The sequence below is a fragment of the Lolium rigidum genome, chromosome 3, assembly GCF_022539505.1.
Source record: "Lolium rigidum isolate FL_2022 chromosome 3, APGP_CSIRO_Lrig_0.1, whole genome shotgun sequence".
Lineage (NCBI taxonomy): Eukaryota > Viridiplantae > Streptophyta > Magnoliopsida > Poales > Poaceae > Lolium > Lolium rigidum.
Genome location: NC_061510.1, coordinates 23555475 through 23625663, shown reverse-complemented (window position 1 = coordinate 23625663; position 70189 = coordinate 23555475). Strand labels below are relative to the sequence as shown.

The 70189-nt window shown below is 45.7% G+C and overlaps 6 protein-coding genes and 1 non-coding gene across 9 annotated transcripts in view; 4 read left to right on the top strand and 3 right to left on the bottom strand.

The window, feature by feature from the left end:
• The window catches only part of LOC124701285 (K(+) efflux antiporter 5), an 8253-nt gene extending 2042 nt beyond the window's left edge, over positions 1–6211 (top strand). For 2 of the 3 annotated variants that reach the window (XM_047233332.1, XM_047233334.1), the window contains exons 8-20: positions 218–289; positions 405–488; positions 583–651; positions 880–957; positions 1586–1674; positions 1775–1871; positions 2535–2588; positions 4058–4153; positions 4391–4579; positions 4664–4741; positions 4838–4882; positions 4961–5056; positions 5703–6211. In XM_047233332.1, the coding sequence (XP_047089288.1) occupies positions 218–289; positions 405–488; positions 583–651; positions 880–957; positions 1586–1674; positions 1775–1871; positions 2535–2588; positions 4058–4153; positions 4391–4579; positions 4664–4741; positions 4838–4882; positions 4961–5056; positions 5703–5756 (1101 nt within the window). In that variant the 3' untranslated portion in view covers positions 5757–6211. The remainder of the gene's footprint in view (positions 1–217; positions 290–404; positions 489–582; positions 652–879; positions 958–1585; positions 1675–1774; positions 1872–2534; positions 2589–4057; positions 4154–4390; positions 4580–4663; positions 4742–4837; positions 4883–4960; positions 5057–5702) is intronic. The other variant, XM_047233333.1, reaches the window with a different exon arrangement.
• Positions 6212–11093: 4882 nt separating this feature from the next.
• LOC124694509 lies at positions 11094–12356 on the top strand. The gene has a single exon (XM_047227494.1). It carries the CDS (start codon positions 11094–11096, stop codon positions 12354–12356), a length of 1263 nt encoding a protein of 420 aa, XP_047083450.1.
• Positions 12357–21465: 9109 nt separating this feature from the next.
• Positions 21466–21539, top strand: TRNAN-GUU. Its single transcript has one exon. It is a non-coding gene; the product is annotated as a tRNA-Asn (tRNA).
• A 14312-nt stretch (positions 21540–35851) lies between these two features.
• On the bottom strand, positions 35852–36703 carry LOC124702637. Its single transcript, XM_047234798.1, has 2 exons — positions 36014–36703; positions 35852–35887 (listed from the first exon to the last, which is right to left on the bottom strand). Exons 1-2 carry the CDS (start codon positions 36701–36703, stop codon positions 35852–35854), a joined length of 726 nt encoding a protein of 241 aa, XP_047090754.1.
• A 450-nt stretch (positions 36704–37153) lies between these two features.
• Positions 37154–40032, bottom strand: LOC124694508 (probable LRR receptor-like serine/threonine-protein kinase At1g12460). The gene is made up of 3 exons (XM_047227492.1): positions 39202–40032; positions 38843–39144; positions 37154–38741 (listed from the first exon to the last, which is right to left on the bottom strand). Exons 1-3 carry the CDS (start codon positions 40030–40032, stop codon positions 37256–37258), a joined length of 2619 nt encoding a protein of 872 aa, XP_047083448.1. The 3' UTR covers positions 37154–37255.
• Positions 40033–47853: 7821 nt separating this feature from the next.
• On the top strand, positions 47854–52901 carry LOC124694507 (myosin-2 heavy chain, non muscle). The gene is made up of 13 exons (XM_047227491.1): positions 47854–48048; positions 48491–48666; positions 48746–48849; positions 49084–49167; positions 49268–49371; positions 49450–49536; positions 49865–50067; positions 50378–50579; positions 50673–50723; positions 50801–50899; positions 51020–51079; positions 51358–51482; positions 51584–52901. Exons 1-13 carry the CDS (start codon positions 47854–47856, stop codon positions 52674–52676), a joined length of 2583 nt encoding a protein of 860 aa, XP_047083447.1. The 3' UTR covers positions 52677–52901.
• A 593-nt stretch (positions 52902–53494) lies between these two features.
• On the bottom strand, positions 53495–55998 carry LOC124694506 (bZIP transcription factor 30-like). Its single transcript, XM_047227490.1, has 4 exons — positions 55202–55998; positions 54915–55047; positions 54683–54767; positions 53495–53936 (listed from the first exon to the last, which is right to left on the bottom strand). The coding sequence occupies exons 1-4, from the start codon at positions 55996–55998 to the stop codon at positions 53722–53724; spliced, it is 1230 nt and encodes a 409-aa protein (XP_047083446.1). The 3' UTR covers positions 53495–53721.
• Between the last annotated feature and the right edge of the window lie 14191 nt (positions 55999–70189).

Sequence of the window (70189 nt, the reverse complement as noted above, 5' to 3'; positions counted from 1 at the left end):
CATAATTCGATTGATCAAAATGAAGAATTGTCCAAATTTATTCTCCTGTCTTAGGTTTCATGCTTGAAAAAAACATAAATGCCCCTTAAAAATTGAAATATTATAAATGAAGCACTATCTGGTGTAGCATTTACATCAGAAGGGTAATGTCCTTTCACCTCGTAAGTATGCTATTGAAATGAGTACTGCATATCCTAAATTCTTTTGTCCAACTCAGGTGGAGACATTTGCACAGTTTGGTGTGGTGTTTCTTCTTTTCGCTCTTGGCCTTGAGTTTTCATTACCAAAGGTACTTGAGAATTGTATGGCTAATGGCTTTTGTCTGATGCTTTACACCTTTTTAGTATATTTTTCATAAATATATATGATATGTCAATTCTGACCATGTTTTTCATTTACATCAGTTGAAAGCAGTTGGTCATGTTGCTGTACTTGGTGGTCTACTTCAGATTGCTTTGTTCATGTTCTTGTGTGGCCTAACTGCTGCGGTAGCATCAATTTCTTAATCTTTTATGTTTTAATCTATAGTGTGCTGTGAAGGAAGCAACTTAGCTAAATGTGAAATTTTTCATTCTTTTCCAGTTGTGCGGTGCTAAATTATCTGAGGGAGTATTTGTAGGCACTTTCTTGTCAATGTCATCTACTGCAGTGGTAATTATGTTCGTTCAAGATGGCTACTGTTCAATTCGTGACTCTCACAGTTTGCACTTTCTTTCACTTGGATGTTGTATCCGCATTCGGCCTTTAGTTAGGGGAAATGCGGTTGAGTTGTTGGGCTTGGCCCAATTATACGAACCAATGCTTACAAAAAGTGATTTCCATTCTTATATATGTTAATCTTAACTAATGTGAATCTTCGAATTGCTACAACCGTTGCAGGTTTCCAAGTTCTTAGTGGAAAAGGGTAGCACAAATGCGCTTCATGGTCAAGTAACAATTGGTACCCTTATCCTTCAGGTTTGGACTTCATCCAATTATTTCATCTATCTACTTTTTTATGGTCTATAACTACTATTTAATGTCATGAACTGGGAAACGTCAGTAGCAATCTTGATAAAGAAACAGCATAATCACTACAGATCTTTATTTCAGTTGCAAGGTTGGGAGCTTCTGATATATATATCTATTGTTACTTTTGAACTCTGAACAAATTTAGCAAACCTTCACTGGTAGTATCCCTCGTTGGATACGAGTCTGTTCTATCATGCTATAAGTGACCTTATGTTCGGTTACTTGGTGTGCACTGTCTAACAATTGTCTTTCATATTGGGGCCACATCGTTTACAGTCCCCAAGCTTAAAGTGCTGTTTATTTCAAGTAGAAAGGGAGAGGAGATAGACACTGACTGTTGAAACTGAAAGGGTTGACCATTCTCATATACAGACCTTACCCCAACCCGATGTGAACCAAGCATTAATAGGCATCAACTAAGTAGTGTTTCTCTTTTAGCAAGGATTTATCAAAATCAAGAGCCAGTTATTGTTTAGGAGGCCAGTTTGATGAAAAGTAGGTGCTATGTGCTAGTTCTATAATTGTGTTCAGTTGAGACCTTGAGATTCAGATATCATGTTCCTTTTTTCTCCAGGATTGTGCAGTTGGCCTGCTGTTTGCTCTCATTCCAGTTCTGGGTGGTTCAAGTGGCATATTTGGAGGAATGGTGTCAATGGGGAGACTGTAAGACTATTACCAGAATATCTAGTTTGCAAAAGTTCAAATTATGTGATTGGAATGTTATATCAGAGCCTTGAGTAATGCATAATGTTTTCTTGTGCAGGTTGCTTGTGCTATCCATATTTGTAACAGTTGCATATATGATGACTTGGTCAATTGTCCCTCGATTCTTAAAGCTCATGGTTCAGTTATCATCACAGGTTAGGTGAACTGGGTTGTTCCTCTTCTGTTCCAGCAATTACTTTATTATTTATGTGCATGGATAGATTCTTCATATTTAAGACCAGTCTGGTGCCACCTTTTTTTTACCCTTCTACTCCCTCCGTCCTCAAATAAGTGTACTTCTAGTTTCAAAATTTGTCCCAAAAGAAGTGCACATCTACACTACCATTGCAGTTAATTAATGCAATTAGCTTCTCGTAATCACTTCCCAACTCCATCCTCCAAGCCTCATTCCTCTCCTCGACCTCAACCACCAATCATCATTCTTCTCTTTCAATTAATAGAGTGGAGACTCATAAAAGATGAGAGAGAACTAAGTTGTCTCCTATTTCCTAGAAGTACACTTATTCGCGGATGGAGGGAGTACCTGTTAAGAATGTATGCACATTTGGGACATGGAGTGGGGGTGGTGCTTGACACACTACTTGACTAGGCTTATTAATGACCATATTACAGTGTTATTACTGTATGTATTGTATGATGTACGGAGTATTTATTTTAGTATGAACCATCGACGTTCTAAACACTATGTTCTATTTTGCAGGGGTGTCACAGTATAATCAAAAAATTCTTTCATTGTTTTTATGATGTTATTTCAGTGTTTAACCTCACTTGCCAATTTGTTTTTCTTACCTATGCAGACAAATGAATTGTATCAGTTGGCTGCTGTCGCTTTTTGCTTGCTGCTAGCCTGGGTAAGGTTATTTTACCTCATTTTCTTAAATCGCATTATATTATTGGCTTTAGTATGACTCGTATCAATGCGGCATGAAAAATGTTATTAGTATCGAATTCTTGGCTTCTTGCCTGTGCAACATTTTTCCTCAAAGAACTTATTTTGCTTGAGAGACAAGCAGGAGCACCGGCTTTTCCCAAAGCATTTTTTGTACATTATCAGTGAAAATGCACTGGAATGCCTGCTATTCCCATGTTTGGCGTCATCACTCCATAGTGTTGGTAGTTTCGTATTTTGTAGAATGCGATGGACATTAAACAATATTTGCAGTATTTAGGGTGCAAGCAATTTATGGATTGTCTTCAAGAACTATTTAGTTGTTATACTTGGTTGCATGACAACAAGAACAACAACAACAACAAAGCCTTTATTCCCAAACAAGTTGGGGTAGGCTAGAGGTGAAACCCATAAGATCTCGTAACCAACTCATGGTTCTGGCACATGGATAGCAAGCTTCCACGCGGCTCTTTCCATGGCTAGTTCTTTGGTGATACACCAGTCCTTCAGATCTCTCTTTACGGACTCCTCCCATGTCAAGTGTGGTCTATCCCGTCCTCTCTTGACATTATCAGCACGTTTTAGCCTTCCACTATGCACTGGAGCTTCTGGAGGCCTGCGCTGAATATGCCCAAACCATCTTAGACGATGTTGGACAAGCTTCTCTGCAATCGGTGCTACCCAACTCTATCTCGTATATCATCATTCTGGACTCGGTCCTTCCTCGTGTGGCAACACATCCATCTCAACATGCGCATCTCCGCCACACCTAACTGTTGAACATGCCGCCTTTTAGTCGGCCAACACTCAGCGCCATACAACATTGCAGGTCGAACCGCTGTCCTATAGAACTTGCCTTTTAGCTTTTGTGGCACTCTCTTATCGCAAAAAATGCCAGAAGCTTGGCGCCACTTCATCCATCCAGCTTTCATCCGGTAGCTCACATATCCCCATCCTTGTGCAGGATTGACCCCAAGTATCGAAAGGTGTCTTTCTGAGGCACCACCTGCCCATCTAGGCTAACCTCATCCTCCTCGTGCCTAGTAGTACTAAAACCGCACATCATGTACTCAGTTTTAGTTCTACTAAGTCTAAAACCTTTTGATTCCAAGGTTTGTCTCCATAATTGTAACTTCCTATTGACCCCTGTTCGACTATCATCGATTAGGACCACATCATCCGCAAAGAGCATACACCATGGGATATCTCCTTGTATATCCCTTGTGACCTCATCCATCACCAAATCAAATAGATAAGGGCTCAAAGCTATCATATGATGTGCTATCATGAGGAATAACTGTCCGTATAATGGTTCTTATTAACATTTGAATAGTTTTTGTTGGCACTGATTTCACTTTCATCAACATTCCTACTATTACCTGCAACATCAATTCTGTAAATAGACTGATGTTATGTCTTTGTATTTGCCAGTGCAGTGATTATCTTGGATTGAGTCTTGAACTGGGCTCATTTCTTGCTGGTGTTATGATATCCACCACAGATTTTGCTCAACATACTATGGAGCAGGTGCTATTCTGCATCCTGTTTTCTACTTTATGGCATGATTTGACTTCACTGGGCCTTAATATTGTTTTCTTTCTTCACTTATGTTGTCAATTTAACAACTTCGACCACTTTGGGTGGACCTACCAGTTTGCTCATAGTGGAACTGCTGCAGTATATTGCATAGTATTGCGCTGAAGCTGGACATAATTTTCACCTGAACTCTCATTTCTGTCTAAAATGTATTTTCTTTTATTTAAGGTGGAAGCAATACGTAACTTATTTGCAGCACTCTTCCTTGCAAGCATCGGCATGCTCATACATTTTAAGTTTTTGTGGCATCATGTTGACATATTACTCGCAGCTGTTATACTGGTTATAATAGTTAAGAGTATAGTCATAACTGCTGTCATAAAAGCATTTGGATACAGTATCAGAACAGCTTTCGTTGTAAGTACCTTTTTCTTATTATAATTCCTTGAGTATCTATGCAACAGTGAATATGTTCTCACTCTTTTTTTTTCTCTTACCAAGGTTGGCCTATCATTAGCTCAGATTGGAGAGTTTGCTTTTGTGCTTCTGAGCCGTGCTTCACATCTTCATCTTATTGGGGTGAATTATTCTCATCTTATTCATAAGTTCTCATTCAAACTTTTATGTATTGCCATACATGCGTGATGCCAAGTTCCACCAAATTCTTTTTTGTAGGGGAAAATGTATCTGTTATTACTGGGAACAACTGCTCTTAGCTTGGTAAGTTTTTTTTGTCGTATGATGGGCCTTATGTGCAAGCCTATTGCCTAGTCACTTACTTTTCGTTTTTTGCTGCAGGTAACAACTCCCCTTATTTTTAAACTAATTCCTGTGGTAATGCACCTTGGCATTCTGATGCGTTGGTTCCCCTCAGAAAGCGGTGTACAGAATGAGGTGTGCTTTCTTAGCTCTTTTCTGATAGTGCAACTATTGAAATATAATAATACTACTCCCTCCGTTCACTAATGTAAGACATTTTTAAAATGGACTAGATACAGACCAAAATGGGTGAACCTACACATAAAACGTGTCTAGACACTGCATTTCCTAAAAAAGCTAAAAGGTCTTGCATTAGTAAGTGTAGGGAGTACATCATTATGCCATCATCTTGCTGATGGACATAGAACACTACACTTATTATTCCGTGGCATTACCTAGGGAAAATGTCATTACCTCATATCAAAACATGGTTTTACTCCCACCATATTCTTGACAAAGTTGTCCTTATAGGGGCTGGAGTGGCCATGCATGTTTCCCAAGTTGACAATCAAAATATTGAATGATACAAAGTAATGTTCAGTTTCATGTGTTGGTCATACTTTTGCCCACCTTGTAAGATGGTTCTGATCATACTTTTCTTGCTTCATACTTGAATCTACAATATAAAAGTGCTCTCGTGGGATCTGATTTGGTTAAATGCCTGTCAGAGACTTCAGTCATAAGTTGTAGTGTCAAATGCTCTGACAGTCTCACTCTTTCTAGTTACATATCTGATCATGTTCCAGCTGCCTTTACAGTTACATATCTGATCAGGTTTCAGCTGCCTTTACAGGAAAAAGCAACCATGCTTGATGTTTACAACAGAACGCTCTAACAGCAAAGCCAAGACATTCATTCCACTGACATCGATTTATTTGTGCACCGACTCTTTGCACATGCCACAGAACACTGCACAAACAGTTCCATCGGTTTCTTCCATGGCAGCATAGTGGGGGCATGTCAGGGTGACTAGATGACAGTTCGAATGGCCCAGGAGTGGTTCATATAGCAATTAAATCCAAGAACTGAGTTTGTACATACTGTACATGTTGTGGACATAACATATTCTTTACACGGTAAGGCCCTATGGCCTTGGTTTTGTACCATTCTTGCCAACTCAATTATCTTAGGAGTTAGATAGGGATTTTGTATGCTGTGCCTCAGATGTACCGAACAAGTGACATGTACTATTTCCCCATCAGAAGCAAGTGGGAAAGCTGTATGCTATATATATCACCAATAGTTTCATGCTTGGATTGGCAGGTGACCTGATCTGGCATTGTCCTTTTATTGTTCTGAACACTGTCAGTAGCCTAACTTTGCTTCTATCAAACTCTATGATCAAAGTCTAAATGATTTAAATTAATTTGTATAATACAAATTAATGTTATGCATTTAGAGTAATTACGTATACGAATTTTTTTGGTGTATTAAAATTTAAAATATATTTTTTACATCTACAGTAATTACCTAAATTAATTAATTATGGTACATAACAGGCTGATTAGGCTACAGTACCCTGACTTCTCTTCCTTCTTTTCCCTGACGTTGCTTCTCAACGTTAGAGGATCCCGCTCCGTCGAAGAGGTGTGCGTGAAGCCTCATGAATGGAGGCCTTCTGGTTCTGGGTCGCCTCTTCGAATATGTCTTTAACACATGATTGCATTCGAATATGTCTTTGACACATGATTGCATTGTTTGGGTGAAGCTGATATGAGGTTACAGTGGAGAGGCGAAGAAAATGCTGTTCAACAAAATAGAACGGCTATGCCAAATGTCCTACCAGTTGCCTTTTGATTGTTGTTTGCTCAAGTTCGTCAACAAGATTGAGAGGGCTTTCCTTTGGTTAGCTTCAGTCACTACCACCGACATGAAATTTAAAGTCAATCAAACTTGGCGGCGTAGGGGTCTTAAATTTGCGAATGTATGTTTGCGCCCCATCTTCCAACAATCAACACAAGTTCGCCACGGCCCTCCATTTTCGTTGGCCTTGGCTTGAGTGGACGGACAACACCAAAATTTGGAGGGGCGCCGCAACCCATGCATCGAGGAGGACATGAATATCTTCTACGCTGCCACCTCAATCACCCTTGGCAACGGGTGCAATACTCCTTTTTGGGAGGCTTGTAAACGGTAACGTTTTCATCACCATCATTCTTTTTTTTAAAGACCCATTTATTCTCCACAACCTTGCGTCCCCCACAAAGTCCACACTTTGTTATTTTTCATGGATCATATCTCGGATTTAATGGCTTCAAGCCATTTCTCGGACTCAAGGCCTTCCATTTCTTCCTTGTAGTTCACAGGTTCGTCTTGTTCAATCAACATGCCAGTCTTGACGAGATCACCATACCACTAGGGGTACTACGTGTTCTCGAAGACCTACGAGGTCTAGTAGGCGCTTCACGATGAAAGTCATGATCTTCATCATCTTGATCATTATTATTTTGATTAGTATCATCTTGTTCTGCTCCCACAGAAAAAGACGGTTCCAGAACACATTCCGTTGCGTCATTCGCCGTCTGGAGATCGGGATCAATAATTTCATCAAGCTCTACTTTCCTCCCACTAACACCTTTGGCGAGAAACTCTTTCTCGAGAAATGTACCGTTCTTTGCGACAAACAATTTGCCCTCGGTTTTGTTGTTGAAGGTGTATCCAACGGTTTCCCTTGGATACCCTACAAAAATGCAATTCTCCGCTTTTGGTTCAAATTTGTGAGCCTATAGTTTTTTAACATAAGCCTCACAACCCCAAACCTTCAAGAACCTCGACAACTTTGGCTTCTCATCGTACCATAGCTCATATGGTGTTGTTTCCACGGATTTGGATGCTGCTCTATTTGAAATGAATGTGGTTGTTTCTAACGTGTGACACTAAAATGATAACGGTAAGTCGGTAAGGGACATCATAGATCGTACACTAACCAATAGAATGTGATTACATCACTCAGACACACCATTTCTCTACGGTGTTCCAGCTGGCGTAAGTTGTGGTATAATGCCACAAGTCTTGAGATGTGTGTTAAACTTGTAACTCAAATACTCGCTGCCTCGATCAGATCGAAGGTGCTTGATTTTGTTGTTGAGTTGTTTCTCGACTTCACTCTAAAAATTCCTTGAACTTCTCAAAAGCTCCCATATCTACTCAAATCATCAATGAAAGTCACAAAGTATGTATGATTCTCAAAAAGTCAGTCGCTCGTTCTATCATACCGTTGAACATCGTTTTAGTCATTTTGTACATGACGCATGGTTCCCACCTTTCAAGAGATTCAAAATCTAATGATTCCATAAGTTCATCAGACTGGATTTTCTTCATATGCTTTACACCAATATGACAAAGACAACAATGCCGCAAATACATGGAATTATCATCACTAAGTTTACATGTCTTGACATTAATAACGTTATTAATATGCGAATTATGGTCAAGACTCAAAATGAACAAACATTGCGCTCTGGTGCATGAACATAAAACATCCCATTCATAATGGAACAACCAGTTATCTCAGACTTGAATGAATATCCATATTGCATCAAGCTAGATCCAATAACAATGTTCATACTCAACGCCGGTACAAAATATCAATTATTCAAAACTAGAAATAATCTTGAAGGTAGACTAAGTCGAAGAGTGCTGACAGCCGCCACATCAACTTTGTAGCCATTGCCAACACACATTGTCACTTCGTCTTTCACAAAGCGTCGCTTATTCTGCAACTCCTGATGAGAGTTACAAATGAGAGCAATAGATCCGATATCAAATACCTAGTTCTTACTCTTGGCACTTGTGATGTACACATTAATAACATGTATATGGGATATACCATTGTTCTTTCCGGGAATCTGCAACTTACCACAGATGGCTACCAGGGTGATGATACCTGGGAAGCCCCCCCGCTCGAGTTCGAGTCCCGGTACTCACTCACGGGTGCGTACGCACCGTGGCACTTCTGTGCGCTCCTATAAGCTTAATACAATGCCGCCAAGGGCTAGTCCTGGGGGTCTCATTTTTTTTCCGGGAATCTTGACGGCCTTTTTATCTTCTAGGTACTTAGTTGTGCTTACAGTGACCAGCAGAAGCACTCAACGCCCCGCTTAAGTCCATGCTTGGGCGCCTTAGGAGCGGTGGTTCCTCTTAGGCTTCTCGTTCTTGCCCTTCCCCTGGGTATGCGACAACTGCTGAGAAAATTACCGCTAGACGATTAGGTGCCGTTGGAAAATTAATGTTGAATAATTACGGGCGGAAAATTACTGTTGGGCTGAAGGGTTGCGTTGAAGAACTACCATCGATGCATGCCAATGCAAGTACCCTGCTGGGAAATATTTGCATTGTTTAATTTCTGGGAAAAACGTACGTAGTTACAATTTTCTAGCTAAAAAAGAAATATTATCCATCACTGTGTAGCGTAGAAACTGCAGGCGTGGCGACCACTGATTGGTTAAACATAGGGCTCTATAGTGCCCGTGCGGTGGAACGTTGAAGCTGGGAAATTACCAGTGAAAATTACTATTCATGCCGAATGTTTGCATCAAAAAATTACCGTCAAAATGTGACGAGTACCGCTGGAAAATTACCTTAGAAAAATTGCGCGTTATTGTTGTAGAATTGCTGGTGCATAATTTCTGTATGGTAAGTGCTCTTAGAGCTAAAGATACGCGTCAACAAATTTCTAGGAAGAAATATGAAGCAACGTGCCATTCAGGCTAAAAATAGGACTAGCGCTAAGAGCATCCCCACTCGTCTCCCCGATGAGGCTCCCGAGCAACGATTTTTCCATCCGGACGGTGTAATTCGGCCCAGTCGCGTCCCCGGTTCCTCGATTTCGTCCGGATTTGGGTCTAAATTCATCCGGCGAGCCCACGCCATCCCCGGTCCCCCGAGGCGCACTCGGGGACTCCGGACGAAAGAATTTGGCGCGAAAGGGGATTGTGGACCCTCGTAGTCGGCGACTGGACCGCCAAATCCTGTCGATTTCCCTCCAATTTGCTTGCATATCCCCATTCTCTCCCGCCGAATTTGTGTAGCCGTCTCCATTCCCCTCCTTCTCCTCTTTCTCGTCCACCACCATGCCGCCGAAGCCGAGGAAGTCGCGGCCGAAGAAGGAGCGGCCGCCGGGTGTGTCCAACGCACAGTGGGCGGCGGACGAGCTCCGGCGACAGGTCGAAACAAGCGCCAGGGCGGAGAGGGAGAAGAAACTCAACGTGAAGAGGGCGGCGTTGGCGGCGGAGGACGAACAAGGGAGGAAGGTCTCCATGGCCATGAGCATGGGCCATCCTCGCGGCGGCATGGTGGTGGACTCGGCCAGAAAAAGCTCAAAGACCTGAAAAAGATGGGCCATCCCGCCGAGAGGATGCAGGCGTCGTTCGACAAGTGCTGGGCCGACGCGAGTACGCACGCCGCCGGGAGGGACGACAAGTTCGACGGCAGGTGGAGGGAGATGCTCGCCAACCAAGGCCCGGATCGCCCTGCTGAAGACGACGGCCACGGCGAAGAAGAGAAACACAGACTTGGCGTTTCTGATGGGCGGCAACACATCCCTGATGGACGAGGAGACGAGGATTTGGTACGAGGGTCACTGCACCGATATCCTCCGACCCACTCCGGCCAGTGCTTCGCCCTCACCGTCTACGACGTCGACTGCCGCCGCTTCGATGTCGACTACGGCCGCCGCGACATCGGCCGCCGCTTCGACCACTGCGTGTGACGAAACTGGGCCGTCAGACACCGCCGTGCTAGACGGGACTGCCGATGCCCCTGTTTCAGTGTAATTTCCCTCCGATCGCCGATCTGTGGCTGATCCTTTTGCCGACCTGGACGTATTTTGTAGCGGGACAACGTTTTGTTTGAATTTCGATTTTGTCGGGCGAACTCCGGGTGGACGACTGGGAATATGGTTCTCCCCACAAATTAATTTCGTCCAATCCAGCGGTTGTTTCGTCCGGATTTCGGCGTGGGGAGGTCAAACGAGTGGAGATGCTCTAAGAGCCGGCCCCTTATTTCCGGAGTATATGTAATCTAATCCGAATATGATTGGAGAACTTTTTTTTTTTTTTGAAACTGAAATATGATTGGAGAACTGATCCGTTCTGATTCTGTATTGAAACTCGCTGTCCAAATATATAATTTGTGCGCCGCCACAGGAGTTACTCGATCGGTAAGTACTACGATGGGAACAACCGGGGACTGGTCCGGGCTGCCGGAAGATCTCCTGCTCATCGCCATGGCGGCGATGGAGGTACCCGACGTGGTCCGCTCGGGATACGTCTGCTCCGCGTGGCGCTCCGCCTACGCTACGTTCCGTCGCCTCCGCCTCCCCACGCGGCCCAACCAGCCGCCCTGCCTGCTATACCCTCGCGTCGACGCCGACGCGACCGGCTCCGCCTTGCTCTACTCCCCGTTCACCAACACCACCTTCCGCCTGCCCCCGCTCCACAGTGCCGTCGGCTCGGCGAACGGGTGGATCTTCACCACCGACGAGGCCCCCAATCCTTACCTCGTCAACCCCGTGACCGGCGCCCGGGTCGCGCTCCCGCCCATCACGGCCCTCGAGCGCGTCAAGAGCAGCTTCTTGGACGGCGAGGGGAACACCGTGTACGACGTCGACTTCGCCTGGAAAGGCGGGCCCGCCATGCAGCACGTCACGGCGCAGAAGGCGAGAGACTGGATGTACCGTCGGGTGGCCATCTCCGGCGCCGCCACGGCGGCCTGCATCGTCTTGCTGGTGCACATGCCGCACGGGGAGCTCTCCTTCGCCAGGCCAGGCGACGAGCGCTGGACCCCGGTCCCTGACCCGATCAGATGGATCCCCGGCGCCTTCGACAGCGTAGCTCACGACGATGAGAAAAGCGGCCTGTTTTACGTGCTACGCTCCACCGGCGACGTGCTCGCTCTGGATCTTAGCGGTGCGTCACCGGTGACGAGGCACGTGTCGATCACGTGGGGAAACCACGCCCCCAAGAACACTGACTACCTCATCCCCACGCCTTGCGACCGCAGCCTCTTGCTGGTGAGGAGACAGTTGGTCAGGTCCGTGGAGTTCCCGGAGGAGGAGGAGGAGAGCTCTGATGGGTGTGATACTGATAGGCGTCGCTCCAACTCCGCCACGACCCGCATCTACATGGAAAAGATTTGGCTCGACAGGCCAAGGCCACCAAGGATAGAGACGGCGGAAGGCGTGGGGGACAATGCTTTGTTCCTTGGGCGCAACTCGCCCATGTGTTTTCCCGTCGCGGGCTACCCAATGCTCAAGCCAAACTGCGCCTATCTGGTCGACGACTGTGAGCAGCTCACTATGCCCGTCACACGGAGGGACTTCGGTATCTGGGACTTCGGTAGCAGAAGCCTGCACAAGCTCGTTGATGTGTGGCCGTCTCTCCCTCCATGGTCGGATACGTCTATTCCGATCTGGATCACACCATCTCTTCACTAGGAGGACTAGTGTGAAGACACGGGACGCTCGTCGGATGTGGTGCAGGGAGAAGGTGCACCGACTTTTCGCACGTGCCGCGGAACACTGCATAAACAGTTCCATCATTTTCTTCCATGGCACCACAGTGGCGGGCATGATAGGGTGACCACAGATAACTGTTTGAACGGCCCGGGTGTAATTCGTATAGCAATTAAATCCAAGAACTGAGTTTGTACATACTGTACATGTTGTCTGACATAACATATTGTTTACACAGTAAGGCCATGGGCCTAGGTTTTGTACTACCATTCTTGCCAAACCCAGCATCAGGACTTTAGCAGCTAGATAGGGATTTTCTATGACTATTTTACCATCAGGTGGGCAATCTGTATGCTATATACTCCCCCCGTGTTAGAATGTAAGACATTTTAGAATACTTAAACAGTGTGGTACAACGTCTTATAATTATAGACAGAGGGAGTATATCGCCAATAGCCTTATGCTTGAATTACAGTCTTGTCCTTTCATTGTACTGAACATTGTTACTCTCAGGCCGTGAACTGTGGACGTTCTTTTTTGGGTGAGCAGTAGCACTGAACTAATTTTGTTAGAAGGTTGTTAAATGCTACTAGTGGAAATAAACCAGTAGATTCTGAATAAACAGAGTTGCAAGTTCAGTGTTACCGGGAAGTTGGTCTAGTCGAAGAGGTGCGCAAAAATGACTGGCGATCCGGTCCGTTCTGATTCTTCATTTATGCTGGGAACTTCCAGGAATGTATCTTGGTTGTGCCCTGCCTATGATTGGGTTTTTTTTTTTTTGAGGTAATGGCACTTTATTGATCACATAACATCAATACAAAGAGTCCCCTGGATGCAATCCGGAGCAAAATCTGAAATAAAGCCTGTGCTAGTTACATCACAGGTTCTAGCCTATGATTGGGGTTGTGAGAAAAACGATGCACTAAAGCCCAGCAAGGATTCATGATAGGATAAGCAAAAACCAGGGACTGAAGAAATACAAAGTTTGCTATTTGTGGCTTGATGAACAATACTTCCAATCTGAATTGTTTGCCCACTGTTACTTGTTACTGATTGTGCTAATGTGGTCTATCCATTTCCAAAAGGCAGGACACCTAATAATTCGTAGGGCGCATTTTGTCATAGCGCCTTTCGCACGTTAAGAATTCATAAAGATACCGAAAAAATCACCCTAATAGCTAGCCCTCATACTAGTCTTTCTGATAAATGAAATATGAAAATATATTTCATAATATATCTAATGGTACTGATTTGGCATTGTAAATGTAAATGTTTTTTCTAAGAACTTGATAAAAATAGTCTTGTCATTTTTTCAAAAAAATATTCAATTTAAAGTACAGCCAACAAGCTTTATCTTTGGATTCACAATAAATTAACATATTTATTGAAGCAATCATTACTAAGCAAAAGATACATAATACATATCTGCAAGTGTCATTTGGCCGAACAAAAACATTTTATCAGTTCTAACACAGAGGTCAGTCAGATGAGCATCAGCTGAAACAGAATGGAGAACAACAGCTCACCGAAATGTAAGCCACTGCTATGATACATATTATTAACCAACATGTCACGTCTGAATCTTTTCTTCATTTAGAATACTTTATAACATACCTCTAGGCAGCTGGGCACATGGTCGAATAGTTGGTACACTAAACTCCAACGGAAAGAAATAATTGTAAATATTAACAAAATAAAAATCCCTGAACGATGAGGACTCCATATCTAGTCCAAGAAGAGCCATAGAAGCATGCCAATACACATCAACAAACCAGTGTTTAAATTGGTAAATCTAAACCTCTATTTCTATAGCAAACATGGAAAATAAAGAAGCAGAGATTTACATTGTTCCATATGAGTTGAGCAAGATTGACACTTTCTGAATGAGAGGCGCCTCTGGCAATAGAACGAGCAGATATCTCAGGCGACATGCTTCTCTACTGCTTCTTTCATTCCCTCTCAGATGGTGGGTTTGAACTGTACTTATTATTCCGTTTCTCCCCTATTCTCTGGAAAAATCAACATACTCTTGGCCTTGCAGCTTCTACTGCACATGCCTTGCTCAGAATTCACAAACCCTAAACCCTAAACCCCCGTGCTTAGCGGGCCAGCCGGGCATCACTTATTTTCGTTCCGGCAGCGGGCTAGCACACCACGCGAGTGAAAGGGCACATCCTATATTCCTATATGTCGTCCGCTGCGGCCCCGCAGCCTGGCGCTGCATACCCCCGCGTGCCTGCAACATCGCTCGTGGGCCCGCCCACCAACTACTCCATCGAGGAAGAAGACGAGAGGTGCAGATGGACGGAGCAATCGTCGACCATGCGCAATATATTACTAGGGCATTGTCCAGCCCGGTACAACACATGGTGACATGGCACGGGGAGCGGGACCAGCAGGGTCGTGCCCGGCATGCGGGCCAAGCCGACAACATGCGGAGAAGGGGCTAGGAGGGACATACCGGGGACGCATCGACACATGTTTTGTGGCCAAGACAGCGCGCGGGCACATAAAAGGGCAGTTTTGACCCTTTTAGCATCAAATTTCATATTTGAAATGTCAGGGGTAGAACTGCCCAAAAATTGCTCAAATTTTGCTACAAATAGGGCCATCCACCCCTCTCATTTCCACGCATAGACATGGTTGATCCCAATCAGTTCCCCAACCTCCCTTGCAAGATTTTGGGATTCGCGTACGCGACAATATTGTTCTACACAATTACTTCCTTCTATCAAACAATACTGAACCTTCAAATACCCATTCCACTAGTGTCACAACCTATAGATTCCACTAGTGCCTGCACTGGCTCCATCATCGTTGCAAAAAGGTTACATCACCAGACCTCACAAGTGTGGGGTGATTCCGATCAAGAAGCAAATATGGTGGGTGGTGTTTAGAAGTGGAGGGCTAGCTGCAAAAGATGCAAGAATATGCTGACCGCGCAGTTCGATCCAGGAACTGGCCACCTGAGGAGGCATATCGACAGCCACATCACAAACGAGGGAGGGATGGCGACAAGACATACCACACTCCATTACAACCCAGACGTCTTGAGTACGTGGTTTCGACTATGATCATTCTTTTGCTTGATAAGATTTTTACCTTTTAATTGCTTGTGATGATTTATCATAAAAAAATTGGTGAGCCTCCTGCTTTTTTTGAATATATTCAAACTACTCGTAATTATAGATTCATTCCAGTTCTAATTTGATATATTGAGTGTCCGGGCTAAGGAAGACTACATTAGTGTGGTCGCTCATTATGTTGACAAAAAGTGGCAACTAGAAGAAAAAAAAGTATCATAGGATTCAAATTAATTTATGTATTACATACTGGTGAGGACATTGCAGGATCTTTACTCAAAGTTGTGGAAAATTTTGGTCTCACCAACAAGATTTTTGCAGTAAGTTTGTATGTGATTCATCAAATATTAGTGCAATAAGTATGCTCACTCTTTATTTAACTCTTATGTTGCATCTTTTTACTATATCGATGTTGTGATTTTCATATAATTCATCTTGTTGCTAAATGTGCTTTAAAAAGATTGAAACCATATGTTGAAAAAATTGGAAACTGCATTTTTTATGAATGCTTCTAATTCATGACTTGCAAACTACAAGATGCATTGCATTGTCGTAGGAATATGTCATTGTACACCATATAAGAAGGAATGGAGAGAGGGAGTATGCCAGTAGTTTGTGTTCTTAGTTGTTCATTGTCTCGATTAAGCATTTAAATCTAGTGATGTACAAATAGAAAGTTAGTCGGACTCAAATTTTGAACTGAGAGGTGGAAACACATTAAATAACATATCCAACTAAACATGAACATGTGTCAATTTTTTTACAGAACTAAATAAATCAAATACAATGGCAAACACAACTACAATGGGTGACATGTGTCTTTTGCAATCATGTGCCCTCGTCCGCCTTGGAACCATGCGTTTCTATAATTTGGATCCCTATTTTGAGATGATCTTTTATCTATGGTTTTCGCATCATGTGCTTATTTTCCATTGAAATCTAGTGCTGCGTTGTATTTATGGGAAATCTACCCCTTTCTGCAATATTTTGTAGGCTAGAGGTACTACATCTTCATGTTCGTACCATGTATTTTAAAATTATTTATGTAAATCCTCGCTAGAAAATTGCCATACCAACTGATACACAAATGAATAAGACATGAAAAAGATTCATATATAAAGGTGTAAACCAAGCCGACTCATACACAATGATATCTAGTGTTTATTTGTATGGAACGACTACAAGATTCTTATGGAAACACAACAATATAATACAAGGATATTGGTCAGCTAGAACATATAAATATATTTTGATCTAAAATTATGATTCGTAGGCATTGTTGGTTTATATTCTCAAGTAATATGTAGAGAATCTCATTCCCGAAAAACCCAAAAAGATTTTTTTCCTAACTGCTTCCTGATCAGATAGTTGAATGCCGACAGGGAGAAGAATATACTTGTGGCATCAGCTATCCAGTATCTGAATACATTTCTCCATATTTTTGTCAAGTGTGAGCCCAATGTTTCCTTACACTTAAATTAATCTTACAATTTTGATGTTGTTTGATATAAATGGAATTTCAGCATTTAATTTTTTAATCTGGCCACATTGGTAAGGCACAAGTATCCAGGTGAGAAACTTTTATGCCCAAACGTCAACTCCGAGTATTGGTTGCAAGGGATGACTAGAAGAAGCCTACAACTACACTCAAGAATAGTTCAGTTGGCCAAAGCATGTGGCTGTTAAACTTAAGGTTTGATCACTCCCCCCAGAAAATTCTTATACAAATATAAATCTACATGTACACTCTCTATGCAAACTAGATGATACCCCGCGCGTTGCTGCGGAATTAAATGCATAATATTAAATAATATTAAATAAACTTTTTTGAAAACAACAATAGTTGTTGTAGAGAAGGCGGTCGGCAATATGTCAAGTACAATTGTACTTGTAATAGACTGCTACACAAATCATAAAGTGTGTTGGATACTTGGATAAACCATCCAGTTGTATAGATGATGTATGACATGATAGCATAAATGACTAAGCAAGTTAGAACAATTTACATCATACTATAGTAAATCATACCTACAAAATGCAGTTCCGATTTGATTGATACCATACAATCACGACGCATTTGGTATTTAGAAATCTCTTGTAGAACAGCATGAACAATCCTATATGGTTCACCTTCCAACAATTCATATGGCACAATAAAATATTTGAATGTTATGAGATACAAAAGATAATAGACGGATTAAATGTGACCGGTTCATGCATATTACAGAAGGTCCGGCCTGGAATCAAGCAAAAGCACACATGTTCAGATTACTGAAGGACACCTTTTTTTATTTATTTTCGGTAAATAACTGGGAGATTTAACAGGCACGTAAGGCAGTTGGAAAAAACATCAGTAACAAAATCAATATTATTGCTGCTGAGAACTTTGTTACCCAATGGTTTCAGAAATGAAGCCAGGGACATAACCCATATTTTCTAAATAAAAATTGTCACATGTAGTAAGATAGTCAGTAAAATTTTGGGAGGAAGTAGCAGCCAACTTACAACAAAACGGAGGATTACCGCAAGGGGAAACAAAATAAGCTAATGTCAAGGAACTTTGATAGACCTGAATTCAAGAAAAATGGAGACACTCGAAGGATAAAACCGCTTGGTCGAAAAATCACATTTTGTCGAATACCTGCAGGGCATAAGGTGAATCACTAATCAACTATTTGATGAATATCATAGTGAATGAATATGCATATGACATGACTGAGTTACAGAATAGAAAGGAAAGAAAAAATAAATATTTTCTCACACGATAGAGAAAAGAAAGAAAAGAGAGAAACATGCGCCTGAAGCCACTTGCTCATCTTAGGCCTAGCTTTGGAGCTGCACCGTGGACTGAGTTGTGGAAGGTGTAAACAGATACCTGTTCGGAGCATTGCATTTGCTATTTCCGCTCATACCTAGGACGTAGCTGGATCGACGATGTTTTTGACCGCCCAAATATACAGTGCCGGTCTGCAGCTTCGTCCTCGTTGGTGTTGAATCGGACCAGAGCAGGTACCACGACAGGACACAGGAAGGAGAGGATAATAACTACACGCTACTGTCGGTTAATCTTCTTAGAGAAGATGAATAGGCACAAGATTATCGATCGATGCCTCGATGGCTCGATTTGCTGTGTGAGAGGTATGTGAGTAGTCCTGGAAGAGATGAGAAGAACTGCAATGTAACCAATTAATTTCGGGGAGATTCCAGAGTACATTAGAACAACGGGATTACGAAAATAGATTAGAGCTTGCGTACCAAAACAATTAGGTGGTGTGTAGTGTATGTAGGCAGTACATGCGACGATGGCCTGTTTCCCCTAGCTTCAGAGAGCAGACTGAGATTCCAATAAATCCATAGAAATCGAGAGGGAGGTAGCAGCAGGCAGAATCCAATCACAAATCGGGTGCAGGGACAAACCATCAGCAAATTTCAATCCAGATCTCAACCTGCCAAATTGGGAAGATATGATCAGAGATTGAAAAAGGGGATTAAAATGGGTAGCTGGTAGAGGCAGCGGCGTGAGCAGGCTGGCGTGCTTGGTGCGGATGGTCGCATGACCTTGTTTTTAACCTGGAGGTGGCGGTGGATGAGTTCAATAGAGCAGTTTGCACTTGTTGAATGCTGGAATTTATCAGGCGGTTTCATGATTATTAGTGAGGAGGCCTAAGGTTGTGGGCTTACGGCTTGAGCATTGATGGGGAGGGGGCCGGACAATCACGGCGGCGGGAGAGTTCCTGCCGGCCACCATGAGGAATACGAAGGAGGGGAAGGGACCAGAATTAGAGTTAACAACCCCCAATAAGAAGGGGAAACGATAATCATTAAGGGGCACACAACTTCATGACATGCAACCGTAGCTGCGGGCGTACATAAGAAAGGCAAAACGTTCGTGGAGCTGGCCTCATTCATTGCTAGGATCACCGTAGATGGATCAACCTAGCTAGTAGATCCAATGGACATAAGAATTCAGGTGACGTGGCTCGCTGTGAGACAAGCAAAATGGGGCCATCTATTAAGAAAGAGAAGATTCCCACATAGCAAAATCTCACTAAAATTCCAGAACGCGGGACGTCTAAGATTCAACTATTGTTTTTTATGTGTACAACATAAAATATTTCATATCAATTAAATATTGAAAATACTTTCATGAGAAGATAAAAATCTCAACACACTTTTCCTTTTTCCAGCTACTTAAACGAAGTTCGCCAAAAATTGGGTAACCGCCATATTATGTGATGTGATCTTAGACATAAAAATAATATGTAAATGGAATTGGTCACTTAACTCGACGACTTAAATAATTTGGCATGGTTACATGTCGCCTCGTGCAAGCATGTATTTTTCTTTGTTATTTGTTTTATCGACAACTATTCTGCCACACATGATTCTCATAGCATCAAGCCATCAAACTTATATGGATTTATTTGTCTTTGTTCATCCCTTGATTATGTGTGCGGAACCCTTTTTTTTCGGAGTCTTTGTGAGTACGCCGCATGTCCTTCATCCCATTGCCATGTTGTAGGACAGCACAACACCTAGATAGAAGGGCCTTTCTAGCATTGCCACGTGGTCCGGATGAATTTGCATGTGCTAATTATTGCTAGCTCACTAATCCTGAGTTGGTTGTTGGTAGGTAGCGACGGATCAAGTCTGGACGTACTGAAAGCTCGATCAAAATTTTATCAAAAGTTTCACTAAATTTTTATTAAAATAAGCTACGTCATCGGCAGAAAGCCTCTAGGCGCGTGCCCGAGCTTAGAGATGATTGGGTCCACCAACGGTAGGTATGGGAAATTCGGTTTCAGCTATAAGTTGGTCCGAGTAATTCGCTTGATAAGAAATTTATGCTCAACTTCTATACGAACGAGGCTACACAACAACAGCTTAAACTAGCTTTGTGCACATAGACCTTGTTTGAGGATTCAAGGTGTTTTGGAGGCGCATGACGACTTTGGTGGATAGAGATTTGGTGCACATGGATACCAGTGCTCCTCCACTTTCAGATTTTTAAATTTTTTAAAATCTCACATCACTATTTTTCCAAAAATTATGGCATTAAATATGTAATTAGATATATACAGAAGGAGTCTACGCAAAAAAAATCCAGGTAAAAAATACTTTAAATTTTGAGAAATACAAAATAAACAAATTTCTGACAAAAAGACGTACTATTTTAATACTATTGTACTACCATTTACTATCATAAATTTGTCTTTTTTATATTTCCTAAAATACAACATATTTTTTAACGGGATTTTTTTGCATACACCCATACTGTACACATCTATCTATATATTTAATACCATAATTTTTAGAGTGTGAGGTTTTAAAATTTTCTAAAATCTAAAATTGAAGGGAGCGTTGGTACCCATGTGTCAAAGATACTTTTTGCGACTTTGGTGGGCTTTATTGGCCTGAGGCGCTAGGCACCGCATGGAAGATTTCATGCTTTTATCATACGAAAGAAAAAAGAGCACACCTGAGTTTTCTATCATGGCCTCATTTTGTATTGGTGTTTTGATTGGTTTGCGAGTGTATATTCCCAACCTAACACAACACACGCGGGAAGACCCCATGGGTTGTTTTGTAGGCCGGGATAGGACAGTCTAAGCCCAAAATTTCACCAGAAACACGTCGAGTTGAATGGGGGAAATCCACATCCCACCCGTCGTGTTGCGCTCGTGTTCAACACTCCCACCAATGCTCGCCACGAAAGCAGAAACACATGGAGTTTGCCTCCGGCACCACGAATGGACTCGAGTGGAACTAAGTGGAATTAGTGTAACTGGTCACCAAAGGTCTAAGGGTTAGTTCACTTTGAACTCCGTTCCAGCTAATTTGTCTTCTGCGTTGCCTCCCAATTTCTATGACCGCACCTAGTTTTTAGAAACAATTCTAAGATAGCATTTGACACTTGGTGGGGTTTGTTCAAAAAAAAAAAAACACTTGGTATTTCTCTTCTGTTATCGACAAGTCCATGTACAAACCAAGTAAAGCTTAAAACAAAAGCTGGAATAGCTCAGTTGGCTAGAGCGTGTGGCTGTTAACCACAAGGTCGGAGGTTCGAGCCCTCCTTCTAGCGATATATCTTTTTGAGTGAAATGCATGTGTAGTCCTTAACCTTGTCGGCCATGTCTAAAATGGTCCTTGAACTCAGAAAGTGCATCTATATGGTCCCTTATCTCCTTCTGTAGGTCCAGATACGGTCCAAAATACGATTCACCACCGTATTGCGGCGCCCGGTAACCTTCACACTACTGCCTTGCACCGTCGCGTCGGCCAGCACGAACACTGTCGCTGTTGTGATTCCATGCTCACCAGTTCCGGCACTCATGTCGCGCGCCGCAAGGATGATGGCCCGAGGAGAGTAGGGGAGGCGGCGCGCAGCGGCGGGCTCGTCGGCTTCGGCGACGGCCGTGAGCGAACGATCTGATCGACGCTCATGTTATGCTCGACACAATGCACACCAGAGAGCGAGGGGCACGAGAACGGGTGCCGCTGCTCGGCCTGGAGAACAGCGGCTGCGCTCCTTGCCCTTCGATTTCGCGTGCCCGACCCCGACGTGTCCTTGGATCGTGGCGGCGGTGAGAATTGGGACTACGACCATGACTACACTCTACACGTGACTTGCTTTTTGCAGTACAACACGTCAGCAAAATACTAGGTCTATGCAGTTTTGGACCGTACGTGAACATATAGAGCAAGATTAGGGACCGTATTAGTGCATTTTCTGAGTTCAGGGACCGTGTATGACATGGTCGACAAGTTCAGGGATGGTGGATGCATTTGACTCTATCTTTTTAGCAACAAACTGACTGATACACTTAGAAATCGCAAAGCCAGGACGCAGGACACAGCTAGGCTTCTATTTCCCAGCAAGCAAGATTCGCAAAGCTTCCTCAGTAATAAACTTAGAAATCGCAAGGCCAGGACGCAGGACACAGCTAGGCTTCTATTTCCCAGCAAGCAAGATTCGCAAAGCTTCCTCAGTAATAAAAATCGCACTCGCATCACATGCACACGGGGCACTCAAGAACACACAATTAAAAACTTCTTGATGATTTCCTTTTTAGCGGAGATCCTCCTTCGGAAATTAGCTTAAGATGTTCCTTTTCATATATTTTGTTGCTCCCGGAGATAAAATGATGCAAAAATGTGAAGTAACAACAAACTTTTTTTTTTTTGCGGGGGGAAGTAACAACAAACTGACTGATACACTTAGAAATCGCAAAGCCAGGACGCAGGACACAGCTAGGCTTCTACTTCCCAGCAAGCAAGATTCGCAAAGCTTCCTCAGTAATAAAAATCGCACTCGCATCACATGCACACGGTACAGTTCGTCCATGTGCTGCAACCACCACGGAGCCGCGCACTCAAGAACACACAATTAAAAACTTCTTGATGATTTCCTGAAAACAGCAGAGTAAAACAGGCGGGACTACCAAATCACTGTAATTAACATGAGCAGTTGGTGTCAACTTGCGCAGCATAATGTGCCCAATTAACTGTTGCAGATGTATAAACAAAGCTCGATGTTAAGTGTCGAGACATTGCCACTGAGAACAGCGAGGAGGAGAGGCTCTTCTTCGTGACATCTGCCAACAACCCTCGCCCGCAGCCCAACTTGCAGCTGATGGAACAAAAAGAGGTTGGTCGTCTCGAACCTGTATGCCAAGTAGTCTGCCGAATGTAGAGACCGAAGTTGAGGTTAGTTTTCTTGCTGCTCCCTTAAACCAGAAGAGACAAATGATATGTGCTTGTGTCCCTGCTTTGATTGATTAAATGTAACATCAAAGGACTGTAAACAAGTGTGGATTGTCATTTCTATCTTTTTCAGTTGCAATACCTGTGGCTTAAGTTGGAATATTGTCTGAATTTTCTGTTATCCGCAGGTAGTTGGGCTTGGTCATTTCCGGGAGCGGTTGCGGCTGATTCTTAGAATGTAATAATCAGGCTGAAGCTTGTAACAATGTGTTTATTAGAATGCACATATGTGATCGTAGGTTGCATATTTGTTTAATTAAGCCTGTGTAGTATTCATTAGAATGTCTCTACAGCTATGATTTATGCATTTATATTATTTGCTCCATCTAGAAATAGGCACATTAGATTTGTCTAAATTTGAATGTATCTGCACACTAAATACACATCATGTGAATCTACTAGACAAATCAGTGAAGCCACTTATTTCTGGACAAAGAGAGAGGTCCACCGTGTGATTTTGCTTGTTCAGTTTCAATTGGAGCAATGTCTCGAGAGTTTGGTTTCCGCCAACAATACGTACGAAATAGGGAAGCATACGTACGAAATAGAGCAGCTTGTCGGGTATAAGTGGGACAGACGGAAGCCACTTTATTTAAAATACTTAAACATGCATAAGTGGCTGTCCCGCTTCAGTTCAGCAGACAGAAATGGCCATCCAGTGGGCACCTACGGACAAGCCCACTTACAGGATGAACATCATGTGATCTGGTGTGCTTGACGTCAGTGTTTTTTTTAAGTTTATAATGTAATATTTTATTTCTTAACTGTTTTTACTATTTTCTTGTACTTAGCTTCTAGTAATATTTAACAAGTAACAACCCATCTGGAGCCGGAAAAAGCTTGGGAAATTTTTGGAATTTGGTTTGCATCGGGACAAAGGAATTTGGTAAAGCGGGCAGTCAAGGCTGAGACTAGAGCCAGTAACGCTCTCACAAGAGCATCTCCACCGGCGCCCCTTCATTTAGGGGAGCTGCTCCCATACCGGCGCGCCTTATACGACAGCTCCGATAGATAATTTGAATTTGAAATCTCAAACACAACCATAGAAATTTGAATAAGTCTACGAATATGAAGTTTGGGTCAACACACGGCCGCCAAATTCAAATAGGTTTTAGAATAAGACGTTTGGACCAACACACGGCCACTAGATCGTCGTTTTTGGCGCAAAAAAGGGTTTTCCAAGCCAAATGATCACATGATCACATGAAGAAGGTCACGGGCGGCGCAACCTCGGGGACTTCCTCATCGGCGGCCGGCGGCAGCTCCGTCGCTGCAACAGGATCTACGGTCACCGGGGGAGGCATGAACGTCGACGGTGCCGGGGGCGACATGAACGCGGACGGTACCGGGGTAGACATGAACTTGGACGGTGCCGGGGGAGACGCCGACGCAGCTCGCGCTGCCATCACCTCTTGGCCGATGCGCTCGCGGTACATCTCGTGCCACGCCCGCGCCAACGGGTCCATCTTCTCCATGTCGACCATCAAGATCTTCGATTCTTGAGACATTTGGCCAACGATAGCTGCGTCGCTTCGTTGGTGGCCTTCATGGCAGCGGCGTGAGCTTCCATTTTAGCCGCATCCACCCTCTGCCTCTCCAACTCGATCTTCATGTCTTGCTTGTCGAGGCTGGCCTTCCACACGACGGCGGCTCTATCGGCAGCTTCCTTGTTCTCCACCGAGAATGAGGTGATCATCTTCTCGATGGAGGCGTCCATGGCTGCCAATACCGGCGCCGCATTCCTGTCGGCCTTGGCCTTCTTGTTGCCAATGGGGCGCCCGATGGAGGCGCCGGCTGGATCGACCGGCCCATCTTCCCCGTCCTTCAATAGAGTGTGGAGGAGGTCGTCCCATTTCTTGCAACCTTGGAGCTTGTTGTAGCAATGCATGAAGGGGAAGTCTTTGTCCTCGTGTTGGTGCTTGTACATTTCGAGAGTTTGGAGCATCTAACAACATATGATGCAAAACAATGAAACAATTTGGATCATCGAATTGACATGTAACAACATGGATCATCAATTCATATGTAACAACATGGATCATCAAATAAGATAGGCGTAGATCATACCCAATCCACCATCATCTTGCCGCTCTCCTTCCGTGCCTTGATCTTCTCATAGTAGCCATGGAACTTGATACACGCCGCCTTGATCAAGTTCCAACGGTGAGAGAGGGCGCCCTCGTTCCAGTTCATCTCTATGGTGGCGTAATCACCATAGTTTTTCTTCTCGTCGAAACAATGGAGGATGCGCTTGTAGTACTTGCCCCCGGTTTGGTTTGCGCCGGTGATGGGGCAAAAGCTCACTTGCTTCCACGCCTCGATGAGGCATTCATCTTCCAATGACCTCCACCTCGGACCACGAGTGCCAGCGGAACACCTGCGCGTCCTCCTCACACTCGCGTCGGTCTCGGCGTCGATCAGCTCCTCCTGGACTTCCTCCTCACCTTCGTCCTCGTCGGCCTCTTCTTCGTAGTCGTCGACCGGGGGTTCGTAGGCATGGCCGCGTATGATGCCGTTCAGGATCTCCTCCTCGCCGGCAAACTACGCATAAAGTTACAAACTTTCAGTCGCTGCCGGTGTCTACGATGCACACAACACATAAAAAGTAAGGAAACGCACCTCGTCCTAGCCCATGGACACGCCGGACGCGCTGCCGAACACCTGGTGGGTGTGCCTACCGTCGTCGGGGAAGAGGTGGCGGGGAAGGCCGGTGCCGTCTGTCACGTGGCCCTGAACCTCGGTGCGGCGCAGGTCAGCGTTCTGGTCGGGGAAGCGGAAGGCGCCGCTGCCCCGAGCCATTGAATCCGGCGAGAACAGCACGTTGTTGTCGACGATCATGTCGATGTCCCCAAACTCGGGGGAGTAGCAGGCGCGGTCGTCCATCTACGACAGCCGCATCTACGAGATCGACAGCGCGTCCGCGATGTACCCCGCGTAGTAACCCGGCGATGACGGGGAGCTCGAGATGTTGTTGAGGCCTCCGCCCAAGCTCAGGCACGCTTCCGCAGAAGCCGCCGCTTTCTTTGCGTCGAGGGTGGCGATGCGGCGCTAATACGTCTCCGACGTATCGATAATTTCTTATGTTCCATGCCACATTATTGATGATATCTACATGTTTTATACACGTTATATGTCGTATTTATGTATTTTCCGGCACTAACCTATTAACGAGATGCCGAAGAGCCGCTTGCCATGTTCATCGTTTTTGGTTTCAGAAATCCTACAAAGGAAATATTCTCGGAATTGGACGAAATCAACGCCTAGGGTCCTATTTTTGCACGAAGCTTCCGAAGACCGAGGGGAAAGGAAGTGGGGCCACGAGGCGCCGCCACAACAGGGCGGCGCGGCCCGAGTCTTGGCCGCGCGGCCCTGGTGTGTGGGGCCCTCGTGTGGCCCCCGCGTTGCCCTTCCGCCTACTTAAAGCCTTCGTCGCGAAACCCCCAGCACCGAGAGCCACGATACGGAAAACCTTACCGAGACGCCGCCGCCGCCAATCCCATCTCGGGGATTCTCGGAGATCGCCTCCGCACCCTCGCCGGGAGAGGGGAATCATCTCCCGGAGGACTCTTCACCGCCATGATCGCCTCCGGAGTGATGAGTGAGTAGTTCACCCTCGGACTATGGGTCCATAGCAGTAGCTAGATGGTCGTCTTCTCCTTATGTGCTTCATTGTCGGATCTTGTGAGCTGCCTAACATGATCAAGATCATCTATCTCGTAATTCTATATGTTGTGTTTGTCGGGATCCGATGGATAGAGAATACTATGTTATGTTGATTATCAATCTATTACCTATGTGTTGTTTATGATCTTGCATGCTCTCCGTTATTAGTAGAGGCTCGGCCAAGTTTTTACTCTTAACTCCAAGAGGGAGTATTTATGCTCGATAGTGGGTTCATGCCTCCATTAAATCTGGGACAAGGACGTAAAGTTCTAAGGTTGTGGATGTGCCGTTGCCACTAGGGATAAAACATTGATGCTATGTCCGAGGATGTAGTTATTGATTACATTACGCACCATACTTAATGCAATTGTCTCGTTGTTTGCAACTTAATACTGGAAGGGGTTCGGATGATAACCCGAAGGTGGACTTTTTAGGCATAGATGCATGCCGGATAGCGGTCTATGTACTTTGTCGTAATGCCCAATTAAATCTCACAATACTCATCGTATCATGTATGTGCATTGTCATGCCCTCTCTATTTGTCAATTGCCCGACCGTAATTTGTTCACCCAACATGCTATTTATCTTATGGGAGAGACACCTCTAGTGAACCGTGGACCCCGGTCCATTCTTTTACATCGAATACAATCTACCGCAATACTTGTTTTATCGTTTTCTCGCAAACACTCATCATCCACACTATACATCTAATCCTTTGTTACAGCAAGCCGGTGAGATTGACAACCTCACCGTTTCGTTGGGGCAAAGTACTTTGGTTGTGTTGTGCAGTTCCACGTTGGCGCCGGAATCCCTGGTGTTGCGCCGCACTACATCCCGCCGCCATCAACCTTCAACGTGCTTCTTGGCTCCTCCTGGTTCGATAAACCTTGGTTTCTTTCTGAGGGAAAACTTGCTACTGTCTGCATCACACCTTCCTCTTGGGGTTCCCAACGGACGTGTGCTGTACACGCCATCAGGCGCCTCCTGCGGTCGGCCGTCATGAGGGAGCGCCGGTCCATCTCCTTCTCCCAATCCTCCTGCGACATGGTCGCCGGCTTCTCCTTCGGCGCGACGGTGCGCATGTTTGGCGGCGCCTTTGTCGGCGCCTTCGCAGCCTTCACCGTAGGTTTTCTCTTCGGTGCCATGGCGCGGCGGCGAGGGGTTTTCGGGTTGGAGGCTGGATGGGAGATGGAGCGGCTGGCGGGAGAAATGACCGGCGGAGGGGACGGGGTTTTGGGGGAGAAGATGTATATTTTGTCGGCGTGTGGCTGACAGGCGGCTCCCACGCCCAAAATGTTCAGCCTCGCGAGGCGCCGGCGCGCCCGATTCGAGCCCTTGGCGAATGGACCAGCACGGGGTTGCCGGCGCTTCAATTGGGCTCGAAAAAGCGCCGGTGCCGTTTGGGGCGCGCCAGTGCGAGCCCATTCACACCTAGATGGCATGCAGGTCTACCACAAGATTTATGAGTTCACCCTTTTACTAATGAACTCCAATAACAGTAAAATCACCCCACTACAGTAGGTTTTTTCACGGAAAGAGAGCTATCTGTTAGAAGAGCATTTCAGACTTAAAATTTGTCCCTTCGTTCTGAAATACTATGCATTTTAGACTTACAATTTGTTTTGAAATACTCTACATACTATCTTTTAGCTAACAAAAATATGGAAAACAAAGTGGTCCTCCTTTATCTATTGTATGTTACTATTTTTAATGTAGTTTGGATTGATTGTTTACCAATTTAAGTAGTATTAATAAATACACTACTAATTTGTCTGATTTTTCTGGAATGTAGACCAAAAGAAAACGGAGGGAGTATTTATGTATCTTTGATGATGCATCCTTATTTATAAGATGAATTTGTGGTTGACTTTGAGATATTTATGGATGGGCATTTTTTACTCCATTCTTGGTTGTGACAAATTTATATATGCATATAATAAGATGGTGGATTCTTTGTTAGTTGGTTGTGAGATATTTACACTGTTCTTGATTCTCACTACAACAGGGAAGATTTGCCATAGGACGCCGTTATTTTTGGGCATTTGCTGAAACATACCACCCGATTATGTTTTTGCTAGGTAGCACTACAATTTTGTGACACATTTGCCAGAACACAGCACCTGGCTAAAAATGAAAAGTTTTGCTCTTTGTCTTCAAAACCAGTCATCCGATGCAAAAGTGCAAAACTCCTCTTCCGCTTTTAGTTATGTGATGTGTTCTGGCAAATGTGCCACAAAATTGTAATGGTACCTGGCAAAGACACAATCGAGCGGTGTGTTTTAACAAATGCTATAAAATAACGGCGTCATGTAGCAAATTTTCCCTAGATAGAATAATTGCAAGGGTGGTATGCATTATATGGAGTGCATTAGATGGAGTGGACTGAGAGATTTTATTAGCTCCATGACAAAAAAAAAGGATAAAAACACTTGTTCATGTTTAATTTTTTGGAAGAACTTTTATTTCAGAAAATATCGAGATACCTTGTATACGCCAGATGACATCAAGCACATTGCAAGAGAGCATATCAAAAATTCAAGATTACTTATGCAAACATAGTAGAATCCTCGTCATTTTATGTACATCGGTAATTGTATACGCTACTATTTTAGTACCTCATATAGAGTATTCAAGATGTCAACATATTATGACTCATTATAACTTGCAATACACACCTGACCATGAAAAAAACGGTGAAGAGCCATGCAAGTGGTTCAATTTAGACTCTATACTAGATGTTTTTGTAAATATGCCTACCAAATCATACACTAGAAATCGCCATTAAAATATCCATTAGACCACACAATGTAAAGTTCTTTCAAGTAATACATATATTAGTAGTTTATTAGTTGTAAGGAGTAATTCAAGAGCAAACATATGCTACATAGTACAACTTTAACTTAGTGTAACACTAGTATATTTGTCGGTGATAAACATTAACAATGAGCATTATAACTAATAATTAGTAACATTCCTTTATGGTTAATTATGCCTAATAAATAATATAATGTTATACTCGTTCAATCTGTAGCATGGTAAATGTAAGTTCTAAAAAATATAAAAGTTAAGTACAAATTGCATTTATTGTAATTCAGTAACGAGTGCATTGGAGACTACCCTTGAGAATAAGGATTCAATCACCATAGCAGCCCGATGCATGCAGTTATGTGCTGCAACTAGAAGGTTGAACAGCAAAATTGGTTGGATAGGAGAAGCACATGCAGACAATGGATAGGGCCGATGCGGCCGGTGAGGTCCCTCTAGTATTTAAACACGCGGTTCCATGATTTTTGATCATGTGAGAGATTATGGAGGACCTTGTTGGTGATGTCCGACAAAATCTCTATCCATGGAGCCCAGCGTGGCGACATTGGTTCTGAGAGCATTTACCAAATAGTTTAGGTCTATGAAGCCATAAAGGATGAAGATAATTACCTTCCTAAGCGTATTGGCGATGACCCAAAAATTTAGTCCCTTTTCTCCGCCGCCAGGGATGGCTTGCTTATGCGTGGGATTTGCGATCTGTGAACAATGTGTTCATTTGATTCAGTTAGTTGCTATTTGATTATTGAAACTAATCGACTCCTTCTCTAATCTGAATTATGTATGCATTTCTGAATTGCTGGGATTTAAGATGGGAAGAACGAGTTCAGCTGCTATTCTGCTTCCGTGACTGAGTTGTTCGCTCCTTTTCTGATTCAAGTCCCTTCATATCTCAATATGATTTTTCTCTTATAAAAAGATGGAAAACGAACTTCTAACACCGAAGCTGGAATAGTTCAGTTTGCCCGAGAGTTGAGGTTCGAGCGAGACTCTTCCATGCTATTTTTTTTATGATCAAATTTTATTGTGTTTATCATGTGTCCGTGTACCCTCGTTTAAAACATAGTTACTATTTTTCGTAGGGGTTTTCTAGGAATGAGAGGAACATTTTCCCTTTCTCAATATGTGCATGTACATTCTCCTTAGAACGGAAATTGATTTTGAGCTGCTTTGTAAAATGCACGGATATTACAGCGAAATTTCTTTGTTACTCCGGCAGATATAGATGCAAAAATGAACAACAAACAGAAATCCATATATAAACAAGTGACAACATCATCCTACTTCACCGGATACGCCACGGCTCCCCATCCTACCTCACCGGAAGTGTCACCTACCTCACCGACGGCGTCGTCTCCCGCGATGACGGAGTCACCTTCCACACCATCGGCTACATCTTCCTCACCGTTGCCGGTTCTGTCACCTCCCCTGGCCTCTACGCCGACGACGCCCTGTGTGTCGCTTTCACAGCGGCATAGGGGGCGGTTGTTCAGCCGCCACCCACTCCTGTACCGTCGAGTGAATGCCATGGTGGGTATGTCACTCCGGTTAGGAGGAGTGGGAGGTTTGGTGTGGATGCGGGTGGTGGGACAGTGACGGACGAGGATACCATGCAGAAGGCGATGCGCAGTAAGGCGGTGAAAAACCTCGACTTCGATGGTATGATTTCTACTCATAAGTCTAAATCGTTTTTATCTTTTTCATCACCTGTTATTTCTTCTAGACTTAATGGTTTAGGAGTTAGTCTTGGTAGTTCTGAAAAGGAGATATCTGTTTCAACTAGAGTCTTGAAGCATATGGAATTTGATCGTGTCACGGTTATTCCAAAAGCTTCGACTAGGTTGGACTCCACTTACTTGGATGAGGATGAAGCGATTGCCACATCAGATGGTCAACTTCTTTCTCATCTAGTTGGTGAAGTGTCAGAGGTGGGTTTGGATGAGGACGACATGTACTCTTTATATGACTTAAAGGCATCTCGTCGGAAATCCAAATCTCCCTCTAGCAAAAAACCGCGGAAACGGTCAAAAATTCCCAAATATCCAATTGTTTCCCAATGAATGGCATGTTCGCGAATAGCAGAGGTCTTGGTGACTTGGCTAAACACTTACATTTTGCCGACTGCATTAGAGATCATAATTTGGATTTTTTGGCTATTTCTGAGACGGGGCGACGGGATTTCTCGCAAAGTCTTCTGAACGGTATATCCGGTGGTATAGACTTTACTTGGATATCATGTCCGCCCCGTGGGCGCTCCGGGGGGATCCTACTCAGTGTCAAAACAGATTCTATGGAAGTGTTAGCACATTCGGTTGGGGAATACCATATCAAATTCCACATCCGTAATAGAGCTGACAATTTCATATGGAGTCTTGTAGCCGTGTATGGTGCTGCCCAGGAAGCTCATAAGGCCGCCTTCCTACGCAAGTTGGTGAATCTAGCAAAGGAAAACCCTCACCCTATTCTCATAGGGGGGGATTTTAATTTGCTGAGATTTCCATGCGAGAAGAGCAAAGGTAGTTTTGACAATCATTGGCTTTTCCTGTTCAATGCGGTCATAGACAGCTTGGATTTGAGGGAGGTGTCAATGACCGCGGACAATTTACTTGGGCTAACAATCTTCCAGAGCCAACATATGAAAAGCTAGATCCCGTACTAATGGATACCGACTGGGAATTGAAATTTCCAATGGTGACGGTACGTGCGCTAGAACGTATTGTTGGGTTCTCGGATCATGCTCCCATATTATTATCCACTGGTTTACCTAGACCTCCGAATAACCGCCGTTTCAAATTTGAACTCGGTTGGATGAATCGAGAAGGTTTTCAAACCATGGTTAAAAAGGTATGGGATAGGCCGGTTGTGGGTGTGTCTCCGATACAGAGGTGGAATAACAAAATGCGTGCGGTACGCAAACACCTCTGTGGTTGGGCACGACATACAACTGGCATTCTTAGAAAAGAAAAACAGCGACTCTCATCTATTACAGATGACCTCGAAGCTAAAGCAGAAGTTAGACCGCTTTCCGCACAAGAGATTGAGCAAAAAAGCCAATCAAACGCGGAAATCGCAAAACTTCTGCGCGAAGAGGAGCTGAAATGGTACCAACGATCTAAGGCCCAATTTATTCTGGAAGGAGATTCGAATACAAGGTACTTCCATTGTGTGGCCAATGGCAGGCACATGAAGAAGCTTATTCGTACTCTCGTTCAGGATGAGGGTACGATTGAGGGTCATGAGCAGCTAAAGTCGTTTATTACAAGTTATTACAAAGGGCTTTTTGGTGCTCCAGAGGAAAGCAATTTCTCGTTGGATGAGACAAGAACGGAAGATATCCCCCAAGTCTCTCAAGCGGAGAATAATTTTCTCACTTCGCCTTACTCTGAGGAGGAAGTAAGAAAAGCTGCCTTCCAAATGGAGCATAATAAAGCCACTGGCCCTGATGGTTTCCCAGCTGAATTTTATCAATCTTTCTGGGATGTCATCAAGGCTGATTTGCTGGCTCTTTTTACGGATCTACATGTTGGGCAACTAGAGCTTTTTAGGCTCAACTTTGGTGAAATTATCTTATTGCCCAAGGTTAATGAGGCAGAAAGGATTCAACAATACCGTCCTATTTTTCTTCTTAATGTGAGCTTTAAAATATTCACTAAAGTTGCCACGATCCGATTAAATTCGGTGGCAGATCATGTGATTAGGCCCTCTCAAACAGCTTTTATGCAAGGACGGAATATTCGGATGGGGTTGTAGTCCTCCATGAAACTGTTCATGAATTGCATAGAAAGAAGTTGAATGGCGTCATTTTAAAGATCGACTTCGAAAAAGCATATGATAAGGTCAAGTGGTCCTTTTTGCAACAAACTCTCAGAATGAAAGGTTTCTCTGATGAGTGGTGTGCGTTAATCAATAGTTTTATCTCAGGAGGAAGTGTTGCCATTAAAGTCAATGATGACGTGGGCAAATACTTCCAGACTAAGAAAGGACTAAGACAGGGAGATCCATTATCGCCAGTGCTATTTAATATAGTGGCTGATATGCTTGCTGTCTTGATTGAACGTGAAAAGTCTGAGGGCCAGATTGAAGGGGTTATTCCTCACCTGGTTGATGGAGGTTTATCCATTCTTCAATATGCCGATGATACAATTCTTTTTATGGATCATGACATAGACAAGGCTCGGAACCTGAAGTTAATTCTTTCTGCGTTCGAGCTTTTGTCTGGTCTGAAAAAAAAATTCCATAAGAGTGAATTGTTTTGATTTGGTGAGGCCCAAGATCATGTTACAGAGTATACTGAACTTTTCGGCTGCGGCCAAGGCCAATTTCCAATTAGGTACTTGGGAATTCCGATTCACTATCGGAGACTTACCAATGCTGAGTGGAAATTGGTTGAGGAAAGACTTCAGATTAGATTAAGTAGTTGGAAAGGTAAATTGCTGTCCTTAGGAGGAAGATTAGTTCTCATAAATGCGGTACTGAGTAATATGGTACTATATATGATTTATTTCTTCCAACTTCCCAGAGGAGTCTTAAAACGGTTGGATTATTTCCGATCAAGATTCTTCTGGCAAGGGGACTGCGAGAAGTGTAAAAATCGGCTGGCTAAATGGAGTGTGCTGTGTCGGCCCAAAGATCATGGAGGACTTGGTATTCAAGACCTCCAGGTCAAAAATAGGGCACTTCTCGGTAAATGGTTGTATAAACTACTTACCGAAGAGGGCATATGGCAAACACTCCTCAAGAGGAAGTATATTGGCTCAAAGGCTTTATCTCGAGGTTATTTGGAAACCAGGAGATTCACATTTTTGGGCTGGTCTTATGGAAACAAAGAAGTTTTTCTTTTCATATGGATCTTTCTCTATTAAGGATGGATCGGAAATTCGTTCTACGGGAGGATATATGGTTGGGTAACACCACGCTCCGAGAACGAGTATCCGGCATTGTACAATATAGTGCGCCACAAAAGCGATACTATCGCTAAGGTGTTGGAAGACTTCCCACCAAATGTGGATTTTAGAAGAAGTCTCATCGGTCCCAGACAAACCTCGTGGCAGGAATTGTTACAACGTCTTGAGTTAGTTCAACTGATGCAGGGACCGGATGAATTTCGTTGGAACCTTACCGGGAATAGTACATTCTCAGTGGCTTCCATGTACAATGCTTTAATTCAGCCAGAACTCCCGGTCGATAATAATTCAAAGATTTGGAAGATGAAGATACCGCTGAGAACAAAAGTCTTTGCATGATATCTTCGTCGGGGGGTAATCCTTACTAAAGATAATCTTGCCAAACGCAACTGACATGGAAGTAAAAAGTGTGTATTCTGTCATCAAGACGAGATAATTAACCACTTATTCTTCCAATGTAAGTTAGCTAGGTCTATATGGTCAGCCGTCCAAATAGGGTCTACCTTATACCCACCACGTAGTGTTGTCAATTTATTTGGCAACTGGCTCAATGGTGTGGATGTTAGATTTAAACGTCTTATTAGGATGGGAGCGATTGCAATTATCTGGTCGCTATGGCTATGTAGAAATGACAAGATTTTCAATAATATTTCTTCTTCTTTTCTGCAGGTCATCTACCGATGCATGGCTTTGCTCCGCTCATGGATACCGTTGCAGCGTGTCGAGCACCGGGACCTCTTTACGGAGGTGTCTTCACGGTTGGAGAATACGGCGAGGGATATTTTCTCCCAACATGGGTGGCAGCGTGACCTTCGGCTAGATCCTCCTAGCTAGGCTTTGTTTCTGTCTTTTGAACCTTATTTATCCATTTGAACACCTTTCTGGTTTTGTAACGAATTTGTGTGCGGCTGTGTGCATCTTAGTTATGCAGAGGCCGGGTCTATTGCGCAAGTAATAAAGTGCCCATTTTCGAAAAAAAACAAGTGACAACAGACTGATTGGTACACACAGAAATCCCGTGTTTGTTTGTCTTAAAACAACACATGAGATTCTTTAAGAAACACAACAGTACGAAACCAGGACGCAGGATTAAAACTCAAAAAAAAAAAAACCAGGACTAGGTTTCTACTTCCCAGCAAGCAAGCCTCGCAAAGCTTCCTCAATAATGGAAATCTCACTCAACATCACATGCACACGGTACAGTTCGCCCATGTGCTGCAACCACCACGGAGCCACGCACTCAAGAACACACAATTAAAAACTTCTTGATGAGTTCCTGAAAACAGCAGAAACCACTGTCATTAACAGGAGCAGTTGGTGTCAACTTACACAGCATAATGTGCCCAATTAAACTAGTGCAGATGTACTAAACAAAGCTGAATGTAGAGTGTCGAGGCATTACCACTGAGGAGAGCGAGGAAGAGGAGAGGCTCTTCTTCCTGACATCATCAGTCGAGAACCCTTGTCCACAGCCCAGCTTGCGGCTCAGCATCATGAGCTCCTCCAGCGTGAACGCGCTCCTCGGAGGACTCCGGGGCTTGTTTTGCTGATGATCATCGTCGTTGGCAACCTCCCAGCTCTGCTCCGAGGGAGCCCGGGGGAACTGAGACTCCCGGGCTGAAGTGTTCCCACTGGAGTTGCTGTAGTCTTCTGAGTCTGAAAACGAGTACCAAGTGCCACGACGACTCGACCCGTCCATGTATTCTGCTATACCGGATGCCTTGCTGTCGTCAGGAAACCCGAATGCTTCCAGATCAAACCCCAGCGTGTACTCTTCCTCGCCTTCGGCCACAAAAGGGTTCAGTGAGTAGGGAGATGCTGAGAAACCGGCATGATGATCAGACGGCACATGAAGAGAAGATGCATCTTGTAGTTGTAGAGGCTTCCCGGGCTTCTCTTCCCACTGGAACGGCACACTGACAACGAGCTTGAGCGGGGATGGACATGATGAGAAGACTGGCGGCGCTGGCTTGGACATCACCCAGTCCCTTTTCGGCGCGCCAGGCTTCACCTCCCAGAGAAATGGCACTGAAATATGCTGCTTGGCGCGCTCCCTTGGGTTGAATTCAGGCAGCTCAAACTCATTGGCCATTTGGTCTGTTGATTGGGAATGATATTTGGCTTGTTGGAAATCCTGCACGTAATGCTGGTATATGTAGGAGACATATTGTGGGTTAGATGAGCTGCCCCTGCATCAAAATGTTTGTTCAACTGTTCCTTTTGCTGCACCTGCAACTACAAGCTTGATAGTACAACATTAGACAGTAACAACTCCTCTTTAGCTTCCATAAATAAAGTAGCTCAGACCATGAAGAAAATGGCTCTTAATCAGAACGGTCGCTGTTGGAATATTTGCACTTTGCATTGATCTAGTACTTGACTACTACTTGGTACCAAAAACTACGAAGACAGTATCCTAAAAATGGATTAGTAGTTTGACCAAAATAGCGAATTATTCAGCAAACAAATCTAAAAATAATACTATTTCATAATGAGCAGACAAATCTAAATACATTTACAAAGGAGCTGGAGCCGCAATAAAGAATAAAAGAAGAATGTGATCTTCATCTTTATAAAAGAACAGAAAACGCTTTGGCTGTTTTAACATCCTATCCCCTGCTACTATGTTCCAGATAGCAGAACATCAAGAATTAGTTCTAACAGATTCCAAGAACTGCACCACCTCCGACATGCTTGGTCGGCTTGATGGTGTGTTGGAAGTGCATACCAGGCCTAATTTGAGCACTTGGACCAACTCAGCTTCAATGAAACCCCTCAGTCTCCGGTCAAAGCAGACCGATTTAGACCCCTCCTCCAGTATCTCTCTAACATAATCATGCAAAACCACCGCTTCAGCAGCCCCGGGGCTGTCCACTGGCTTCCGCCCTGTCACGATCTCAAGCAATACCACCCCAAAGCTAAATACATCGCTCTTATCGTTGTATCTCAAGCTCGAGGATGCTAGCTCCGGGGCAATGTACCCAGTGGCAGCATGAAATCGACTCAGTTCAAAGCTACCCAGAATAGGCAACAGCTTTCCAAATCCATAATCAGACAACTTGGCTTCATATTCTTCATCCAACATAATGTTGGAGGACTTGATGTTGAGATGCAAGACTTGTGGCCGGCAATCATGGTGAAGATATGCAAGTGCACGCGCCGTTCCGAGTGCAATGTTGAATCTTCTCTCCCAGGAGAGCTCACCTCCATCATCTCTGCTTCTGCTTCTACGACGGTTCCCATGGAGGTGGTCATACAAGCTCCCTTTGGTCATGAACTCTGACAGAATCAACTGCATCGACGACGACCAGTAGTAACCTTGGAAAATTACCAGATTGGGGTGGTTAAGGTTGCCGAGCTGGCCCATCTCATGCTCAAACTCATCCTGGTTTGTCACCCTTCCAAGTGTCTCCAATTTCTTCACAGCAATGGACGAACCGTTCTCGAAGGTGGCCTTGTACACCGTCCCGACTGACCCTCCACCAACAAGACAGTCTTTGTCAACCAGTGCCTTAGTTCCTGTCTCCCAATCTTCATACCGTGAAGGCAAGCTCTTGGTGAAAAGCACCAACTTCCCGATGATGGCATTCTGGCCCGGAGACCCCATCGGTGTGCTCTCAGAGACCAGCACCGCCTCCTCCTCCTTCCCTTCCCGCTCCTCCCTGCTCCTCCTTGTATAGGCCTTAATGTTCATAGCACAAACAATGCATATCCCGACAAGTATAAGGGCTGCAGCGACAATGACGATTATGACAGCGACAGACAATCGTCTTGGCGGCCGATGTGCACCACCGCACAGATTGTTCAATGGCAATCCGCATAGCAACGGGTTTCCCATGAAGGCTGTGAACCCGAAATTCTGCAAGAGCGGGACCGAGGGGATGGCGCCGGAGAGGCTGTTGAAGGACACGTTGAAATGTGTCAGCTTAGAGAGGTTCCCAAGGTCTGGGGAGATTTGCCCGGTCAGTCGGTTCTCCGAGAGGTCCAGGAGATCAAGGTGTGTGAGCTGGGCAAGCGTCACCGGGATGGCACCGTCGAGTTGGTTCCGGTGGAGATCGAGCGTCCTGAGGTAAGTCAGGTTGTTGAGCGTGTCCGGGATCGCTCCTTGCAACTTGTTGCCAGACAAATTCCTGCAATAGTTCAATTTAGTCAGTCATACTCATACATGGAAGCATTGCCCTACAAAGGGATTGGACAGTTAAACTGAGCACTACCACTGAAGAACACTCACAGGTCAAGCAGGAACTTGCAATTGCTCAGGGACCCCGGAATGTCTCCGGTGATAGCAAGGCCGGCAAGGTCGAGCGTGACGAGCATCTCGATTCCTCCAAGCTCGGCGGGAATCGAGCCGGTAATGCCCGCATTGCCGGCGAGCCTGAGCTCGGAGAGCGACCGCATTGTCCCGAACACCGGCGGTATGTCGCCGGCGAGATCATTCGCCCCCAAATCCAGCACCCGGAGGCTGGCGCAGTTCGCCAGGCTCCCCGGAACCGGGCCGGAGAGCCGGTTCCCCGACGCGTCGAAGTAGGAGAACTTGCTGCCGCAGGTTGTGATGTCGGGGATTCGGCCGTCGAAGGCGTTGGAGGAGACGTTGAAGTAGGTGATGTTGGCGAGGGCGAGGAGGGAGAAGGGCGCGGGCCCGGAGAAGCGGTTGCCGGCGAGGTCGAGCAGGCCGATGCTCTGGCAGGAGGTGAGTTTGGCTGACACCTCGCCGGAGAGCGCGTTGCTGCGGACGGAGACGTAGCTGAGCTCGGGCGGCGCGCAGAGGCGGTCCGGGAGGGCGCCGGAGAGGCGGTTGTAGGAGAGGTCGAAGCCCGCGAGGCGGGGGCAGGCGGCGAGGGCTGGAGGGACGGGGCCGGTGAGCGCGTTGTGGGCGAGGGAGACGTAGCGGAGGCGCGGGCAGGGGGCGAAGAGCGCCGGCGGGATCTCGCCGGAGAAGGCGTTGCGGGAGAGGTCGAGCAGGCGGAGCCACGGGAAGGCGCCGAGGAAGGCCGGGATCTCGCCGGACAGCGCGTTGCGGCTGAGGTTGAGCTTGTGGAGCGTCGGGGCGAGGGCGGAGAAGGCGGCGGGGATGCCGCCGGTGAGAGCGTTGCCGAAGAGGGAGAGGGATTCGAGGGCCGGCAGGCGGGCCAGGGAGGGGGAGAGTGGGCCGGCGAGGCTGGCACCGTGGAGGCGGAGGCGCTGGACCGCGCCGGTGGAGGGGTCGCAGGTGATTCCTGCGTAGTCCAAGCAGGGGTCGGCGGTTGGCGTCCAGGAGGCGAGCACCGCGTCCGGGTCCGCCGTGATGGCCGATTTGAAGTCCAGCAGGAGCCGCCGCTCGGCCGCCGTGGCCGCGCCCGCGCCCGGCCAATGCAGCGCTGCCAGAAGCGCCACGGCCAGAGCCAGCGGCGGCAGCGCGAGGGATCGCCGGCTGGGGCTCATGGCGGCATTAGCTGGGCAGTGGCTGGCAGGCAGTGGCAAAGTATAGTGGCCGGTGAGTGAGTGAGTAGGTGGCGGTGGGTGGCGCGCTTAAATGTGCGGGCGCCACGACAAACTGCCACTTCGCTCGCCCGCTCGGGAACGGCGGCAACTGGCTTCCCCTAGTTGTTGGCTTGACGTCGGTCGTGCTGGCGCGCGGTGCCGGAGGTTAGAGGAAAAATAGTGAAATCCAGGCGAAAACGGCCGTGCTTTCGGGGTCAAACCGGAGGTAGATGGGAATGATGATGGGGAAGATCGGTTTAGGAAAAGGAGCACGCCGGTGCGCGTGTGGCCCATTGCCCTCCTCCAGTCCAGGCAGGCGCAACTGCAAAGCGCAGGCAGGTTTGGGTGGGGAGGAGGTGGGTGGCGCATGGGCGAGGGGCAGAGAGGTGGTGGCCGGTGGGCAGGGGAGAATCTCCGGCTCGCTGGCGATCGGCGGCAGCCAAGCTCGGTCGCTGTCTACAAAGCTGTTCCCGCCTTCCCGTGCGAGTTTCTGCGTCGGATCTCACCGCGGCCGCCGCTCGCATCCACGGACACAGGACGAAGCACGGTACACACACATTCACCACGCCACGGTCGGCCACGCGTGTACCTGCCTGCCGCGGTTAAGTGGTTGCGTCGTACTCGTACTGCTCGTGTACGCCGATCTGAAAATCGTCAAGCGTCAGTGCCCACACGGCTCCGCAAGGGCGCTTCTGCTACTTGCCTAGTTGCTGCTGTGCACTGTGCGGACGGGGAATTTAACCCTAGGTTTTAGGGCAGGGGCTCACACGCAAATTGCGGTTCAAATATGCTTCGTATGCTTCTGGATGTACACTGCGCGGTCAGTGCGCATCCGCGCCCTTTCCACACGGCCCACCAGGGACGTGATGCTTGGCCTTCAGCGCGGCAGAACTGACGGGGGGCTTGCGCTGGTTGCCCCGTTGCAGCAACTTCAATTACAGGAGCATTGAAGGCGAGGTGGCATCCGAGATTTTTTAGGAGTCGTTGCTGACGGCCATTTTCTCGCCCACACCATTGCCAGAGCCCTCCAACTCGCCACACATCCACCTCATGGGGAAAGGCTGACCGTACCACGAGGGGAAGAACGACCACGGGGCCGGTGGCTTGGGATCCAGCAAGAAGCCACATCACAAGCGGTATGTCCCTGTGGACTTCACGCACCGGCTCTGGGAGGAGAACCTGCCGGTGCCATGGCCGCATGCGGGCCTGCCGGGAGGAGGCTGGTACCCGAATTCCAGCCACGTGCTGGTCCCTCCCATGCCACGTCAGGGCCGAGAGTGTCGCCACGAGGTCTAGTGCAGTCGAGCCCTTCTTAATTTCTAAGTTCTCTCTGTATTTTTATAATTATGTAAATTATGGTCTTTTATGAATGACTTTTCCCTTTTTATGCGTCCGTCCGCTGGAAAACCCCCAGACGTAAACGGACGCGTGGTTGATTTCGACCATTTCGACCGACACAAACGGACGAAGGAGGCCACTTTTGGTGTCCTTTTTGCATTGGCCCGTTGGAATTGCACTTAGGGAAAAATTCTATTGAAACCTTGAATTCAGTGGAGGTTTGGTGAAATAAACTTCAAACTTCAAATCCCCATGTCTTGTATCTTAATTTTGTGAATCCTTGTCTAGATCAAACCCTGAAGCTGTTTGGCGCACCGGAAACCAACAATCCCGACACGGATTACGTGCTACTCTCATTGACGTTGGGGACCCACACGTCACATTCATCCTTTCACCGATCAATCTCTCGATCGCTTTCCTAGAGGGGACTGTCGTGGTATTGTTGACAAGTAAGTCATAAAGGGTACTTCACGGCGATGAGAGATAGAGAGGGTGTGAGATCTGGTGTGCGGGACGATGATATGCACAGTTTACATAGGTTCGAGATGTACGTCAGGGGCAGAATCTCTACTCCTGCTATAAATCACTATAAAATTTAAGGGGGCTAGAAACATGCTTAAAATTTAAGTAAGATATATAAATTTAACATAAATGAATGTCTTTAAGGAATTTTCAGAGTACGGGGACAATGGCCCCCTGCTCTAGAAAAGCTTAGCCACTATGAAAAGGGGTCCTTGGTGTCGTTTCGCCCTAGGGCCCCTGAAATATATGGACCAACCCTGTCAACAAGGGTCAAAATTTATTAGTTGTAGGATCCCTAAAAACAGTTCCAGAATTGGTTTAGATCAGGGTTCGAAGTTCAAAATATAATTGATATGGATTTAAAGTTCGGGTTTATTTTGCCGAACTTGTACCAATTTAGTTTTAAAACAGACTTTTTTCCCTTTGTTTTGGAGTGTCATCGATCACGAGATTCAGAGGCATTCATGGCATGGGCATGTACTCGGCCACTCAGGTGCATGTTTCTGCTAGAGTCCACGCGCCTTTCTGTCGGCAATGATTCCGGAGCAAACATGTAGCGGCATGATCGCAGACGTGCTTGCTGAATGATGGGCACCACGCTGCGATAGTTCATTTCGACTGAGGACTGTGTGCACAGCCAACAAAAAGAAATTGTGGTATGCAAAGGTCTCTGTCGACCTTTCTCATCCGAGCTTGATGCATGCGCCGCTTGACAATTGTCGAAGCATGCAAGCATGCCATCAAACGGCAGGAATCGCCCACCAAATTAACAATGTCGTTGCTCGGGTCACTTTCTAGTGTCAGATCCCGAAAATGAACACAAATGGCCAACCAAGATTGGTGGGCGGTTAGTTTGATCTTGGTTGTATGGTCAGTACAATAAAAGAAATTGTTTGGTTCAGTACTGAAGCTGATCAAGGGTGGTTGGACTGCTCGATTTACTAATAGCCGGATCGAGCCAATCAATCGTCCCCTCTTTTAACTATACACCCCCTATCCCACCACAATCAAACCACCATTTTTAACACTTTGGTGTCTCATAGTCATACGAACATGATCAGTGGGATGCGATGACGAGGCGTAGATGGTGACTTTGTCAATCTCAAACCCCTCATGATTATTTTTTCTTAGACTCAGCCTCTCGAAGGTGCTCATAGGGGTACGGTATATACCGTGTTTCACAAAAAAATGTCTCCTCTTCTCATGTAAGGTTACAGAACAAAGAATAATTTACCACTACCACTAATTAACAAATGGCGCAATTTGTGTGTTGCATGCCTTGTGAAAAGTAGGGTCACTTCTTTCGAGTTTAAAATTATCTTGAAACAGGGCTATGGAATGTGACATAAATAAGCTAATGAGGGATTAAACCGCAAGGTGCCAAGACCTAGTTACCATACTCATGAAAGCACGTGGAAATTATAGTCACGAAGACCAGTGGCGGAGCCAGGATTGAAGCAAGCCCCAGGCCACAAACTAAACACAAAAAAACTACTAAAAAACTCTTGTAATAGCACATAAAATTTGGTATGATAGATATATTTTCAAATCTATTGTTAACACTCGAAAAAAGTACATAAGAGATGACTACAAATTTAAAATATTTATTCATCCTTTATTCAAACTTCCCGGTGCATGTCTATTTCTAAAACAAGAAATTACCTAGTTCAGAGGAGCAGCAGTCAAGCTCGAGATCAATCAACAGAAGGAGTTGCGGAGTTGGGGTAGAAATCGGGGCGGCGGCGCATGCAGCAGGGATAAAGGCGGGAGGTGGAAGCTAGGTACGCAGGCAAGGGCGCTGCAGCGGGCTGCGGCGGCGGCGAGGCGGCCTTCCGGCATGGCCGTGGGTGCGTGGCGGCCACCCTCCTTGTGCATTGACGAAGCGAGGCGACAGGTACGGCGTAGATGAGTCGTGGGCGTACGCGTACGGGAGCAGCGCCTTCGAGCGAGACTAGAGGCGAAACGTGGGCTTGCTAGCTTGGTCGAGTTGGGTCTGACCTAGGATGTGCCACGGGCTAAAATTTAGGCGTAGTATAACAAAGAAACTTTCCCATCGCCCCGGGCCATGGCCCTTGTTGCCCTGGGTGTGGCTCCGCCCCTGACGAAGACCACATTACAGCGGTAGATTTATCTAGGTTTGGACCATCGTGATGATAAGTAAAAGTTATACTCACGCATCACTCTTGTATCGTTCCATATACAAAGATGATTACAATGCATATATAGAGTGTCTTTGCAAAATCGAGAGGTGAACTTGACGATACTATGGTGGACAACAAGGGTTACAAATCCCCACATTCTTGCACCTAGGCGAAGATGTAGATGGTGATGATCTCGTATTAGGTCTGCAGCCTCGCAAGGTCTCCCTTTTATACACTTCGTCCTGGTAGGTGATGCCTTCCACCTGTACATGAGTCCTTGTATGGCACAAGCACGTAGTAGATCGATACACATAGATCAAGGTTTGTTGAAATCTTAAGCTTATTCTCTAAGTCTTTCCTTCGAATCATGTGATATGCCTTGCGAAGGGGGTTCAGTAGGGGTCTTCTAGAAGGTTGATCTTTACCTTGTATTGTATGTCTGACCTGACAGGTACTCATGGGAGGTACAATAGCGAGTATGCAATGCACCTATCTGTCGACATAAACCATGTTCCTCTTCTATTTCTCTTATGAAATTTTAGGTTCTTTCACTCATCCATAGATGGAAGCACTCTAGTGCCTCCGACGGTGTGTTGTATTTTAGTGATAAAATCGTTTTCATTAGATGTCTTCTACCACAATGTGAGCAAGAAAATGAATTTTAAACATTGTTTAGATACCATATGCATGACCATCGAAACATTGGCAGTATAAACATGACACTAGAAAGACCCGCTCATTGCACAACCGAATTTGTTCACGCTATCGAATTGCTTGGTATAAATGGATTTACTGCATATGCACATACATATGTGTTTTGCATATATCTGTTTTTTAGAAACACAGTATAAACGTAGACGCTTACATACACGCACATAGACTCACATCTATGAACGTACACACACACATCCTACCCCTATGAGCATCTCTGGAAGACTGAGCCGGTGGATTAGATCTTGAAATTGACGAAGTCCCACACGCGCCTCGCTGTCGACGAGAATGTCGCCTCCTACTGAATGAATATTCTGTTTTGCATACATCCGTGTTACATATATCCTCTCAATTTTCAAATACTACAAAAAAATATTTTAGTAGGAACGATTCATGTGGAAAAAAGTTTGTAACGACCATACATAAAAGGCAGTGGCGGACAAGGTGGGCACACACCTCTGATTTCTATTTTTTACTGCTCATGTGTGATAAAAATTTGCTCAAATGACTAAATATAAAACGTTTTCTAAAAATTCAGTGTGGGCTACGGCCCACCCACCCACCCTTCTGCGTACGTCCTTGATAAAAGGTCCTTAGAAGTTACAAGAGTGTGTAAGACTACTTATACTAGCCACTATCTATGAAAAACCCTATTCCTAAGAGCATCTCCAGCCATGTCCCCGCGAAGGCCCCCAATACCCTTTTTTTTTACCCGGACGGATGAAAACGGCCCAGTCACGCCCCTAGCTTCTCGTTTTCGTCCGGATTTAGGCCTAAATCCGTCCGGACTCCCCAGGCCATCCTCGGTTCCTCGGGGTGCTGTCGGGGGCTCCGAATGGAGCAAATTCCGCGCTCTGGCCCACGTGTCAGTGAAGATTAGCCAAAAACTGCCGGTCCCCACACACGACCTTCTCTCTCCTCTCCCACTGTTTCTCTCTCCCGACGCAACCAATCGACCACGACAAGGTATCGCTGCCCCGGCCACCGGCCACGCCAACCCGGGCGGGAGGAGCCTTGCTCGCTGGAGTTCGCTGGGCGCGCGGGGAGCGCGACGTCAGAGACCGTGTGGCAGAGCAGGAACGGCCGCGGGAGTACCCGTGGTCCAGCGGCGGTGGTCACACCTTGCAGCGCCGGCGGTATAGATCGATTGGGCCGACCCTGGGACATTTTCCTCGATGCGGGCCACGTCGGCGACGGGCGCCTAGTCCCCACGCGTCTCCGCCCCCTGCAGGGCGTCGAGACCAGGCCTCCGTGCCGCCGGCCACGCAACATGCCACCGGCCACGCAACGGGTCGAACACCTCACGGGCATCTTCACGAGCACCATGTGTGGGGAGACGGCTGAAAAATCGTTGCTCCCCATGTCAAAAATAGGTCTAATCCGGACCAATTTCCATCCGGATTATACCTCGGGGGCCTCCAACGGCTGGAGATGCTCTAACATTCTCTCTCTCCTCCTCTTGAGCCGGCTCAATACATATCGGGGCATGGTTCCTATAGTATGCTAGAAAAACGGCTCAACAGTTTGTTCACTTTTTCCATTGTAGGAACCTAGCACATATCAGCATAACCAAAGCGGTTCCTAGCTCTGATACAATTTTCTTTGAACCCAACACACATAGTGCATGGTCTAAGTAAAGTTTTTACTCCCTGCAAAAACAATTTCATCTTCATTATATAATCAAACTTATATAATAACAATTTATACAAGGATTAGTTCTCCAAAATAATCAAAATTCCGAGCAACGAGAAGGGGTTATCGGAGTGTAGCATGGTGCTATGTGTAGGGGCGGAGCTAGAGGTAAATATTCCCTGATGCATGATCAAATTTGCAGCTTTGCTAATTGAAATTATGTCTTCATGATGCACTTCTACCAGCTTACCCTGATGCATTTTCCTAACTGAACTCGCAAGTACTACTAAAATGTTTTTTTAGACCCCTTATAGAGCTCCACCCCTGGCTAAAATTTCAGAGCAGCAATTGATTAGCCTTCCGAGGATGTATGTTTCGGGGATAGCTCAAAGAGATGGGATGGTAACTTTCATAGTTTCGAGGATGACTACCGCATAGTTTCACTACCATAGTTTTAAGTCTTGGGGTACAAATGTGTCATGCACAAACATGCGTACACATCAACATACCATACTTTTCAAAAATAGGAATTTCATAAGATTTTTCTAGGTTTTCAGTCCTTGGGATTTTTTCTGTGAATTGCATTTGGATCAAAGTAATTGTGCGACCCAAATTTCTTTGGATTGCATTTTTCATGACTCAATTCCATGGGATTTTGAACATCCACCCCAACATATTTGTTTGGCTTTATCGTTTTGAGAAACACATACTTGTTTGACAAGTCCGTAGGATCGAGGGATTGTTTAATGTGACAATCATGTAAAATTGCTGCAGAAAACTCAGCAGGGTTCATCGTGACATGTTCTAATCTGGTCCATCAACCGAAAGAGTTCCCTTAGGCCCCGTTTGATTCAGAGATATCATATATGAATTGCGCAGGATTTTCATCCTTAAAATTTCTTTTTCCCTATGTGTAATGTTTGATTTGTAGCATTGAATGTTTAGGAATGCACATGAATTTTTCTTATAGAATTGCATTGCACTATGTTACGTGATTTTTTTTTCATCCACTCAAATCTCATGTTATAATTCTTTTAATTTTCATGTGAATCAAATGCTACGGAGTACATGAATTTGTTTCCTGTTCATACCAAATTCTATAGGATTCAACTAAACATCCTACATTTTTCTAGGGAATCTAGTACGAATTTGTGTGACTTGTGTACCCTGCCATCACCGAGTTCCTTCTCGAACACACAGCCGCAAAGCCGGCCATCTTCTTCCCGGTAGTACCATTACCAACCAACGCCTGATCTCCATCCAACAGCCCAGCGAGACTAGTTCTCACCCGCGCAAATCTCAACGCTCTGCACACCACGCGCCCCGCCTCCACCAACTGCCACTCGCCCCCACTCACCCTTCCTCCTACCCACCGCCCCCTCCGCCGCCGGCCGGTGCGCCGCCGTGGGCTGACCTCTGTATGTTGGCGACGCCGACGATGGCGTCCAAGGTCCAGTCGCCCGTCTCCTGCACGGGGCCGTCGCCGGCCAAGCCCACGCCGCCCACGCCGGGGTCCGCCGACGAGATGCGCGCCGTGGCGCGCAAGTTCGCCGACCAGCCGCTCCAGAACCCGGAGCCCGGCGTCTGGGCCGTCCTCACGGCCATCTCCCAGAACGCCCGCCACCGCCCCGAGGTCCCTTTCTTAAACCCTAGACCTGAAGCCCTGTATTTCTTCCCTTTTGGGTACTCGGCATTGCAGTCACTATGCCTTTGTTCATGTCTGTCTTAATCTGTTTGTATATGTAGCACCACCCATCGATAGAGACAAGCATTGTACTCTTCGCCTATGTAGGATTTACAGTAATACTCTATATCAGACTTGGTTCTGCCACTGAGCTCTATGTGTGGCCTGCTTGGTCTAACGCTTAGTGCAAAATAGGATCCCGCGCTTTGCTGCTTAATGATAGGAACTTCCTTGCTGAAAATGCAGCCATTGCTGTTGATTAATTTCGAACTTGCTTCAGTCAACGGCTCGCCGCTTCGGCGGTTTTTACCTCTCAGTTGTTCCTGCTGCCATTTTAACAACGAGCCGTAAGTTTGCTGACTTGAGTCTTTGGTTTTCCTCCATACTGAAGGGGATGAACATCCTGTTGAGCGCCGACGAGCACATCCTAGGCCGCACGGTCGAGAACCCCCGCTTCAGGATTTCTGCTCCGGCGGTCAGCGGGAAGCACTGCAGGATATATAGGGACACTGCGTTGGAGGAACTGAGACGCGATGAGCCTGTGCCTGTTTACTTCAAGGACACGAGGTTTCTTCTGCTTCTGGGTCTTGCTCTATTCAACGAAAAATATTTCCTTTTCTTGAGTTAACCTGTTGTAGCTCTGCAGCACGAATGGCACATACGTCAACTGGAAAAAGTTCACGAAGAAGTCACCTCCGGTCAAGCTTAATCATGGGGACATCATATCATTTTCCTCAGCTCCTCATAACGGTAAAATGAACATTGGCTCGTGCCTACTATGTTCTACTCCTATCTTGTTTGGTGTTCTGTATCAGCATTTTTAGAGTTTTCCCCTGCTTGTTTCTCGCTGATTTAGTGATGTACACTTCATTCTGTTGCTACTGTCATGCTTCTGGTTTCTTTTGCGTGCATTATCACTGTTTTAATTTTATAGAGGTGGTATTACCTTTTGATGCTCATATAACGTGTATATTGATTTTATAGAGGCCTCCTATGCATTCGTCTATCGTGAAGTTAATGCAGTCAGTTGCGTAGGGAATGGTACTACCGCTGTTAAAAGAAAGTCAGGTAAGATTATGATGTCTTATGATTTACAATTCATATTTCACATACACATTACAATTTACAAGTTCTGAGATACACCCCATCATTTATATTTGATTTAAAGGGGAGATTGGTTCTGAAAATAAGAGGCTAAAGGGTCTTGGCATCGGTTCTTCTGATGGTCCTATTTCACTAGATGATGTTCGAAGACTAGAAAAATCTAATGCTGTAAGTTGGCTCCTTAGAAATGGCAATAGTTTATTTCCCTTGTATTCTCATCATCTTATTAAACTGAAATCATTGCAGGAGCTCAGGGAACAACTTGAGGCACATGTTGTCACAATTGAGACATTGAGAACTGAAAGAAAAATAGCTGAAGCGCAGCATGAAAAGGTATCTACTAGCACAAACAAATAATTGCTTCTTTATTGTTTTGGCGTTACAGGTATCCACTTCTAATTTTTCTCCGGTCAATGTAATATACCAAAAATGCTGTTGCATATTCTGTTGTCAAGAAAGGGTGCTGATGTTGCCAAGTTGTTTTTCACAGTTATTTTCTTATTGATGTAATACGCTATTACCCTTTGAGCTTCTAAATTTAAACATTTTCCCCTTTTGGTTGAAATTGTCCATCTGCTGTTAGCAACTATATGATTATGAAATTATACTCATAGATGCCCTTTCCACTAACCGAGTTTCTTGTGCAAATCTGATTACGTAGGAACTGAAGGAGATCAAAGAAACTACATCATCTTCTTATCTCGACCAGACTAAATCTCTTCAGTTAGCACTAGAGGAGAAACAGAAACAACTAGATTCTTTTAGTACATCAAATACAGAGTTACAGAACTCCATAAAAGATCTGAATGAGAGGCTTAGTGCATCTAAACAATCACGTTCTGATGCTGATGAGATAATTAACAGGTAAGCTTCATAAATCCTAACTGTTGGATAATTTCTTTTGTACCATTCATGTGAAAATACAAAGGATTTTGCTTGTGCCTTTCTTCAAAACCTCACATTCGGAATCAGGAGTTCGATAGGATTCTAGAGGAATTGCTATATTTCCTACAACTATCCTGTGAAATGTGTTCCAACTTCCAAACAGGCCAAGTCTAAGTTTTCATATTGCATGTTTGTTGCTCCAGGGATAAAGGACTAACCTTACTGAAACTAGTTTTATAACGTATGAAGTCTAGTGCTAGCACCACTCATAGAGTTGAAATATTTTCAGCCAGAAGGCAAATATAGGTGAGCTTGAGGAACAACTAAGCGATGAGAGAAACATGAGAATAGAGGAGCGTGATAAGGCTGCAGAGGACCTTAAATCTGCAGTGCATAAAGTACAAGCAGAGACTGAAGATAAAATGAAGAAACAGACCGAGGTTTACCTTAAACAACAAAGGGAACAGAAAGAGTTTATTACCAAGCTTCAGGTTTGAATCTTCTCTTCGTATTTTAGTCAAAGATTAGATGACTAATTCAAGTTCTTGATATCACGTATTAAAATAACTTCCACTGTTATTCAGGAATCAGAAAAGGAGACACGTTTACTTGTGGAAACATTAAGGTCCAAGCTGGTATGCATTTATTGCAATTGTTCCTTTTAAGTAATGTCATTCTGTTACTGTACCTCAACTGTTGCATTCTCACACAGGAAGACTCTCGTGAAAGCCTCGTAATATCTGAGAAGAAAGTGCGAGAGCTGGAAACTCAACTACAGGATGAGCAGCTTGTTTCTGCTAACAATCAAAAGGTATCTTGAAGTTCTGCTCATGTTAAACTTTTTACAAGCTACATCCATGTAAAGTATTTTTAGGTTTGTTCTTCAATTGTGTATAACATATTGTTACTTTCTTTGCTATTGAAATTGCAGAAATCTGATAATCTGGAAACCGAACTGAGGAAACTCAAGAAAGAGCTTGAACATGAGAAGGTAGAAAATTGTTCCAAGTCACATAATTGAACTTTCTGTTTCTCTCATGTCTCATCACACGAGCAAATCAAGTTGGTCTTCCTTAGCTTTCTCCATATGACCTTTTCAGGATCCTTTTTTTTCCTGTTGTGCCTTTGCCTCTGGTTGTTCATGGTTCAAAGTTGTATTGTTCATGTATTTGTTTGGCAGCAAAATTTAACTGTATTTCATGCACCATCCATCCTTTTAGGGGCTATACTCCCTTACTTACAATCTGATAATACATGTGCTTACGTTAGCAGGCTGCTCGGGAAGAAGCGTGGGCAAAGGTTTCATCACTTGAGCTTGAAGTAGCTGCTACAATGAGAGATCTGGAACTTGAAAAACGTAGATATCAAGGGGCCAGAGAAAGAGTTATTTTACGGTACACATCTAGCTTTCTTGTCATATATAGGCAATATGAATCCAAGTTTGTGGAATTAACCCTATCTACAATCCCTTCTTTTACACTGTTGCTTACTGCAGAGAGACCCAACTGCGTGCTTTCTATTCAACTACGGAAGAGATCTCTTCTCTATTTGCGAAACAGCAGGAACAGCTTAAAGCTATGCAGAGAACTTTAGAGGATGAAGAGAATTACGAGAGCACATTGATGAGTCTTGATCTTAATGAAGTACCACTAGCAAATGTGACCTCTGATGATGCCCGTGTAAAACCAGTAGACTACGTAAAAGATTCTGTGGAAGCTTCTGGTGAGAATACCCAGGCAAGTGGACATAGTTCTAGTGATGAAGATGCTGACATGACCGAGCAGCAGGATGGTGGTACCAGAGTTGAAGGGGGCACTCAAGACCTAGAGTGCACTACTCCTGAAAGGTCAGTGGAGAAACTAGGGTATGATTCTCATGGTGATCGTGCTGCTACAGCTACCGAGCAAGCGCCGACTGATACCGAGCAATTTCCGGAGACAGAAAGCCAAGCCGGTATTGCTGGCTGCAATGATCAAAATTCCATCAACAGCGTTATGGCAGGAGATACTATGCAGCTAGAGGATGACGTACAGGTACAAGAAAACGAGGAATCTAACTTGATCCCCAAAGATGGAGGTCAGCCATTAGTAAATGAGGAACAACAATCTTTAACCCTCAAAGATGGCATCGGCCAGTGTTCAGAAGAAAAACGTGAGGGCGACTGCTCTGAGAGCAAACGTGAGGACACACAGACTGGAACTATTCGCACAGCTGATCTGCTGGCCTCAGAACTTGCTGGTAGCTGGGCAGTGGATACAGGACCATCCGTCAATGGGGAGAATGAATCTCCGTGCAGCTCAGGTGGTGATCCCCGTGGAGAACAGGATGATGACGTAGGGGAACGAGCAGCTGCTGATGCTTTGGCCAGTTTGGTGAATTCTGATGGCCATTCAGCTGGTAGCCAGACTAATGTTGCTGATCGTCGTGTTATTAATCATATGATTGGACTTCTTAATCCTGAAAAGAAGCTCCCAGGAAGTGGCGCAGGAGATGATGATTCAACGTCTGATGATGATGATGATGAGACTCAGGAAGGCAGCGAGACAGGGGATGATAGTGAAGCCATGGTCGAGGATTCTGTTGGGTAGGCAAAAACAGCTGATCTTCCTCGTATATATGTCAATTTTTAGAAATCTGCACCCTTGAGTCGGGGTGTCAGTTTGTATCATTCTGTCTCGTTGTGTAATTTTTGTCATTGTGCTTCTGGTTTCTTTGTACCAGTACTTGTCCAAGCTGTAATATCTAGTTCTTAGTGTTAGTTTATTGGTATTGCCTATCGTAATTGTTATTTCTGAAGTTGAGCAGTTATACATAAAACCCATGAGATTTGTTTAAAGAAAGCATAGTTTGCTAGCAACAGGAAAGGCACCGGATAACAAGAAATAAAAGTGAAATATCTCGCAATCCAAGATGAATTTGCCATGCCTACAACATTGTTGTTATGTATATAGAATATTGTTAAGCCTATAAGAGCATCTCCTATAGTCCTCCCCATAGCACTTTGGGGGTCCTAGAGAGAGGAAGTGTCCACACCGACGGTCCCAATAAAGCGCTGGCTATTTTAAGACCCTAATAAAGCGCAGCACAACCATAGCAATCCCTTCGCGAAGGAGCCGATTGGGAGTGCTGGCGTCCAATTTCTGCTGAAAAGTTGCATGTGGTCGACTTGCATGTGACACAGCCCTCTAAAGATTCTCCTCTCTTCTACTTTTCTGTCCCTACTTTGGTGCCGGCGCCTCTATCAGGCTAATTGGTGTGAGACACGGTCCGCGAAGACTAATTGCATGCAGCCGGCGGCGCTTTTTTGGGGAGTACCGGTGGAGATGCTCTAACCAGGCAACCAAGCTGCAGAAAATACTACCCAGCCAGAGGCTAGTACAAAAGAATATATTATTAATCAGCTACGACTCCACCAGTTTGGTGACTGAAATTTAACATCCAAAGAATCAATGAACATAAGAAAAGAAAAGTACAGGCAGGGTTCATGGCCTGGAAAATTACAAGGTGATTATTGACGACATTAAAACAAATGAGTCAGGAAACCATATAAACTTCATCTCATCTAAACAAACCAATTTTTTCTTTCGATCTGTCTGCAATGTTTCTCTACTCCGAATTCCTCTGTAATCGTTCTCATGATTCATGGTTGTTTGCTGCGCCATTCTGCTGTTGTTGGTGCTGCAGTTGGTAGAACGGTATGGGTGTAGCCTGCTGCTGCTGCTGTTGTTGGAGCTGGAACATCTGGTTCTGCTGAGCCATGCCGTTGGAGGAGCAGGAGTCGCCGACGCCGAGCTCCGCCGTCGCGATCTTCAGGCGCTGGACTTCACCGGTCAGTGCCTCGTTGAGAGCTGCTCATCAGAAGGAAAAGAAGGAAGATCAAGACCATGAATTTAACCTATACTGATATGTAATCACATTCTCAATTCTGCGGCGATGTTTTACAGTAATTGGACAATTTGATAGAAACATGGTTGCTGCATTTGCAGATAAATTAAGGATGAGCTGATGATCAGGTTTTGTTAAAAGCGGTGGGCATCCAAGATCGTTGGGGCAGCGGGCTTCTTGTGAGCCAGCAAAGGGAGATATGTGGGCGCAGACTAAGCTATCACATGCCACCCGAGAGGATAAAGAAACACTTGCCTGATCAAAGTCACCGCAGAATATGAATGAATACTCTAGAGTCAAAACATTACTCTACTCAGCTGCAAATCTGCCTTCCTACATGCTAGCTACTAACAAGGTCGATCTTCAGAGAAAGCAGCATATTTTATCTGAGGGATAATATAAAAGGGAAGCAAATCTTGGTTGCTGATGATGATTGCTAACTGCTAAGCACATCCCAATCTGCTAGTACTAGTGTCATGGCAACGACTACCGGCATGGCGCGAGCTACCTACCAAGAATTTGAGAGCCGTGAGCACACGTACGCACTGATGCTGAGCACTACTCGGACAGATAACCATGTCGACGTCAAGAACCGCGATAGTACGATAAGGACTATCTAGTGCCAAGCACATCGGTCGGGCGTTGACGAGCAGAGCACGCACGGCACGAGCACGACAATGGTGGGAGGAGAGATGTTGAAGATACGCACCGTCGCGGAGCTGCGCCTGCTGCTCCATGGCCTGCAGCCGGAACCTCAGCTCGTTGTTCTGCGTCGCCACCCCGGCTGAGTCGCGCTGCCAAAATGAGTTTTAGTGATCAGAATTCAGAAGTGAACATAATCTGAACTGCATTTGAACAGTTGAGCAGAATCTGAAGTGCATTTCAATTTGGTTGGATGTTGCTCGGACCTCGGAGGAGCAAGAAGGAAGAAGAAAGGGTACCTGGAGGAGCGTGACCTGCGCGGAGAGCGTGGTGGCCTCCGTCTGCAGCATCTGCACCTTCTGCTCCAGCTCCACGATGTAGCGCATCTTCCTCTCCTTGGACCGCGCCGCCGACTGCCTGTTGGCCAGCACCCTGGATGATGGAGCAGCGATCCAACCAAAGAACACAGCTTGATCAGTGAACGAATTCAGTACTAACACATTGTAGGCAGTGACGTTGATTGGTCAAGAAAGAAGAGCTTGCGTCGAATGGCGATCAATAGCAGAATTCCGCTGAGATTGCTTACCTTTTGACGCGCTTTGGGTCGGCGAGTGCCATCTCGGCGAGCTTCTCGTCGGCCATGATCTTCTTCATCTCGACGGGGGTGAACTCGCCGCTGCCGAACTCGAGGCTGAACATGGTCCCGGCGCCGCCCCCGCCGTTGGACGCCCCGGCGGCGGCGCCGGAGAAGTTGAGCCTCCCCATGAGGCTGTCCATGGACAGGCTCCTGGCGTGCCGCCCGGCGGCCGGCTCCCCCGCGGCGCTCCTCTTGACGCCGGCGCCGGCGCCGTCGGCTGCCCATCCGCGGATCCCGGCGGCGCACTCCTCGGAGTCGTCGTTCTCGCTGCTGCAGGCCTTGGCGCTGCTCCCGCGGCTGTCGGGCGAGGAGTTGAGCGCGTCGAGGTTGTCGAGGTTGAGGTAGGAGTTGAAGAGGTCGTCGCCGTCGTGGCCCCAGCCGCCGGCCTCCGTCTTGGGCTGCGGCAGCAGCTGGTGCTGCTGCGACGACGACGGCGGGAAGTAGCCCGCGAACGGCACGTCGCTGCGGGAGCGGCGGTGCGCCGGCGCCGCCGCCTTGCGCGCGGCCGAGGCGGAGGAGTCCTCCATGCACACGTCGCCGCGCTGCCCGTTGAAGGAGGTAGGCGGCGTCGGCGGCAGCCCCGCGGCCCTCGGCTTGGCCGTGGCCGGCGCCGCCGCCACGGGATGCTCGGCGCCGAACGTCGCCGCCATCTGCATTGGCGACATCCCCTGCTGCACCTGCACCTGCAGCTGCTGCTGGTGCTGCTGCATCAGCGCGGCCGCGCGGGCCTCGCCAGCGCGCTCCATTGCTCCTACCTCTTTGCTCCCTCCGCCAAGATCTCTCTTGTCCCCGACGCAAGCTGCCGCGTTCGATCGGGACACGGTGCGAAGAGAAGAAACTCAAAACGCAAATGCGCGGCGCGGGCGACGGACGGTGGAATGCAAAAATGGAAAGGAAATCGCGCCGAACGGGATTTTGCCGAGCGGTGGGAGACGACGACGCCTTTAAGGCTGGGTATTTAATGGCCGTTGGATCGTTCGGTGGGGGCTCGTGCTCCCGTTCCCGTTTCTTGCCTTCTTCTTTGGTGCGCTCGCCTGGGTGGTCGCTAGGCGCCACTTTTTACAGCCTAGCACGCGGTTGTTTTGATTCGCAAATATTTCCTATACCCATCCGGCCAGCCGACCTGGCCGTATCTATCTACTGGCCGCTTGTGGAAACTTCGTAGGCGCCCTGCCTGCTTCAGATGCTGCCGATGGAAGAGTGTGGGGCGGCTGCCACGCAGTCGAGACGGCATGCAAACTTTGTGTACGGATCTGGCTGCTGATCCGATGCATAGTGGTGGGGTTTTTCCTTCCCTTGTAGGGCAATGTGTCTTATGCGGGAATGGGGTGGCCAGCTACAACCTCATCAATGGCCCGTGGAAGAAAAATAATTGCTGTGTACAAAGACAATAAATATAAATAATACTAGAGTATAAGAAAATATATTTGTCATTTTTAGTAATAAATGATAGTATATATCATAATTCACAATGAAATTGTTTTACTGAGAAAAGGTATACGGTGCAATAAAGAAAACAATATCCTTTTAGATTTTGTAAAAAGATCTTCACTTAGCTAAGAGAAGGCAATTTTCTCTTTCGTCATTGTCTCTCTTCCGATTAAGCAAAAAATCCGACAAGGGAACCGCAAGGAAAAGCCGACGTCACCCCGTTGTACATGCGCTAATATAGTGCGGCAAATTACACACAAGACACATTCAGAAGTTCCGACGTGGCGACATAATATCTGACCGTTGTCGTCTACCGTCGCTTTAAAATTGGACGCCAGCGACACGTCATGCGAAGCTTTTAAAATTCCCGCGTTCACAGTAGGAAACATGTCGTGTGTACAACTGGATCGAGTGGGCTTCTATAAAGCGCGGACACAATTCCAGGGGTCCCTCCCTAGATTCGAAGCCTAGAAGATTTCGAACGCGCATGCCGAGCCTAGGTTAAAGCTCTTCTTTTGGAACCTCCACAGAAAGCTATACGGTGGACAAGTTTTTACCAAAAATCATTAACATGTAAAATACAAAAATAATATCTTTAAATAGATTATGAAATGTATTTTTGTATGGTATCTACAAAATATTATATTTGTTGATAGTGTTCTAAAATTGTATTCAAACTTTACTTGGTTTGACTTTTCAAAAAAAAGTTAACCTTTGGGATGGAGGTAGTAATGGAAAGTGTAGAAAGACAATAAATATAAATGATATGATGCATTATCTTTTTTGTCATTTCTAGCAATAAAATGATAGTTAATTAAAATTCAGCATGAAATTGTTTAACTGATAAAAGTTATATGGTACAATGAAGAAAATAGTATCCTTTTAGATTTTGTAAAAAGATCTCCGTTTAGCTAAGAGAAATAAATTTTCCCTTTCTTCTTTCTCTCTCTTCGAACTAATAAAAAAAATCTGACGTGGTAACCATAATTAAGGGAAGACCGATGTCACCCCGTTGTACATGCACCAATATGGTGCGACAGATTACACACAAAACACATTCAGAAGTTGCGACGTGGCAATGGGGTATGTGACCGTTGTCATATACCGTCGTTTTAAAACTGGACGCTAGGGACCCATCGTGCCAAGCTTTTAAAATTCTCGCGTCCACTCTCGTGTGTACAACTGGATCAAGTAGGCTTCTGTTAAGCGCGAGCACAATTCCAGGGGTCCCACACTAGATTCGGAGCCTGGAAGATTTTGAAGCCGCATGCCAAGCCTAAGTGCAAGCTCTTCTTTTGGCGTGCCCTCCACGGAAAGCTATTTGCAGCGGACATGTTAGCCATCAGGGGTTGGCCCCATGATCCTATGCAAGCTTTGCCTTAGTGCTCCTAAGACGGCTAACAACCTTTGCAAGGATTATCCTTTCATCGCCGCAGTTTGGAACCTCTAAGGGTAATTTACACTTAACCATTATATTGGTTAATGATGACACCGGAGCTAAAGTGTGTACTAATAGTTTCTGAAAGTGTATACAGGTTTTAGTCCACTATTGGTGTTGGTATGTGGTTGGAGACCCCCCATTCTATGAAGATAAGATGTGCCGGTGTTTTTCTTGCTCCTCTCTTATTTATGTTTGAGCCAATAGGAAACAACACACTATTAAATGGGGTCGTCTCGATGATCTTAATAGGTGTGACATCCTGACCTATGGCTCAATAGGATTGATAGGATACTCATATAAAAAGTTGCACCTTCTTTCCCGAAAGCTCATCTTCAAAGAACTCTGAGATTAAGAAGAGTGCTTGGCTCGGAGTGTTTTCAGGAAGGGTGACCGACCGGGAAGTTAATCCTTGGTGCCCACAAGTGAGGATAAAGTGCGCACGAAAGACATGTGTTGGTTTGTGGGGCTAGACTAGAGATCCTAGAGAGCTATCAAGCATAACAGACATGGCCCTGCGGTGGACTGGGTGTTCAGATAGGGATGTTGACATACCCAAACATACACATCCTACCACATCCATATCACACCCAAAAGAGTTGCGAGTTATAGTGCTTTCGAGTAAACACGTTTTGAGCTAAGTTTGGGCTCTCGGTTCCTAGCCCGATCTACCAGTGGGAGGACTGGCCGATCGGTCTAGATAGGCCCCTACACCGAGGTTCGACTGGCCAGCCCCTGATGTTATTTAGCCTCCTTTGGTTTTTGGTCCGAACGATCGACCCTGGTACCGAGGTTGTTGGTTCCCTTCTTGGTCTACGGGTGTGTGGATCGACTAGCCTCGAGTGGTTTTCCGGGCCCCCTCGGGCGTGGCCCGGTCTACCGATGCATGTTTTGCTACTTCATAAAGGACAAGTTGAGTACCACTTTGCTATGTTTTCTCTATGCTAAAAAAATAGTTGCTTTCATTATACAATTATTCACGATCTTTTGTTTGAGTTACTTCTCATGTTGTAACATAGTTGCTGAGTTTTATTGTTAGAATTATATCTATCATGTCTATGTTTAGAGTACTTTGATCACAGCTCACAATGCTTCTACAATAACTTGATCAAGCCTGTGTTGGCTTCATGTCACCTCAAAAATTATTTTTGCTACACTTACCTACTCGAGGATGAGCAGGAGTTAAGCTTCGGGATGCTGATACGTTGCAAACGTATCTATAATTTTTGATGCCCCATGTTTGTTTTACACCAGTTTCTATATGTTTTGTTTATACTTCGTTGCACTTTTATAAATTTTCCGGAACTAACCTATTGAAAATATGCCACAGCGCCAGTTCCCTGTTTCCTGCTGTTTTGAATTTCAGAAAAGTTGTACAGAAAATATTCTCGGAATTGGACGAAACAAAAGCCGAAGTTCCTATTTTGCCGTAATGAAGACAGAGTCCGAAGGAGAGACGAAGAGGCTCCACGAGGCGGCCACACCAGGACTAGGCGCGGCCCAGGCCCCTCGAGCACCCACCGACCTCGCCCTTCCACCTATTTATTCACCTGTTCAGGAAAAACCTAACTACTCGAGCCTCCATCCACGAAAATTTCCACCACGGCCGCCATCGCTGACCCTGGCTCAGGAGGGTTCTAAAGCTCTTCCCGGCACCCTGCCGGAGAGGGAGATCATCACCGGAGGCCTCTATATCGCCATGCCCGCCTCCGAAATGATGCATGAGTAGTTCATATCTTGACTACAGGTCCATAGCAGTAGCTAGATGGTTGTCTTCTCCAATTTATGCTTCATGTTTAGATCTTGTGAGCTCCCTATCATGATCAAGATTATCTTTATGTAATGCTACATGTTGTGTTTGTTGTGATCCGATGAATATTGAATACTATGGTTGAGATCGATTATATACTTGTCATATGTTATTTGTGATCTTGCATGCTATCTGTTGCTAGTAGATGCTCTGGCCAAATATGTGCTTGTAACTCCAAGAGGGAGTAATTATGCTCGATAGTGGGTTCATGCGTCTAGTAATCTGGCAGAGTGACAATAACTTCTAAGGTTGTAGATGTGCTGTTGCTACTAGGGAGAAAACAACAATGCTTTGTCTAAGGATAATTCTATTGTTTACTTTACACACATTGTTTAATGCGATAATCTGTTGCTTGCAACTTAATACTGAAAGAGGTGCGGACGCTAGTTAACCGGAAGGTAGATTATTAGTCATAGACGCAGATGGATTACGGTCTATGTATTATGTTGTAATGCCCAAATAAATCTCATAGTAATCATCTTGTCATGTATCTTGTCATGTATGGTCTTTATTCTGTCAATTGTCAGCTGTAATTTGTTCACCCAGCATGTTATTTATCTTTATGGAGAGACACCTCTAGTGAACTGTGGACCCCGGTCCTTTCTTTTATACTGATAAAATCATCCTGTTATGTTTACTTACTGCAAGCACTGTTCTCTTTTATTTCACTGCAAACAAACATCTCTTTCCATACTATACGGTTAATCCTTTGTTTTTAGCAAAACCGGTGAGATTGACAACCTCACTGTAAGTTGGGGCAAAGTATTTTGGTTGTGTTGTGTACAGGTTCCACGTTGTTGCTGATGCCAGTAGTGCGCCCTCCCAAAAGTCAGCTAGCAACACCTTCAGAAGTCATTCATTTCTCCTACTGGTCGATTAAACCTTAGTTTCTTACTGAGAGAAAACTTGTTACTATACTTATCATACCTTCCTCTTGGGGTTCCCCAATGGTGTGAAACTGCACAACATCAGGGGCTAAGGAGGAATACTCCGACAACTCCTCCATTCCCAAACTTAGACATTATGCCCATGGCAAGAGGAGCTAAGGTGATATAGCCCCCTTTTCTCTCTAGCATCTTGGGTGATGAGGATGATGATATAACAACGGAGTGAAGTGGTCTCTTCATGGTGGTGCTCTTGCCAATTTCGTGTTCTTAATGGATATGGTTGCTTCACATGGCGAGTCTATTGAAGATTTGATGTCTCATATTAAAAATGAGAAACAAAGATTCAATCTTCTTAAGCAACAGAAAATCAATGATAAGAACACTACCTTTCTTCTTAAGCAACAAGTTGAAACATTTGAAGTTGATAAGGTTAAGGACATGTATATTCTTTATAGGGCTCTTTAATGTCTAAAGGTCTTGATGCCTCAAAGAAGGAGCTCGAAGTTGCTGATGCTTCCCTTACTAAGGACCTTGACGTCTCATTCTTCCCTAGCAATAGCCATGTCAAAGGCATTGTTTTGAGAGAGTTGACTTTCTCCAGGGCGAAAAAACCTAACATCTATGATCGGGTGACAATGACGCTTGTGCACTATCTCCTTAGAGGCGTAGTGGAGAATTTGGACTTCAGGTATTGTTTTGGCGTTGGTTTGTGCTGCAACTACAAGGAATTGATCACTGCGAGATATTTTGATTTCTTATTTTTATTTTTTGAGCTGTTTGCATCCGTAATATCTTTAGTGCATTTCATTGTTGCAGAGGCGGCTGGGTGTAATTTGTACCTTGTTATGGTGGTAAGCGCACAATCGATCTACCGAGAAACATGCAATCATAGCATGATGATGACACCGAGATTTGGTAACACGGTTTGGCGAACGCCTACATCTGCGGGGCATGACCCATTGACACCGCTGCACCGGCCACCTTGGTCGCCGGCACAAGCCGCCAGCTCCCCTTGCGCGCCTGCTGCTATCAAGTCGTCATGGGTTACGACATGTGGTGCCCCTCACATTATATGGAAGGCCCATGCTACTAGAGTCTACCTCGAACACTACTTGTAACCTATCCCCACCTAATGCAACTCAGAGTCATAATGTAACCAAATTGGTATGTAATATTACACAAATACAACATACCTCCATGATATTAATATATTCTCTTTGCAAAAAAAAGAATTTGTAAGAGTTTATGCTTGCCAGCAGCCAAATGGACCTAGCACGTGATTTTTAGAGTTGTTCAAAACAAATGTATTGAAAAACATACTAGGAAGATAATATGAAGTTGAGTGGAGAGGGTTGCATAATAATAAGTGAATATAGTTGACCAAGTATTTAGCAAATCAAATTTCGAGAGCATTTTTCACGTAGTTAATCATGTTATTTATTAGTTGGCTTTGCTTTCCCGATACTTTTTTCAGAATGTTTCTTAGTATACGTTAAATATGAGCATGCAGCCATTTATAGAAAAAAAGGAGGAAACGGTAGTAGTTGAAATCACTATTGGTTTTGTTGTTGAGAAACACAGTACAAACATAGGCGCTCACATACACGCGTTTACACTCACCCCTATGAACGCACACACGCACACCCTACTCCTATGAGCACATCCGGAAGACTGAGCAGGCGGACTGGATCTTGAAATTGATGAAGTCACCATAGACGTTTCGCTCGACGGGAACGTCGCCTCCTATTGAATGAATATTTCACCTTTATAAGACACACAGATGTCAAACCTGAGGTTGGTGGGCTAGGGCTACAACCACCCTCCTAACTACCCAACCATAGGTTGGTTCTCTATGTATCTTTTTTTTTAATAGGAAAACGGGGGCTAAAATACTCACCAGGATTGCAATCCTCCCGAAGCAAACAAAGTTATCGTATAGTAAGTATACGCTACTCCAAAATAGAGCCAAACCGGTGTCTACGGCATACATGCACACATCAGTTGTGCTCAATTTCTTCATAGTGTACCTCAAAACTATCATGATTCTGCAATTAGGCTGGAGGGTATCTTCTGCACTTTCTTTCTCGCACATTCTAGTGCCAGGCCCTTGTAGAGATGATGCATGCATGGTACCGATCGAACAAAGTAAAGGCAAAGCACGAAATTCGATACGCTCCTAGATTAATCATGGAGGTGCTGCCCTAAACGGATCTCACATGCGCGAGAATAGTACAGCAGCACGAAGGATATGGCGGTCAGTTTCTTGGCGAGCAAGTTTGAGCCGCTTCACTAAGCAGAGGTTGCTAGCTGTACATGCATCCAGAAGTGGGCGGCGCGTCATGCATTTCACGACACATCACGTGGCGTACCATGTTGATTTTTGGTACTCCGTACGTATAGTACAGTATATATAGGTTTAGATTTAAGAGACGCGCGCATAGATGAGCAGCAGCTTAATTACTTGGCAGGTCATCAGAATCTGTGTCGAGCTTTGGTAGCTAGATAGAGACCGAATATGTTGCGCGGGCAGAGATGATCACATGGCATGGGGGTGCGCAGGGTTCAGAAAGGCATGGGGGTGACGGTGCGGAAGGTTTTGGTTGGCAAAGCGACGACGCGCGCGGGCGGACGGCGACTTGCGAAAGCGGGCTTTTGGGCGAGAAAGCGGAGGCGGGAAACCGTGTGGATCCCACGAAACGAAAGCCATAGTTTCATGCATGTGGGGAGCGGCGCGGTCTGTAAACAAAGCGAGCGAGCACCACCCATCACCCATGCATGCATGTATTCATTCATGGTGATGGTGGTGCAAGTGCAACGCATGATTCCCTGCGCTGCGACCCGGCCGGATGAGTCTTTCTTCTCTAGCTTGCCGTGGCGCCATCACCGGCCGATAGATCGTGTAGTCCTGGATGTCGGGTCTGGCCCGATCGTGGCCTGGAGTCCGGTGGAATATTGTAGGTACGTGGTCGATCGTGGCCATGCATGGACTCGCGCGTGGGGTGGTGCACATCACGTACATCGCCCATATATATTGCACGGACACGCGACGTGCCTGCCCTGCCGTGGCGGACACATCCGGTCGCCTCTACTAGTTTGTCTCCTGCAGTGCAGGCGGCGCATAATTGGGCGGCCATTCTTATGATCCTCTGCGTCGTACAGAGACTGCTTCAAGGTCAACCGCTTGCAGATAAGCCGGGACGATCAAGGCACTACTAGCGCTATCTGGTAGTAGTACGGAGGATGCATGTTTGGCTTGTGTCTGATAGTACAACTATATGCCTGCCTGACTAATCAATGCCACAGTCGTTAATTACGATCGACCAACAAGAGGGTGGCTGGCCAGATCGAGTAGGAGCGGGCCGACGACAGCGAGATGCGTGTGCACCCTGCCTGGCCGGATACACATGCACGGGATGACGGGAGTGAGGGACTTAGTGGATCATCGACCGATCCACGGACCCGGCCAGTACGGCCTAGCCAGTGATCGATGCCGCCGCCGTAGCAAAACCACCGATAGCTGTCTCGCAATCGCAAACTGCACGTACGTGCGGTATGTATTAGGCGGAATAATTTCCGGAGCACCGCACTAGCAAACCATGGAGCATCTCCGACCGAAGCTCCCAAACCCGTATTATATCGGTCCATTTTCGCAATCGCGGCAACCGTCTAGGCCAGAACAGCCTCCCACGCAGTCCCCCCCCCCCTCCACCAAACGCCTCGACCTCACCGACTGCGCCGACCCGCGCCCTCGTCGTCCCCGCATCGCGCCACTGCATCTCGATCGCCAGCGCTGATCTGCCCCGTAGGAGTTCCCCAAACAATGAGACCCCGCCGTCTCCGTCCCGGCCACCGTGACATCAATATCGTCCTACCTCGCCAACAAGAACAATCTTTGGCACCTTTATCTGACCACCGTGATAGCTGCAACCCAAAGATCTACCTCGCCGCCCAGCGCCTCAAACGCCGCTGACGCTTCCACCTCCGCCCAGAAGGCATTCGGCAATTTGCTTGAACCAAAATTTTAGGTCACAATATTCGCAAACTTTCTCCAAAACTTTCTTTGCGCGTAGTTGGTGATTGTCCCTTCAATGTTTTGTGACTTTTGTCAAAGACAAAAAGGCGGATGACCTTAAGATATTCATCTTCAGTGAGTGTTTTGCCTCATCTTCAAACGACTCATCCAAAATGATGACGAAGAGATCTTGATCGCAACGCTCTCCAGTGCTAGTGCAGCTCTCCGGTGTTAGCGCAACTTTACAGTCAACAGCCATGACTACACAAAAGGTTACTACATATTGCAGATGATATTTATCCTGCATGATCCAAATTTGTGAAAAGACTCAGAAAGAAGCTTCTTATACCGGGGAGAAGGAAGCTTGTAGGAAGGTTGTTGAACGGGCATTTGGTGTCCTACAATCTCTTTATGCCCTGTTTGGTTGCACGGAATTGATCTCTGAATTGGCTTTTCGGAATTAAAAACCCAAATTCCAGCGTTTGGATGTACGTGGTATTGGCCCCTGGAATCCTGGACCAATTCCGAGCTGACCCCCGCGCCCGCCTAACTTACCTGTGCCCCAATTCAGAGGTCTGACCCTCCGTATTGGCTCCGAATTGGAGGGTGACGCTTCGCTCCTTCCAGCTCGCTTCGCTTCGCCTTTGTCCCCAAGTCCTCGCTTCTCTCAGCGCCGCTGCCGCCGCCGCCCACCGTCACCCTGGCCCTGGCCGACCCTCTCCGGCGCCGTCGTTCACCGCCACGGTTCGGCCTCGATCTCCTCCACCAATTCCTCCACAGCGTTCCCTCTCTACGGCCCCGCACGCGTGCCCACGCCCTAACCCTAGCTCGGTCGCCGGCCCCGATTTCGGCGCCGCCTTGCCTCTGCCAGCCCTCCCCCGCCGCCTACGACTCTAATACGGCCTCCTTGAGCCCCAGCTCGAGTTCTAGGCGGTGCGGCCCTCCATACTTGGGTGGATGGGGAACTGCGGTGGGGTGGATGGGGAACTCCTGCCCCGAGCTCTGCAGCGGGAGGCCATGGGGGCAACGCCTGGAAGGAGAGGCCGCAGGGTATGCCGGCCACGACGGCTACGGCCGGGCCGCGCAGGACGCAGGGATTACGACCGGGTTCGCCGGACGCAGGTATCACGGCCACGCCATGGGAGCGAGCTAGTTCATGATTTGTTTCGCTGATACTTTAGCCAATGTACTATTTCACAAGTATTTCAGAGTTAAAAAAACAGAATAGACCTGCACAAAAGAGAAATATGGCAAATTATAAAAGAATCATTCATATTAGACAATGTTATGTTGTTCAAAGTCAAAAAAACTTTCAATTCCACATAATGTACAACCAAACAGGATTTGGTATTCCATTGTAACCTTAATTCTAGAGGTGAATACCACGCACATCCAAACACCCAAAATGGTATTCCATTGAATTTGTTGATTTGGTATTCCATTGTCAATTCAATTCGGAGGCGAATTCTATGCAACCAAACAGGGCATTAGGCAATTCTTCATCGCCACCAAAAACATGAGGCTTGAACATAATGTGGGAAACTATATGACTGCTTGTGTGATCATGAACAACATGATTCTGGAGGGATGAAGGCGATGCCGCAAATCAACTTAAAGGGTGCGACTTTTAGGGGCCTTTGATTGCGTCAGAGAATGCACCACAAGAACATGAAGCATACCTCCATATGCACCAAGATATTTGTCACCGAGCTATAATCTTTGACTACTCCAAGTTGATTTGGTTGAACCAATGTTGAGGAAATCGTTTATCGGGGTTAACTCGGTCGGCTGACGATTAGCGATTAATAGGCAGATCGGCCAATTAATCGGGCGATAAATGAGTTAATCTTGCGATAAATGAGTTTATCGGCTAATCGGTGACCACTGAATAGGGATTAATCGGGCGATTAATCGTTGAATCGGACGATTTTTTGAACAGTGGGTTGAACACATGTGAAACCACAAAGGAAACCAATAAACCCATATGATTTTGTCTTTGATTGTGTGAACTATATCTTTGATTGTGTAAATTGTGTCTTTGAATTGTAATATCTAATTCAATTTTGTGAGTGAACTATGTCTATCAAATATGTAGTGTTGAAAGTTATTTAATTTAATTTATTTATTATGTGGGTTTTGATGAAAAAGGGGATAAGAGCATCTCCACCAGCGCCCCCCATAGCGGCCCCGATGTGATTTGGCAGCCTGCGTGGTTTTTGATCTCGCACCGGTGCACCCCAAACGGCGCCGGCTAGTTTTCGAGCCCAATAGAATCGCCGGCATCCCCATGCCGGCCCCTTGTCGAAGGGCGCGAATCAAGCGTGCCGGCACCTCGCGGCACGTTAGAAAAAACGAGCGTGGGCTCCGCCTGGCAGCCAGACACACCGATTTCCCACCTTCTACCCACGCCCGAGCCGACTCCCACCCCTCTAGATCGCCACCGTCGTCGTCGCCACCGTACCCCCTGCTTGAAATAGATACAGCCTCCTGTCTAGGAACCGCCGCCCATCGACACGGCCGCCACCCCCTTGACCGACGGCTGCTGTTTCGCCCGGAACACTATTTGTTTGATTGCATGAATAATTTAAGTTATATTTGTGTGATTATATGAATTATTGAATATAGTATGAATAAAATATGATTGATATGTTGTTTCAAAATATTGTAAAAAGAAAAAAGTTTTGGGGTCCGCCGTTTGGGAGGCGTCGGTGTGGGAACATCGTCCCCAAAATAGAGATGCACTACCGGCGCCCCCATACAGAAGTGCCGGCGACCCTTGATAACCCACAAGTATAGGGGATCGCAACAGTCTTCGAGAGAAGTAAAACCCAAATTTATTGATTCGACACAAGGGGAGGTAAAGAATACTTATAAGCCTTAACAACTGAGTTGTCAATTCAGCTGCACCTGGAAAAGCACTAGTAACAGGGGTGATGTGAAAGTAGCAGTGATATGAAAGCAATAGTAACAGTAACACAACAGCAGTAACAGTAGTATGAGAGCAATGGCACCAGAAAATAGTTGATACTACTTCCAATGTCATATAGGAACGAGTATATGATGATGAGAGATGGACCGGGGTTCCCAGCTATGTACACCAGTGGTAACTCTCCAATAACAAGTGTTGGGTGAACAAATTACAGTTGGGCAATTGATAGGATTGAAATAGCATTAATACAGAACATCAAGATTATTAATCATGTAGGCATGTTTTCCATATATAGTCATACGTGCTCGCAATGAGAAACTTGTACAACATCTTTTGACCAACCAGCCGGTGGCAGCCGGGCCTCAAGGGAATCTACTGGCAATTAAGGTACTCCTTTTAATAGAGCACCGGAGCAAAGCATTAACACTTTGTGAAAGCATGTGATCCTCATACCTAAGCCTTCCCCTCCAATTATCCCAGTTGCTGTCACTCTGGGCATCGGGTTCCGGACATAGACATGTGCAAACGACTTGTAGATACAATCTAAGCAATAAGTATAGAGCTTAAATCTAAGATCATGCCACTCGGGCCCTAGTGACAGGCATTAAACACAAGAAGATTGCAGCAACAGTAACTTCATAAACTTTATAGTAACAATCCATCGGATCCCAACAAACACAACACCGATTACATCAGATGAATCTCAATCATGTAAGGCAGCTCATGAGATCATTGTATTGAAGTACATGGGGGAGAGAGTACCAACTAGCTACAGCTAGAACCCGTAGTCCATGGGGGAACTACTCACGGAGCATGATGGAGGCGGTGGCGTCGATGGAGATGGCTTCCGGGGCACTTCCCCGTCCGGCGGCGTGCCGGAACAGAGATTCTATCCCCCGAATTGGAGTTTCGCGATGGCGGCGGCGCCCTCGGAGTCTTTCCGGAGTTTCGTCAATTTGTATCGCGTTTTTAGGTCGAAAGGGCTTATATAGGCGAAGAGGCGGCGCAGAGGGCGCTCGGGGGTCCCACCCCATAGGGCGGCGCCCCCCTTCCAGGCCGCGCCGGCCTATGGTCTGGGGGCCCCAGGCCTCCCCTCTGACTCCCCTTCGGTGTCCTAGTCCGTCTCGGTGAATTATGATGTTTGGTCGTTTCGTCGAATTCCGAGAATATTACCCGAACAGCCTTTCTGGAACCAAAAACAGCAGAAAATAGGAACTGTCACTTCGGCATCTTGTTAATAGGTTAGTTCCGGAAAATGCATGAAAATATTATAAAGTGCGAGCAAAACATGTAGGTATTATCATAAAACAAGCATGGAACATCAGAAATTATAGGTACGTTGGAGACGTATCAAGCATCCCCAAGCTTAGTTCATACTCGCCCTCGAGTAGGTAAACGATAAAAAGAATAATTTCTGTAGTGACATGCTACTTACATAATCTTGATCATACTATTGTAAAGCATATGAGATGAATGCAGTGACTCGAGGCAATGATCTATAGTTGCTAACAAATAGATAACATATAGCAAAACTTTTCATAAATAGTACTTTCAAGACAAGTATAAATAATCTTGCATAAGAGTTAACTCATAAAGCAATAGATTCAAAGTAAAAGCATTGAAGCAACACAGAGGAAGATTTAAGTTTCAGCAGTTGCTTTCAACTTTCAACATGCATATCTCATGGATAATTGTCAACACAAAGTAATATGATGAGTGCAAATAAGCAAGTATGTAAGAATCAATGCACAGTTGACACAAGTGTTTGCTTCTAAGATGGAAGGAAGTAGGTAAACTGACTCAACATAAAGTAAAAGAAAGGCCCTTCGCAGAGGGAAGCAGGGATTAAGTCATGTGCTAGAGCTTTTTAAGTTTTGAAATCATATAGAGAGCATAAAAGTAAAGTTTTGAGAGGTGTTTGTTGTTGTCAACGAATGGTAGTAGGCACTCTAACCCCCTCATCAAACAGACTTTCAAAGAGCGGCTCCCATGAAGGACGTTATCTCTACCAAGCAAGGTAGATCATCCCTCTTCTCTTTTGTTTACACATGTACTTTAGTTTTTATTTATGGATGACACTCCTCCCAACCTTTTGCTTACACAAGCCATGGCTAACCGAATCCTCGGGTGCCTTCCAACATTCACATACCATGAAGGAGTGTCTATTTGCAAAATTAAGTTGCTTACTGATGAATCAGGGCAAAACACGTGAAGAGAATTATTAATGAAAGTTAACTAATTGGGGCTGAAACCCCGTTGCCAGCTCGTTTTGCAAAATTATTGGATAATCGGATGAAGCCACTAATCCATTGGTGAAAGCTGCCCAACAAGATTGAAAGATAAAACACCACATACTTCCTCATGAGCTATAAAACATTGACACAAATAAGATATAATAAAGTTTTGAATTGTTTAAAGGTAGCACATGAA

Excerpts from the sequence above, each read along its gene's own strand:
- LOC124694507 (XM_047227491.1), top strand. The coding sequence starts at position 47,854 with ATGGCGTCCAAGGTCCAGTCGCCCGTCTCCTGCACGGGGCCGTCGCCG. Across the intron at positions 49,372-49,449 it reads GACTAGAAAAATCTAATGCT|GAGCTCAGGGAACAACTTGA; the intron begins GTAAGTTGGCTC and ends AAATCATTGCAG. Across the intron at positions 50,068-50,377 it reads GCTGATGAGATAATTAACAG|CCAGAAGGCAAATATAGGTG; the intron begins GTAAGCTTCATA and ends AAATATTTTCAG.
- LOC124702637 (XM_047234798.1), bottom strand. The coding sequence starts at position 36,703 with ATGGCCAATGAGTTTGAGCTGCCTGAATTCAACCCAAGGGAGCGCGCC. Across the intron at positions 35,888-36,013 it reads CTTCCTCGCTCTCCTCAGTG|GAACTCATCAAGAAGTTTTT; the intron begins GTAATGCCTCGA and ends TGCTGTTTTCAG.
- LOC124694506 (XM_047227490.1), bottom strand. The coding sequence starts at position 55,998 with ATGGAGCGCGCTGGCGAGGCCCGCGCGGCCGCGCTGATGCAGCAGCAC. Across the intron at positions 54,768-54,914 it reads CGCAGGTCACGCTCCTCCAG|CGCGACTCAGCCGGGGTGGC; the intron begins GTACCCTTTCTT and ends TCATTTTGGCAG. Across the intron at positions 53,937-54,682 it reads GCAGGCGCAGCTCCGCGACG|CTCTCAACGAGGCACTGACC; the intron begins GTGCGTATCTTC and ends TCTGATGAGCAG.
- LOC124694508 (XM_047227492.1), bottom strand. The coding sequence starts at position 40,032 with ATGAGCCCCAGCCGGCGATCCCTCGCGCTGCCGCCGCTGGCTCTGGCC. Across the intron at positions 39,145-39,201 it reads CCAACATCACCTACTTCAAC|TTCTCCTACTTCGACGCGTC; the intron begins GTCTCCTCCAAC and ends TGCGGCAGCAAG. Across the intron at positions 38,742-38,842 it reads TGCAAGTTCCTGCTTGACCT|GAATTTGTCTGGCAACAAGT; the intron begins GTGAGTGTTCTT and ends GAACTATTGCAG.
- LOC124694509 (XM_047227494.1), top strand. The coding sequence starts at position 11,094 with ATGGGAACAACCGGGGACTGGTCCGGGCTGCCGGAAGATCTCCTGCTC.